Source organism: Lissotriton vulgaris, chromosome 7 (assembly GCF_964263255.1).
Source record: "Lissotriton vulgaris chromosome 7, aLisVul1.2, whole genome shotgun sequence".
Taxonomy (NCBI): Eukaryota; Metazoa; Chordata; class Amphibia; order Caudata; family Salamandridae; genus Lissotriton; species Lissotriton vulgaris.
Window position 1 is genome coordinate 1745497067 of NC_141695.1, and position 72089 is coordinate 1745569155.

At 49.6% G+C, this 72089-nt stretch overlaps 1 protein-coding gene across 2 annotated transcripts; it reads left to right on the forward strand.

The window, feature by feature from the left end:
• Positions 1 to 575: 575 nt before the first annotated feature.
• Positions 576 to 42586, forward strand: LOC147706558 (cornifelin homolog). Of its 2 annotated transcripts, none has more exons than XM_086933034.1 (4): positions 576 to 698; positions 33618 to 33742; positions 36834 to 36970; positions 41929 to 42586. In XM_086933034.1, exons 2-4 carry the CDS (start codon positions 33625 to 33627, stop codon positions 42016 to 42018), a joined length of 345 nt encoding a protein of 114 aa, XP_086789160.1. In that variant the 5' UTR covers positions 576 to 698; positions 33618 to 33624; the 3' UTR covers positions 42019 to 42586. The 2 variants fall into 2 exon arrangements, with proteins under 2 accessions (XP_086789160.1, XP_086789159.1); XM_086933033.1 differs by lacking the exon at positions 576 to 698 and adding an exon at positions 1091 to 1368.
• Positions 42587 to 72089: the final 29503 nt, after the last annotated feature.

A 72089-nucleotide genomic window follows, 5' to 3' on the forward strand; every position in this document is an offset into this window, starting at 1 on the left:
TAAGCCAGGTGCATGAGAGGGGTCAAGGGGCGGCAAACAGGGAGAGGGATGCGGATTGGTTGGGGCACTAAGTGAGAGCAAGGACATTATTTTGTATAACAACCAACAGTTTTGAAGTCTTTCCAAACAGAGAGAGCATGTGTGCGTTTTGTTTGTGTTTGTAAACATTCCTAGAGCAATCAGTCAGGCAGCTCACCATACCCGACTGAAAGCACCCCTACCCAACCACCAATCACAAAATACATGTACTGGGGGAGTGCAACACCCCAAACACCCCCCTGAGGCTACGCCCCTGCTCCTAAACACCCTTGCGCGGCTCCTCCTCTTCCTCGAAGACTGTGAGCTCCCCACTCTGGCTGTGAGGAACCCCACCCTGGCTGTCACTCACTGATAGGGCAGCGCCCCATTAACAGACACCGGGACCCCTCCCCCGCCTTCCTGCAAGATATAACCCGCGTGAAGCCAACGTGGTTCCAAGAACCGGAAGCGGGGCCAGCCCAGGCCTGCCCTGCACTAGCCCTCCCTGCAAGCAGCATGCCTGGGAGCGACCCGAGGCCCAGGCGACTGCAGGGCACCGGAAGGCACACAACCACGAACCAGTCCCTGGACTCTGGGACAAGCTGGGAAGGCTGGGGTCAAAGGGCAGCAGCAAAGGTCACGGTGCAAGCCTTCATCCAGGAGTCATCCTCAAAGTGTCGGTAGGAATGGTGCTCAAACGTTCGACCTTCTCTGCTCTAGGCTCGCTTCGGGGGGCACTGATGCCTCGTCACGGCCCCTCGCTCCTCCCAGTCCATGCTGAGTCACGCCCCCATCCTTTGTCCTGCACTTGATTCATTACTCCTGATAAGCCCCTCGATTGTTTCTGGTAGGCATGTATTTACAAGAGCCCATAAAATAAAGTATTTTTGTGATGGCATTGTTGGCTTTCATTTCAGGTAGAGGCGTGCCCAAGAATGCCACCAGTCCTGTGTGCAGAGTCTGCAGGTCTCGTGGTCAAGGCAGCGGGTGGATCTGGTTTGGTCCAGGGTGGGGCGCGCGAACGATGCGTTCAGTCACCTGTGGGTTCCATGACTCCTGTACACTTCTGCTTCTTTTGTTGGGGTGGAGATACGTTTTCAAATGCCAGGGTGTGGGGGCAAACACAAAAGACCACATCCCACGGCACACACTCCACTTCCTGAATTGGCAGTGTTTGTCGAGCAGCGATAGTTTCGCGAGCAGTGATAGGCCGAGCTCTACCCACCTTTACAGAGGAAAGGAGGACTCTCGCCCACATACCCGCGTTGACTGGATATCTAGGACTTCTCGAAAGCTGGTCCCTCATTTCGGTTTCCCAGCTCGCCGGCCCAGGTCCACACGACACAACAGGTAAGAGGCGAAGGGCTATTTTGTGTGCACAAGAACCTACATGTCTGTGAAGTATGGGGGTGTTCGATGGAAGACGCCCATGTCTCAGCGGGGTCAAGTGATGTTGAGGCCATATCATGGAAGGGGGCTTGATGCCTTCTACTCTCTTGTATGTTTGAATGCAAGGGGCTTATAGAACTCGAAGTAAGGTACAGATCAACAAGATGTCTACCAAGACATGGGCATTCGCGGGGTACCCTCAACCACTCCTGTAACCTTTCCTGGTCATGTTGCGTCCCCTAGAACTAAGTCAATGCTTTCTTTGCTTAAGGTATTCCTAACTTTTTTTCCCATCGTCACTCTGACATTGAGGCTGAGCCTTCCTACCTGTCACCTGGTTTAGTGTCAAGATCCCACGGGGCTGTGCAAGCTGATGTGTCGGGACAAAAGGTCCTCTACGGGTCTGGCGGGGGGATTTCATCTCTGGCAGACCAAGAGGCTCCCAATACCTCCTTTGAGGTCAGACCCAAAAATAGGTAATTAGTCATTTACTGCAACTGGAGGGCGGGTGACCCATGATTTGGACCCAGTAGGGATGCTTTCGCTCATGGGGGGTCTGTAGGTTCGGTGACCCTTGACTTGGAAACAGTAGAGTTGCTTCAACACACGATGGGGTCTCTAGGACAGGTTAACATTGACTTGCACTCAGTAGAGTTGATTCCACTCATGGGAGTCTGTAGGACAGGTGACCCACGACTTGGACCCCGCAGAGATGCTTCCACTCAGGGGGTCTTTAGGAGAGGCGACACTTGACTTGGACCCATAGAGATGCTTCCACTCATGGGGGTCAGTAGGACAAGTGACCTTTGACATAGACACAGTAGAGATGCTTTCACTCATGGGGGTCTGTAGGACAGGTGACCTTTGACATGGACACAGTAGAGTTGCTTCTATTCATGGGGTCTGTAGGACAGGTGACCTTTGACATGGACCCAGTATAGATGCTTCCACTCATGGGGGGTCTGTAAGGAGAGGTGTCCCTTGACTTTGACCCAGTATAGATGCTTCCACTCATGGGGGGTCTGTAAGGAGAGGTGTCCCTTGACTTTGACCCAGTATAGATGCTTCCACTCATGGGGGGTCTGTAAGGAGAGGTGACCCTTGACTTTGACCCAGTACAGATGCTTCCACTCATGGAGCTGAGGGCTATCATGTAAAGCAGCCATTCTGTGGACAGCACAGTACATGCCCTTTCCATCAAACCTAGTTTGCAGTTAGATTTAAGATCCTGCCCCTACAAAGCCCCTTCCTCCTGCCCCAGGAGTCTCCGAGAGTCAGAGTTGTCCTGTTTCTTTCACACCTCTCCGTGGAGCAGTTGGGCGAGTGTATGTCCAACTGAGAGTGGCATTCACGCACCTCACTGTCTGCTTTTAACCACTTTGATTTTTCAGTCAATGCACTGAAACGCAGTGGCGGCTGGCACGGATCCGGGTGTTAGGGCGGGGAAGGGGATAAATAAAAAATTAGATTTCACTTACCTCCTCGCCGCATCCTCCTTTTCGTATCTCTCCTCCACGGTCCTCTGGCTGGAACAGGAAGCACCAAGGCTCCCCTGATCCAATCACAACGCTATTACTTGATGTTTAAAAAGATTGCTTCCACACACACTAACCTCAGCCTACTTGCTAAGGGTGGGAACTAGAGGCACAGGGCTAAGGAGCAAGCCGGCCTCCACTTACCTATTCATACACAAAATAGGCTGCTCCGAGAGTATGTTTTTGATATTTCCTACAGAATTAAACAGAGATGCCGTGCCAACAGTGGCATCTCATAAAAAGTTATGGACTGGCCTCGCACACCGCCCGGTGCCATGCTTTATCATCGGCTGTCCTCGCCCTCAAAACTCTTGGTTTGATAGAGGGCGGGCATACACCTGGAGACAGGGATGCACTTCTAAATCTAAGTGATGGCCGTGGGGAAGTGATGGGTGATCTAAAAACCATTACATTTGTCCATAGACAAACTTTATTCAGGGCCCAAATGTGTGGTGATTGAAAGAAGTGACCAGTGATGTGGGACGTTATTCACCCTTCACTGTGTTGCATGTGAAGATCACTTCCCACGGCCATCACTTAGATTTAGAAGTGCATCCCTGTCTCCAGGTGTATGCCCGCCCTCCATCAAGCCAAGTTTTTAGAGGGCGAGGACGGCCTATGATGAAGAATCCAGTCCAGAACCTTTTACGAGATGCCCCTATTGGCACTGCACCTCTGTTTAACTCTGTAGGAAATATAAAAAAATACTCTATGAGCAGCCTATTTTGTGTATGCGTAAAAATATTGCTTTACATTAAAAAAAAACATTGAAATTCGCCAAAAAATCAAAGGTCACGGTCAGTTTTTGTCATTTGGATTGACTGGGAGGGTACGGCCATCCTTCCTCGGCTGTGCCAGCAGATAACTTGTGCCTCCAGGAAACCCTTTGCAGCCTACATTGCTACATTGCATCGAAGGTGTGTAGAGGTATTGAACATGTTATAAATCTTTGATTTGAAGAGAAATTCTGTGTGCAGGTGACAGTTGATTACTTGTGTTCAGCATGTTCCAAACACAAGTTTTTTTTGGTTCTGCACAAAAAGTTTCCAACAGGGCTAAGATTCTACGTACAACATACCAAGTATTGTTGGTTATTAGACAGAATCGTCTCAGCAGGACAATTTGTACATAACATAGAAGCCTGTATGCACCGGGTACTGATCTATGTACACGTGCCTGTTTTGTACCAGAAGATGGGTTATTTGTAAAGGTTTCACCATGGTATGAATGATGACCTTGAGCAGCTTCAAACCTTGGGTATTTTGAGCGAATAGTGTCTCTTTGGATAAGTTTTGCATAGGATGTACACTGTGCTTAGTACATACGTTTTAATACTCGGTAGTGTATTTCTCATGAGAGTTTCACTGTCTGCAAAGAGTGTGGTACAGGGCAGACTCTATCCATACAGTGAATACTGTTTAGAGTACCCACTTCTCTACTCATATCATATCCACTACATTTCTCAATGTAGGTTCAGTGACTTCCAGGGGTTTGATACAGATAACAGCTGTCCGAAGTAGGACATTAGTTATGTATCTCGAGGAACTTGGTTTTCCCTGATCGGTTGTATACGGATTGAACACCGTGTGCAGGAAAGGTGACCCTTTCATCGGTGGTTCACGGTCAACATAAACTTGGCTACCCATGACGTGCAGAGGGTCAATGCTGCACATGGCACAAGCTTGCTTGACCTATGGGGGTTGTATGTATGACGGCAGTAATGATGCGTCATAATATACGTCTCCAGAGCCTAAGGAGGGGACGGCCCATCATGAATCTGGGCGCCATCTTCGAATAGCAGTAATCAAAGGTATGGATAGAACAGGAAGTGTAGCTGCGAGTACATTCCGCTTCCCAACTGCTGAACTATATCGAAAGAGAGCGATCTCCCTGCAGCCTGTATTATTGTCTCTCACTGGCCACCGTAGGCAAAATCCTATAGGTTTACCAGTGGCATGCTCCCTCATCGAGTCCTCACCCAGACACCTTCATGTATTTATGTGGGCTCAACCCTGATAGGCAAGGGGGCTCTTGGTGTGTTTACGTGGAGGGGTCTATATTTAAAATTGCCTAAAGGTATCCTAAACAATATTCCAATTTATTTGGGGAATCCTTTGGCAAGGTTAAAAGAAGCAGGGGGATGCCATTCAGAATGCAATGTACTCAGTCTACATGTTTCAGCCATGCAACTTGCCTTAATGGTCAGGTGGCTTTCTTCAGGACTTTATTACTTGAAAGATCCTTAAAGTTATCCTATTTTAGAATAGTAATAACCTTTAGTACTCAATATTTCTGCTCAGTTTGCCTCATTCATTCACGTTCACTACAGCATGCCATTTTTACGAACAATACTGAGAACTTTTCTCAGCCATGTATCTGTTAGTTAATTTTCTGAAGGCCCCAGGGGGCATTAGAGGCAGAGGGGACTTGTAGTCACACCTTCGTCAGAGGTTCACGACTACAGAAAACCTACTTGGCTCCTCTGCCCTACATCCTTAAAGTCCGTAACTTTAGTGGCAAAAAAAACGATTGATTTCTCATCAAAAAATGTTGAATATGTTAGGACCTTCCATGCTAGTGATTTACTTTATCTGTTAGTTATTTCCATAATTTTCTGCTTCTGTATTTTTTTGCGTAGCCTGTCTCTCTTTTGTTTGCTGCACACTTCGCGCAGTCTCCTGTAGGTGTTTATAATGGGCCACAATTGAGAGCTTCGGAGCTGAGGCTGGAGGCAGTGAGAGTTTCCCACAGTGCCTGTGACTGGGTCAAAATAATGTTCAGAATGCATGGCCATTCAATCCTTGGCCTCTCTGAAGCATTCACAGAGAAATGGACACGTATTCCAGATGCAATTGTGATTCTGTTCAAATCTGTGTGAAGGAAGTGCACAGGTGTGAAAAGATTGACAAGGCAAAGGTAAAAAAAAAACGGCGCGGGTCATTCTTTGCTGGTGAAGTGAAGAAGGTGCAAGGAAGTACATGCAGGAGAGAGTGAAAAGAAGGCGCTAAAGAGGAAAGCGATGCGTCGTGAGAAGATAGGCAGAGCGACAAGATGTGGAGAGAAACAGGGCACACATGTCTAACATAGAGTGAACATGCCTGGAGTGACTGAGCCACTCTGAGGGACAGCACCTTGCAAAGGCCTCAGTAATGTGTAATTCACAGCTGACAACCATTGACAAAGCCAGTAGAACTTGCTGATTTTTGGGTGAATGCCAATCGTTGTGTTATATATCTGGATGCAATAACAGAAAGCCCAGATAGGAATCAAAATACTGGTTGGGAGGCTATCGGGATCACAAAAATGTATTTTTTGTTAAAATCATACCCTTAATTACATAGGCCGCTCCCTTTTGAGCCCTCTATTTATTCAGCCCACTCAGAGCCCTGTCTAACTCAGTCTGGTATCTGGCGGCCATCTTTGATTGAATTCTGCAAGTAAACAAGTTGCACTGTTGTTCTGCTCTACACTTCGCTCAGTCACGGGGTCCTCGAAGCCCCCCTCAAGCACCGACCACTGCTATGAGTTCCACAGGGGGGTGGTTAGGGGCTTCCGGCTAAAAGATTTGACAAAACCACCCAAAACTCCTAAGGGGCTCTTCCATTTCCTTCCCACGGCTCTCCGAGCTCAATGAAGCAACCGACTGGCTGCCCGAGCGCTACACACCAAATCTTTCCATCTTGTTCCCTAATGCACAGCTCGGCGTGTTTGCTCACTCAACGCCTGGGGTTTCCACGGTTCCGCCATGAACTCGTCACCACGCCAAACAGTGTTATCTCTCCCACGGGTGGGACCACGAGAGGCCAACCCTCGGCTTTTGTGAAGCTGTCACACTGAGTAATGAGTGATCCTAAAGCAACCACGTCAGCTCAGACCCACAGCTCGGGCGGTGGCAGGGTTCATATCACTGCATCTCTCATGCCTGTTGTAGGGCTTGGCTGCATGCACACAGCTCTGTCAGTGTACCTCATACCTCCCAAGATGCTGCTCTGACACAGGCCCTGCCCTGCCCCCCTAAGCCTACAGCTCCCCTGATGTTCCAGTGCCGGGAACCAGGCCCACAGATCTGCAGGTGTACCTCAAGTCCGACCTACAGCTCTCCTGTGCCAGTGCACCTCGCCCCTACTTGCTGTACCTCAACCTCCCATGATGCTACCCTGACTCAGGCCCAGCTCTGCCAGTGCACCTCAGCCCTACCTGCTGTCTCCATGCTATTCCAGAGCCAAGAGCCAGTACCGCAGCTCTGTCAGTTCACCTCAACCCTACGTAGTATCTCTGTACTACTACTAGTCCAATGCGACAGCCAGGCCCACAGCTCTATGAAAGTACCTCAAACCGACCTGCAGTTCCCCTGCTCTACTGACAGCCAGCCTAGCAGCAGCTCCAGGGTCGGCCAAACTGAACCTTGACCCCTGCTTTCCTCGCTCTGGGCCAGCAAGCCTGTGTCTTACCTGCCCTCTCCTTCAAGTCTTAGAAGTGTCTGGGTGGCTGTAAGTAGAATCTCATTGCACCGCGTGAAGCACCCGAAACATCAGCGGGTGGAACCTGGAGTCAGGGTGGCAGGGGGTAGTGGAGACAACTAGAACCACAGAGGTGGAGCCGGAAGTCCCGGGCACTGGAGTCTGTCTGTGGTCTTTAGCAGCCGACCATGTTTATGTGTGTCCTGGAGGCGAGAGGGCACCTGCTGCTGGTTTCCTGAGCGCTGTCGCCGACTGATGTCTCCGCAAATTTGATAATCCACGCTTCTTAGGTAACTCCATTGGCTTCCCATACGGAAAAGAGGTTGGTTCAGGGCCCTCTGCCACAGCGCCCTCTTTCAGGCGCAGCGTGTTAACGACGGCCCATATTTATCAAGGGTATAAGTAACACAACAGAGCGAGACACCCGCTGCGCGGAGTGGAAGGGCAGAAAGGTTCCGTATTTAGCATTATATGGCGCATTCCTGCCCTTTCCCAGCGTTGGCGCACTTCTGGCTCTCTAGTGCCAACGCAGGCATCTTTACGCCATGCTGCAAGGGTGCCTGCGTTGTAAGCAGGATTATTTCGTGCAGGAGGGACACCTTCCTGCACAAACACAACCCCCTGAGGCGTTTTCCTCTTTCTATGCACGCTTGCTGAATGCCGCACACATAAAAAGCAGAATAAAGGAGGAAAGAATTCGATATTTCTCGTTGTTACTCCTGATCTGGGGAGGCGAAGCATTTTGATGTATTCCTGGGTCTACCACGAATGGTAAACCTTGGAGTACCTCAACGTCCATGGGTGCATCTGTGGGCGCACCCACGCTCCACAGATGGAACGCCTCAACGTCCATGGGTGCATCTGTGGGTGCACCCACGTTCCACAGATGGAACACCTCAACGTCCATGGGTGCATCTGTGGGCGCACCCACGCTCCACAGATGGAACGCCTCAACGTCCATGGGTGCATCTGTGGGCGCACCCACGCTCCACAGATGGAACGCCTCAACGTCCATGGGTGCATCTGTGGGCGCACCCACGCTCCACAGATGGAACGCCTCAACGTCCATGGGTGGATCTGTGGGCGCACCCACGCTCCACAAATGATACGCCTCAACGTCCATGGGGGCATCTGTGGGCGCACCCACGCTCCACAGATGGAACGCCTCAACGTCCATGGGTGGATCTGTGGGCGCACCCACGCTCCACAGATGGAACGCCTCAACGTCCATGGGTGCATCTGTGGGAGCACCCACGCTCCACAGATGGAACGCCTCAACGTCCATGGGTGCATCTGTGGGCGCACCCACGCTCCACAGATGGAACGCCTCAACGTCCATGGGGGCATCTGTGGGAGCACCCACGCTCCACAGATGGAACGCCTCAACGTCCATGGGGGGATCTGTGGGCGCACCCACGCTCCACACATGGAACGCCTCAACGTCCATGGGGGCATCTGTGGGCGCACCCACGCTCCACAGATGGAACGCCTCAACGTCCATGGGTGCATCTGTGGGCGCACCCACGCTCCACAGATGGAACGCCTCAACGTCCATGGGTGCATCTGTGGGCGCACCCACGCTCCACAGATGGAACGCCTCAACGTCCATGGGTGCATCTGTGGGCGCACCCACGCTCCACAGATGGAACGCCTCAACGTCCATGGGTGCATCTGTGGGCGCACCCACGCTCCACAGATGGAAGGCCTCAACGTCCATGGGTGGATCTGTGGGCGCACCCACGCTCCACAGATGATACGCCTCAACGTCCATGGGGGCGTCTGTGGGAGCACCCACGCTCTACACATGGAACGCCTCAACGTCCATGGGTGCATCTGTGGGCGCACCCACGCTCTACACATGAAACGCCTCAACGTCCATGGGGGCATCTGTGGGAGCACCCACGCTCCACAGATGGACCGCCTCAACGTCCATGGGTGCATCTGTGGGCGCACCCACGCTCTACACATGGAACGCCTCAACGTCCATGGGGGCATCTGTGGGAGCACCCACGCTCCACAGATGGACCGCCTCAACGTCCATGGGTGCATCTGTGGGCGCACCCACGCTCCACAGATGGAACGCCTCAACGTCCATGGGTGGATCTGTGGGCGCACCCACGCTCCACAGATGGAACGCCTCAACGTCCATGGGTGCATCTGTGGGCGCACCCACGCTCCACAGATGGAACGCCTCAACGTCCATGGGTGCATCTGTGGGCGCACCCACGCTCCACAGATGGAACGCCTCAACGTCCATGGGTGCATCTGTGGGCGCACCCACGCTCCACAGATGGAACGCCTCAACGTCCATGGGTGCATCTGTGGGAACACCCACGCTCCACAGATGGAACGCCTCAACGTCCATGGGTGGTTCTGTGGGCGCACCCACGCTCCACAGATGGAACGCCTCAACGTCCATGGGTGCATCTGTGGGTGCACCCACGTTCCACAGATGGAACGCCTCAACGTCCATGGGTGGATCTGTGGGCGCACCCACGCTCCACAGATGGAACGCCTCAACGTCCATGGGTGCATCTGTGGGAGCACCCACGCTCCACAGATGGAACGCCTCAACGTCCATGGGTGGATCTGTGGGCGCACCCACGCTCCACACATGGAACGCCTCAACGTCCATGGGTTCATCTGTGGGCGCACCCACGCTCCACACATGGAACGCCTCAACGTCCATGGGGGCATCTGTGGGCGCACCCACGCTCCACAGATGGAACGCCTCAACGTCCATGGGTGCATCTGTGGGCGCACCCACGCTCCACAGATGGAACGCCTCAACGTCCATGGGTGGATCTGTGGGCGCACCCACGCTCCACAGATGGAACGCCTCAACGTCCATGGGTGCATCTGTGGGCGCACCCACGCTCCACAGATGGAACGCCTCAACGTCCATGGGTGGATCTGTGGGCGCACCCACGCTCCACAGATGGAACGCCTCAACGTCCATGGGTGCATCTGTGGGAGCACCCACGCTCCACAGATGGAACGCCTCAACGTCCATGGGTGGATCTGTGGGCGCACCCACGCTCCACAGATGGAACGCCTCAACGTCCATGGGTGCATCTGTGGGCGCAACCACGCTCCACAGATGGAACGCCTCAACGTCCATGGGTGCATCTGTGGGCGCACCCACGCTCCACAGATGGAACGCCTCAACGTCCATGGGTGGATCTGTGGGCGCACCCACGCTCCACAGATGGAACGCCTCAACGTCCATGGGTGCATCTGTGGGAGTACCCACGCTCCACAGATGGAACGCCTCAACGTCCATGGGTGGATCTGTGGGCGCACCCACGCTCCACAGATGGAACGCCTCAACGTCCATGGGTGCATCTGTGGGCGCACCCACGCTCCACAGATGGAACGCCTCAACGTCCATGGGTGCATCTGTGGGCGCACCCACGCTCCACAGATGGAACGCCTCAACGTCCATGGGTGGATCTGTGGGCGCACCCACGCTCCACAGATGGAACGCCTCAACGTCCATGGGGGCATCTGTGGGAGCACCCACGCTCTACACATGGAACGCCTCAACGTCCATGGGTGCATCAGTGGGCGCACCCACGCTCTACACATGGAACGCCTCAACGTCCATGGGGGCATCTGTGGGAGCATCCACGCTCCACAGATGGAACGCCTCAACGTCCATGGGTGCATCTGTGGGCGCACCCACGCTCCACAGATGGAACGCCTCAACGTCCATGGGTGCATCTGTGGGCGCACCCACGCTCCACAGATGGAACACCTCAACGTCCATGGGTGCATCTGTGGGAGCACCCACACTCCACACATGGAACGCCTCAACGTCCATGGGGGCATCTGTGGGCGCACCCACGCTCCACAGATGGAAGGCCTCAACGTCCATGGGTGGATCTGTGGGCGCACCCACGCTCCACAGATGATACGCCTCAACGTCCATGGGGGCGTCTGTGGGAGCACCCACGCTCTACACATGGAACGCCTCAACGTCCATGGGTGCATCTGTGGGCGCACCCACGCTCTACACATGAAACGCCTCAACGTCCATGGGGGCATCTGTGGGAGCACCCACGCTCCACAGATGGACCGCCTCAACGTCCATGGGTGCATCTGTGGGCGCACCCACGCTCTACACATGGAACGCCTCAACGTCCATGGGGGCATCTGTGGGAGCACCCACGCTCCACAGATGGACCGCCTCAACGTCCATGGGTGCATCTGTGGGCGCACCCACGCTCCACAGATGGAACGCCTCAACGTCCATGGGTGGATCTGTGGGCGCACCCACGCTCCACAGATGGAACGCCTCAACGTCCATGGGTGCATCTGTGGGCGCACCCACGCTCCACAGATGGAACGCCTCAACGTCCATGGGTGCATCTGTGGGCGCACCCACGCTCCACAGATGGAACGCCTCAACGTCCATGGGTGCATCTGTGGGCGCACCCACGCTCCACAGATGGAACGCCTCAACGTCCATGGGTGCATCTGTGGGAACACCCACGCTCCACAGATGGAACGCCTCAACGTCCATGGGTGGTTCTGTGGGCGCACCCACGCTCCACAGATGGAACGCCTCAACGTCCATGGGTGCATCTGTGGGTGCACCCACGTTCCACAGATGGAACGCCTCAACGTCCATGGGTGGATCTGTGGGCGCACCCACGCTCCACAGATGGAACGCCTCAACGTCCATGGGTGCATCTGTGGGAGCACCCACGCTCCACAGATGGAACGCCTCAACGTCCATGGGTGGATCTGTGGGCGCACCCACGCTCCACACAGGGAACGCCTCAACGTCCATGGGTTCATCTGTGGGCGCACCCACGCTCCACACATGGAACGCCTCAACGTCCATGGGGGCATCTGTGGGCGCACCCACGCTCCACAGATGGAACGCCTCAACGTCCATGGGTGCATCTGTGGGCGCACCCACGCTCCACAGATGGAACGCCTCAACGTCCATGGGTGGATCTGTGGGCGCACCCACGCTCCACAGATGGAACGCCTCAACGTCCATGGGTGCATCTGTGGGCGCACCCACGCTCCACAGATGGAACGCCTCAACGTCCATGGGTGGATCTGTGGGCGCACCCACGCTCCACAGATGGAACGCCTCAACGTCCATGGGTGCATCTGTGGGAGCACCCACGCTCCACAGATGGAACGCCTCAACGTCCATGGGTGGATCTGTGGGCGCACCCACGCTCCACAGATGGAACGCCTCAACGTCCATGGGTGCATCTGTGGGCGCAACCACGCTCCACAGATGGAACGCCTCAACGTCCATGGGTGCATCTGTGGGCGCACCCACGCTCCACAGATGGAACGCCTCAACGTCCATGGGTGGATCTGTGGGCGCACCCACGCTCCACAGATGGAACGCCTCAACGTCCATGGGTGCATCTGTGGGAGTACCCACGCTCCACAGATGGAACGCCTCAACGTCCATGGGTGGATCTGTGGGCGCACCCACGCTCCACAGATGGAACGCCTCAACGTCCATGGGTGCATCTGTGGGCGCACCCACGCTCCACAGATGGAACGCCTCAACGTCCATGGGTGCATCTGTGGGCGCACCCACGCTCCACAGATGGAACGCCTCAACGTCCATGGGTGGATCTGTGGGCGCACCCACGCTCCACAGATGGAACGCCTCAACGTCCATGGGGGCATCTGTGGGAGCACCCACGCTCTACACATGGAACGCCTCAACGTCCATGGGTGCATCAGTGGGCGCACCCACGCTCTACACATGGAACGCCTCAACGTCCATGGGGGCATCTGTGGGAGCATCCACGCTCCACAGATGGAACGCCTCAACGTCCATGGGTGCATCTGTGGGCGCACCCACGCTCCACAGATGGAACGCCTCAACGTCCATGGGTGCATCTGTGGGCGCACCCACGCTCCACAGATGGAACACCTCAACGTCCATGGGTGCATCTGTGGGAGCACCCACACTCCACACATGGAACGCCTCAACGTCCATGGGGGCATCTGTGGGAGCACCCACACTACGCCTCAACGTCCATGGGGGCATCTGTGGGAGCACCCACGCTCCACAGATGGAACGCCTCAACGTCCATGGGAGAATCTGTGGGAGCACCCACGCTCCACAGATGGAACGCCTCAACGTCCATGGGGGCATCTGTGGGCGCACCCACGCTCTACACATGGAACGCGTCAACGTCCATGGGTGCATCTGTGGGTGCACCCACGCTCTACACATGGAACGCCTCAATGTCCATGGGGGCATCTGTGGGAACACCCACGCTCCACAGATGGAACGCCTCAACGTCCATGGGGGCATCTGTGGGCGCACCCACGCTCCACAGATGGAACGCCTCAACGTCCATGGGTGCATCTGTGGGAGCACCCACACTACGCCTCAACGTCCATGGGGGCATCTGTGGGAGCACCCACGCTCCACAGATGGAACGCCTCAACGTCCATGGGAGAATCTGTGGGAGCACCCACGCTCCACAGATGGAACGCCTCAACGTCCATGGGGGCATCTGTGGGCGCACCCACGCTCTACACATGGAACGCGTCAACGTCCATGGGTGCATCTGTGGGTGCACCCACGCTCTACACATGGAACGCCTCAACGTCCATGGGTGCATCTGTGGGCGCACCCACGCTCCACAGATGGAACGCCTCAACGTCCATGGGTGGATCTGTGGGCGCACCCACGCTCCACAGATGGAACGCCTCAACGTCCATGGGTGCATCTGTGGGCGCACCCACGCTCCACAGATGGAACGCCTCAACGTCCATGGGTGCATCTGTGGGCGCACCCACGCTCCACAGATGGAACGCCTCAACGTCCATGGGTGCATCTGTGGGCGCACCCACGCTCCACAGATGGAACTCCTCAACGTCCATGGGTGCATCTGTGGGCGCACCCACGCTCCACAGATGGAACACCTCAACGTCCATGGGTGCATCTGTGGGAACACCCACGCTCCACAGATGGAACGCCTCAACGTCCATGGGTGGTTCTGTGGGCGCACCCACGCTCCACAGATGGAACGCCTCAACGTCCATGGGTGCATCTGTGGGTGCACCCACGTTCCACAGATGGAACGCCTCAACGTCCATGGGTGGATCTGTGGGCGCACCCACGCTCCACAGATGGAACGCCTCAACGTCCATGGGTGCATCTGTGGGAGCACCCACGCTCCACAGATGGAACGCCTCAACGTCCATGGGTGGATCTGTGGGCGCACCCACGCTCCACACATGGAACGCCTCAATGTCCATGGGTTCATCTGTGGGCGCACCCACGCTCCACACATGGAACGCCTCAACGTCCATGGGGGCATCTGTGGGCGCACCCACGCTCCACAGATGGAACGCCTCAACGTCCATGGGTGCATCTGTGGGCGCACCCACGCTCCACAGATGGAACGCCTCAACGTCCATGGGTGGATCTGTGGGCGCACCCACGCTCCACAGATGGAACGCCTCAACGTCCATGGGTGCATCTGTGGGCGCACCCACACTCCACAGATGGAACGCCTCAACGTCCATGGGTGGATCTGTGGGCGCACCCACGCTCCACAGATGGAACGCCTCAACGTCCATGGGTGCATCTGTGGGAGCACCCACGCTCCACAGATGGAACGTCTCAACGTCCATGGGTGGATCTGTGGGCGCACCCACGCTCCACAGATGGAATGCCTCAATGTCCATGGGTGCATCTGTGGGCACAACCACGCTCCACAGATGGAACGCCTCAACGTCCATGGGTGCATCTGTGGGCGCACCCACGCTCCACAGATGGAACGCCTCAACGTCCATGGGTGGATCTGTGGGCGCACCCACGCTCCACAGATGGAACGCCTCAACGTCCATGGGTGCATCTGTGGGAGTACCCACACTCCACAGATGGAACACCTCAACGTCCATGGGTGCATCTGTGGGCGCACCCACGCTCCACAGATGGAACACCTCAACGTCCATGGGTGCATCTGTGGGAGCACCCACACTCCACACATGGAACGCCTCAACGTCCATGGGGGCATCTGTGGGAGCACCCACACTACGCCTCAACGTCCATGGGGGCATCTGTGGGAGCACCCACGCTCCACAGATGGAACGCCTCAACGTCCATGGGAGAATCTGTGGGAGCACCCACGCTCCACAGATGGAACGCCTCAACGTCCATGGGGGCATCTGTGGGCGCACCCACGCTCTACACATGGAACGCCTCAACGTCCATGGGGGCATCTGTGGGAGCACCCACGCTCCACAGATGGAACGCCTCAACGTCCATGGGTGCATCAGTGGGCGCACCCACGCTCTACACATGGAACGCCTCAACGTCCATGGGGGCATCTGTGGGAGCACCCACGCTCCACAGATGGAACGCCTCAACGTCCATGGGTGCATCTGTGGGCGCACCCACGCTCCACAGATGGAACGCCTCAACGTCCATGGGTGCATCTGTGGGCGCACCCACGCTCCACAGATGGAACACCTCAACGTCCATGGGTGCATCTGTGGGAGCACCCACACTCCACACATGGAACGCCTCAACGTCCATGGGGGCATCTGTGGGAGCACCCACACTACGCCTCAACGTCCATGGGGGCATCTGTGGGAGCACCCACGCTCCACAGATGGAACGCCTCAACGTCCATGGGAGAATCTGTGGGAGCACCCACGCTCCACAGATGGAACGCCTCAACGTCCATGGGGGCATCTGTGGGCGCACCCACGCTCTACACATGGAACGCGTCAACGTCCATGGGTGCATCTGTGGGTGCACCCACGCTCTACACATGGAACGCCTCAATGTCCATGGGGGCATCTGTGGGAACACCCACGCTCCACAGATGGAACGCCTCAACGTCCATGGGGGCATCTGTGGGCGCACCCACGCTCCACAGATGGAACGCCTCAACGTCCATGGGTGCATCTGTGGGAGCACCCACACTACGCCTCAACGTCCATGGGGGCATCTGTGGGAGCACCCACGCTCCACAGATGGAACGCCTCAACGTCCATGGGAGAATCTGTGGGAGCACCCACGCTCCACAGATGGAATGCCTCAACGTCCATGGGTGCATCTGTGGGAGCACCCACGCTCCACAGATGGAACGCCTCAACGTCCATGGGGGCTTCTGTGGGCGCACCCACGCTCCACAGATCGAACGCCTCAACGTCCATGGGTGCATCTGTGGGCGCACCCACGCTCCACAGATGGAACGCCTCAACGTCCATGGGTGCATCTGTGGGCGCACCCACGCTCCACAGATGGAACACCTCAACGTCCATGGGTGCATCTGTGGGCGCACCCACGCTCCACAGATGGAACGCCTCAACGTCCATGGGTGCATCTGTGGGTTCACCCACGCTCCACAGATGGAACGCCTCAACGTCCATGGGTGGATCTGTGGGCGCACCCACGCTCCACAGATGGAACGCCTCAACGTCCATGGGTGCATCTGTGGGAGCACCCACGCTCCACAGATGGAACGCCTCAACGTCCATGGGTGGATCTGTGGGCGCAACCACGCTCCACAGATGGAACGCCTCAACGTCCATGGGTGCATCTGTGGGCGCACCCACACTCCACAGATGGAACGCCTCAACGTCCATGGGTGGATCTGTGGGCGCACCGACGCTCCACAGATGGAACGCCTCAACGTCCATGGGTGCATCTGTGGGAGCACCCACGCTCCACAGATGGAACGCCTCAACGTCCATGGGTGGATCTGTGGGCGCACCCACGCTCCACAGATGGAACGCCTCAACGTCCATGGGTGCATCTGTGGGCACAACCACGCTCCACAGATGGAACGCCTCAACGTCCATGGGTGCATCTGTGGGAGTACCCACGCTCCACAGATGGAACGCCTCAACGTCCATGGGTGGATCTGTGGGCGCACCCACGCTCCACAGATGGAACGCCTCAACGTCCATGGGTGCATCTGTGGGCGCACCCACGCTCCACAGATGGAACGCCTCAACGTCCATGGGTGCATCTGTGGGCGCACCCACGCTCCACAGATGGAACGCCTCAACGTCCATGGGTGGATCTGTGGGCGCACCCACGCTCCACAGATGGAACGCCTCAACGTCCATGGGTGCATCTGTGGGAGTACCCACACTCCACAGATGGAACGCCTCAACGTCCATGGGTGGATCTGTGGGCGCACCCACGCTCCACAGATGGAACGCCTCAACGTCCATGGGTGCATCTGTGGGCGCACCCACGCTCCACAGATGGAACGCCTCAACGTCCATGGGTGCATCTGTGGGCGCACCCACGCTCCACAGATGGAACGCCTCAACGTCCATGGGTGGATCTGTGGGCGCACCCACGCTCCACAGATGGAACGCCTCAACGTCCATGGGGGCATCTGTGGGAGCACCCACGCTCTACACATTGAACGCCTCAACGTCCATGGGTGCATCTGTGGGCGCACCCACGCTCTACACATGGAACGCCTCAACGTCCATGGGGGCATCTGTGGGAGCACCCACGCTCCACAGATGGAACGCCTCAACGTCCATGGGTGCATCTGTGGGCGCACCCACGCTCCACAGATGGAACGCCTCAACGTCCATGGGTGGATCTGTGGGCGCACCCACGCTCCACAGATGGAACGCCTCAACGTCCATGGGGGCATCTGTGGGAGCACCCACGCTCTACACATGGAACGCCTCAACGTCCATGGGGGCATCTGTGGGAGCACCCACGCTCCACAGATGGAACGCCTCAACGTCCATGGGTGCATCTGTGGGCGCACCCACGCTCCACAGATGGAACGCCTCAACGTCCATGGGTGCATCTGTGGGAGCACACATGGACGTTCCTCCAAGCACTAAAGTGCTGATGAGCATGTATTTTGCACTTTGCACTGAACAGATGTAGTTGTGGGGCTGATGAAGGCCCAAAGGCTCTCTTGTGACCGAGCGGAGGCTTGGGCAGGATGTAAAGTGAGTCGTGGCCTATGGTTGAGAGGCATCAGATGGGGGTCTTTGTCGATCAGTGGGGAGAGGGGTCTGTACTGTCGACGGGTCCTGGCCATGTTACATACCCCCTGTGCTGACAGTGGCTGTGACAGAGCTGCTCTCAGCAGGGGGCCTGCCCCACAGCATGAACATTGAGGTGTGTGTGTGTGGGGAGGGTCGGGGGGAGGGGGAGAAGGTCAGCTGGGCCTCAATGGACGCCAAATTCAGCCCTAGCAAAAATTTTCAGGTAAGGCTGACACTGCAGAGTCCACTATTAGAATGGGGCCAAAAGGGGCTGTACTGAGGATGGAGTGTGGGGGGTGGGGGGGAGGCATCATCCTTGAATCATGTATTGAAGGAGGCATGGAAACTAGGTGGACACCAGGCATATATCATTTTATAGTAATATTAGTAGAAAAATAGGTTATCAAATCTTAAAATCATATATATTTTTACGGTTCCCAAAAAAATCAAGAAAGAAAATGTTTTTTAAAAGATGAAAAAATAAAGGAACAATGTGAATTCATCTGCATAAATCATGAAATTCTGTTGAAATGCAATTGCAGGTTTGGAAATGGACAATCGAGTTGGATACAGAATAGACTGAACACGTTTAGCTTCATTCTTTATTTCACATCCAACTTCACGTTTGGCCAATGCATGTTCCCGAACTCTTGTAATCCTTTGCAATAGAACGTTAAACATTCCTGTGCCAGTTTAAAAATGCAGCATTAGCAAGCTCAAGGTGCTATTCCCCAAACACAAAGATAGTGACTTTGCATTTAACTTGCAAACTTTGTTGAAAGTTGTTTGTTCCAAATGGCTGTTCCTAACCTCCTTGATTTTTAGTGACTCCAGGGCAATTCCCAGATAAGAGCCCCAAGTGTTTGGTTCTTTTTCTTCAAATTGTTTCTTAATTTCCAGCCAGCAAAGGTTGTTTAGTGTTCCTGTTTCTGATGCTCTAAGTTTCCAGCACCATTTTACAAAGATTGCTTTCCTCTGGAAGACTTGATTTTGTAATCCGAATTCCAGGCGTATTTGTGCAGGAGACGATCAGTTAAAAAGATTAAATACGGATTTATATACTCTAATCTGTAATTTATTTAGGATGTCGATTTCTTTCCCATGCCATATTTCTAACCCATAAGACAACGTGGGTAACAGTTGAGCTGCCATGACCTTTAGAAGATGGCCGTATGAGGGGCATTGAAGTTTCTTTTGGAGTAATTTATAGGCGAAGGTCAATGATTGTGCTTTTGCTGACATATCTCTTTTTTGTTCTGCCATTGACATGTTTCTACATAATTTGATACCCAAATATTTATATGTTGCGGTTTCCTCAATTTGGATATTCTTTGCATACCATTTGAAAGAGCCTTTACTCGGGCCCGCCAGTCTCACAACCTTTGTTTTTTTGTTGTTAAGTTCCAAACCTACTATGTCGAGGTACTCTGTTAATTTGTCTATGACCCTTTGTAACCCTATGGGTGTGTGGCTTAGAACCACAATGTCATCTGCATATTGCAGAAACTGGATTGCTTTGTTTACCAGTTTCTGTGGGTGCCCATTTGCCTGTAGTAGATAACTATTTAAATCTGCTAGATACACATTAAATAGGCTTGGCGAGAGTACACAGCCCTGTTTAAGTCCATTTCTTATATTTGTTTGTTTTGATAACCGTCTTCCATCACCAAGTTTTATTTTGGCCCATGTTTCACTGTATAAGGTGATTAATATATCTAATAATTTCTGCGGGAGGACCCAGGATTCTAGCTTTTTCCATAACCGGTCTCTTGGCACTCTGTCGAACGCAGATTTTAGATCAATGTAGCAAGCCAGCAGTCCAACCTTCTTTTTTTCTGCTTTTTCTATTAATAATGACAAAACGGTGAGGTTTGTCATGCATCCCATGCCTTCTCTAAAACCCGTTTGGAACTTCGGGACTATATTGTTTTTATTTATAGCTTTACTCAGAAAGTGTTAACATGTGCAAAAATAATAAAATAACTAAGTAATACTAACGAAATCTGAGGAATGGTATGCTTTTCTTGCTGCATAATATAGTCGACCCTCGCGGTCATCTCCTGCTGCATAATTCCAACGCTCCTGCCTGTAGCTTAGGATATCCCACTTAACCTTACAACTGAGCAATAAAAGAGTGATGGAGAACCATACTTCCCTGAAATCATGCTCACTTTTTTCCACCATCTAGCTTTATTTGTAACAGGACTGAAAACAGAAGGCCTTGCAACAGTGCACGAATGGTAAAACAATGGTAGTTATATTACAATACCAAGGAAATAAAGGTTTCACTACACTGTTTTAGAAACGGTATTGAGTTTAAATTGTGCGCACATTTGCTGCTGGGATGTCATCAAGGCAGGGGCGGCCTTAGGCATGTGCAAGCTGTGCACCTGCACAGGGCCACCAACCCCCAGGGGCCACCACGCCAATATATATCCTTAATATAATACTCCTCTGAGGATGGATACATATTTGCATGGCGGCCCCAGGCAGGGATTTGGTGGCCTCCGGCTCTGTTCCACTTCCAAACACCATGACCCCCGCCACCCCGCCCGGACTCCCTCTTCCGGAGCCCCCTACCTACGCTCCTTGCACAGGGCCACCATGAGCCTAGAGCCGCCCCTGATCAAGGGCGTCCAGACGTCTTCATAAATGAAACTGAAAACGAAGAGAGAAAAATAATAGAAAAGCCTGAACAAGTCGAGGTGCTTGAGGAAACATTCACGCCCTGGCCGCTGCGCCCCAGGAGACTCGGTGTTCAGAACCTCAAAAACATCCAAGGATCAAAAGAAAGTAATAGGAACAACTATTGTTCCTAGATAAAAGCTTTCTGTGGACACTTTTAGAAAAAAATAACTTATCAATAGCATGATGCATATTGGCTTAACTCGGCAGGCAATCAACCCATGCAGAGACTGAACCTGCCAGGACAGTAAAATGGTTGTGGACTCCTCCGCACATACACACCAAGAGTATTTTTGTTAAGAGAGTAAAATAAGTAGAAGCTTGGTTTATTTATATTTCCCTGCTAAATGGTGCAATGCACTTCTCGGGGCAAATTGCGTGCATCAAAATTACAAAAGGATAAAAAATAATCACCTAGCATTTGAAATGCAATCCGTCTTGTCTTTGGTACCTTATATGTATTTAGCTCTGCAGCACATTAGCCTGGGGGCTGAAACATCTACTGTTCTTTAACATGGAGGGAAAATAAGCACCAAACTGCGTGACACGCCAGGTATGGGAATACATGGAGAGAAATATTGCCTTTTAGCAGGAAATGCTATAGTCCAAAGCTCTGTTTTTAATATAAAATCAGGGCCTTTGGGGGTCATATCACTGAAAATACAAGATTTGAAAAAAATATTATTGTCTACGGGTGCTCATGGAAGACAATTTTTATGGACTGGAATCTAGAGAATACTAAAGTTATTCTTGTAATTTACTGACCTCTGCTGGTCGTTTTCTGTCAAGAAAATTAAATAGAGGCAGTTGCAAGAAAAACTAAAAAAAGAAAATCCCTCAGCAGAAAGCAAATCTGGTATTTTACTGACCTCTACTGGTCGTTTTCCATCAAGACAGTTAAATAGAGGCAGTTGAACAGAAAAAAAGTCCCTAAGCGGAAGAAGACAAGTCCTAGGGCCGATCTCCAGAGCCCACACAGTACATAAACATATAAGTATATACTAAAGCATATAAGTATATACGAAAGTACATACAAGAGGTCTCGAATGCTCGACCTAAAAAGTATCCCCAGTTCGAAAAATCAATGAACCACATAATTTCTGTGACCTGTGCCTCTCCCGCGCTCATAAGTGTTGGTAAATAAATGGGGAACCCAGGGGCCTGGCTACGTCACTTGGACCCTGAAACTAAAATGCCTGCCAGCAAAACAGTAAGGACCAGAAAACACAACAGGAGCGGGGATGGGTCTTGTTAACTTTATTATACATTCATATGTGCGGGAGAACAGGAAAATGGTTGCTCAGGGAATTATTTCACATCTGTGGTGGATTGTCACTCGGTTTTTCAGGTCATGACGCCCCTTACCTGATGAAGTGCGCTGATGCAAAAAACATTGGTGTTGTTTAGTAGGTCGCTCTCGCTTTTGCCATGCAGCATGGCTTCGGCGTCTTCCAGGTAGCCAGCTGCGCAAGCTGGCAGGAATTTGGCAGCCCCATTGAAGCGAACGACCCGAGACTTAATATGAAGAACGGGAGTGGAGTGGGAACAAAGTTAACACCGACAATTAGAGGGTGGTGGGAACAAAGTTAACACTGTCAACAGGTGTGGGACTAAAGGCAACACAATCTATGGCGGGAGGGGGGCATCGACACAGATGGCCTCCATGATACCAGCAGTGCTCGCAGCAGGAAAGCAGAGGCAAAAGAAAACAAGCATTTGCAATGCAATAGGCCTCGCATTTACGCTAGACCTATTGCATTGGTAACAGGAGTGCGGGCGGGCAAGAAGGCACGAACGGGCGTGCGGGCGGGGCGCGGGGGTAGAGAAGTCATGGACTGCGGGAGGGGGGGAGCAGAGGAAGAAAATTGTTTTCTAAGTAAAGGAGCCAAAAGCCATGGAAGGATACAAATGACTACATGGCTATCATGAGGAGGGACTAATAAGCCTAAAACAAATCGAAAGGCAGCATTTAGGACCTAAGCCAATGAAAAAGATGGGTGAAGAGTGGGCAGAGCTTCCTCGCCATACTGAATACTGAATTCCTCGCAAAGCGAGCAGAGCATGTGCGCTGTCGCTCTAGGCTCAACCTAAAAATGGCAATATAATGATTTAATTGCCATTTTTTTCATGTTTAGCGTGCAGCAGCCTCCAGTCGGGGTAAATGGGAGCGCGTGTCCTCCTCTGCTGCAGATTGGCAGCATAGAGGACTGGAGTCGCAAGATGGACCCTCAAAAGTACGCATGTCAGTTTGTCCGCCTCTCTTGAGCCCGCCAAAGTGACATGGACACTTTGCAGCTCTCTACTTAACTGTCTTAGACAGCTGGGTTGAGACCAAGCACAGGCCTAAAGGGCCCGAAGGAGCGTCCGGCCAGGCCGCTCCATCCAATCCTGGTGCTGCTCTTATGCTGATCAGAGTAGCGCCAAGATTGGTAAGTAGGATATCCTGTAGGCTGGAGCCAGCAGAGCCGAGAGAGGAGGACCGAGAAGGAGGTTGGCCGTTCAGCAGGCAAGGTAAGTGACTTTATTTTTATTTGCCACTCACCTTGCCTGCATGCAGGACCCACCCACCCACCACTTACTTTCCCGCCCGCCCTACCAGTGCATAAACGTGCCAGCCACCCCTGTCTGAATTCCTTAATTTATATAACTTCTTGTAAAATGCATATGAGGGTTTCAAATCTACTCAATCCAGAAATGACTACACCATGGTCAGCTTTTCAGCTGCAGATTTAAAGCCTGCTTTTTAGAGCAAACTCGCTGTTACCAGACAGTACAATAGACAAGAGAGGCTTCTGCATCACTGGCCAGCCAGCAGAGATTTGTTTACATCACTTGAATGTCCGACTAGGAGTTTCTAGCCTATACACAACCATTAGAATCTGAATGTTCCTACCAAGAGAATACTTTGGTAGCTGCATCGACGTTAAAAGAGATGGGTGACATGGGAGTGATCATGAGCCATAGGCGTTCAATATGAAGGCACCATTATAGGCATCGTCTGATGCGGGCGTAGTAGCAAGTCACCCATGACGAGGTGTGGGACGCTTGCTCTCTATATAGTGCACTAAAATGAAGTACACTGAGCAAAGAGTTCAGAGAATCCCTGCATGGTAAACAGAGGTAACTGCATATATTTCTAATGTTCTTTTTGCGGTAGTGACTGCGAGCAGTTAGGCTAATCAGAGGGTACTGCTAAGCATGTGTTGTAGTCCACAGAGGCAAGAAATGAGACACACACTCAAGAATAAATCCAAGACCGATTTATAAAAATAACGATGATTTTTATGTAGTTTTTAGGACTAAAAACACAGTTCTAAGGTAAGTACTTTTAGAGTTATGATTTACAAAAGTTCAGAAATAATATCACTTTTGTGCACAATTACACACTATAGGAAGCAATGGGGAAAACACACAGAAGTATGCATATAAATTCAGGCAATACATTCATAAAGTTCCCGTTCTTGTTTACGGTCGATGTTGGGACCAGGTCCAAAGTTTCAGCAGGAGAAGTTCGGAAGCGTCCTGGATCGGCCAGGAGGAGTGTGCTGAGGGTGTTGGAAGCTGGCTCTTAAAGAAGAAGGGGACCTCTTGAAAGCCCACTGCACAGGAGGACTTACAAGTAGGTCCAGTGGGGCTCCTTCAAGGGAGGAAGTCGCAAGGGCTCGTCGACCATGGGAGCGCAGCTGGTCAGTCGGTGCAGAGGCCGGGTGCAGCGCGAACAGGCCAGTCATGCGTCCAGAGGTCCTCACGGTCAGAAGCAGGCAACTTGGAGAGACGATCTAGGGACAGCTGGACCACTCAGGAAGTGGGTCTCAGGAGACTTGATGTCCCTTGTCAGGTGTTTCCTTCTGATGTTTTGGGAGTCCGGTGTGGACTCTTCTTCTTGGTATTTGCTATTGGGGGTCTAGTACCCTGAGTATTGGTACCCCGCGGCTGCCAGTAGGTCATGGTGTCTGCAAACTTGGTGAGGAGACAGATTTTACCCTCCTGAACTGTTGTACCTTTTCATGCTTCAGTGATGCGCTAAGGTCGTCGGGGAGCAGTAAGTTCACAAACCGGACTTCTCAGGATCTGTGGGCCCGATTCACAGAACTAACTTAAGACAAAATCATAAACTTACTACCATTTTGGCATTCACAGAAGGCACTTACTCAATTTGGTATTCACAGAAGGCACTTACTCAATTTGGTATTCACAGAAGGCACTTACTCATTTCGGTATTCACAGAAGTTAGGACTCCTAACTTTAGGACTCCTAAACTGAGAAAAATCCTAACTTTAAGACTTTTGGTATTCACAGAAGGCATTTAGGAGTCCTATATATATATATATATATATATATATATATATATATATATATATATATATATATATATATATATATATATATATATATATATATATATATATATATATATATATATATATATATATATATAGTCTCTTAAGTTGCACCAGCAAATAAAGCCGCACACCGACCTTAGGTGAAGAAACATCCTTTATTTTTCAGTAGCAGGCAGCTTATCATTCCGTCTGTTTGTCCCCCAGCTTAATGCATTTCGAGGATGCTTTTCCTCTTCATCAGAAGCCTTTGAGTTAAAACTGATTATTTCCTTGCATTTTCCCATCTTCCTTTGCTCATTTACAACGTTTCAATTATTTGCCTAAGGTGTGCCTTTTCTTTTTGCCTTCTCGTGTTGCACTCTGGTAGATGTGGTTTTACTGCAATTTTTTCACCCGCCAGTGGGCCCGTTTTAAAACAATGTTATACAGGGACTAATTCCAGCCCACATTGGGCTCCTGAATGAGACTCTGCCTCCTAAATTAAAAAGTACCTGCAGTCCTGTAACGCAAGGGGAAGGTTCCCCCTGCATGGTCCCTTTGTTGTTTGGAGGGGAGGGTGCGTCGCTTTCACGGCCTGGTGCGCGCCGTGTAATATTGTCTCTTAAGTTGTACCAGCAATTAAAGCCGCACACCGACCTTAGGTGAAGAAATATATATATATATATATATATATATATATATATATATATATATATATATATATATATATATATATATATATATATATATATATATATATATATATATATATATATATATATACATACAAAGACACACACACACATAAGCTACAATCATGGACAGAAGTGACCAGGTATGAAAGAACAATGTACACACACACAGGTAGAGGCGCTATTGCTATATCCACAATGCCTAGAAGCTCTTACTTACACGGTCTGCGCTGTACCCATTTACACCTCTGTTGCTGGGAATGTGTGCCTTTCTACGCCCCACCAGCCCCACCCTTGCCCCACCCCTCCCTCGCCCCTCCTCCTACCCTCTCACACACAGCAGATAGGGCTGGAGGCTAGGCGGACTCACATCCTTCTCCCTCCGTGTTTAATCTCTGGGCTGGGACTCGCCCCTGACCTGCCCAGCTTTGGAAATGGGAGTGCTGGAATGCGGCCCATTTTCGGTGACTGCCAAGAGGGATTGACGTGAATGGGCCTGCCCCTTCGCTCTCACCAAGCCCTGGCCGAGGAGATACCAAATGGGGGGGCAGGTGGATTCTACCATTTCTCCTTTTCAGGGCAGCACTGAAGGGAGAGGCGAGTGGCCCGGATACTGGGTCCCCCTTCAAGTTGCTGACTCGGCAGGACATGCTTGCGGGTGGGGTGATGAGAATTCGAAGGTGTTAAGGGTACAGCCAATGTGTTGGTGGTACACCTGGGAGGGAATGACCTGGCATCTGTGGGGAGGAGGGCACTACTCCATGAAATGACCGTCACCGTGTGTAAGTTGAGCAGTCAGCTGGGGACCTGTGAGATATCGTGGTCTGAGATAACACCCCGGCTAGTGTGGCAGGGGGCACGAGCTAGGGAGGCCATGGAGGTCTCTCACAGGAGGGTCAACAGCGCCATGAGGAAATTCATGGAGCAAAGGGAGTTTGGCTTCATCCGTTATGGTTTACTACACACTAAGATGACAGGGTGTTGGGAGGATGATGGGGTACACCTGTTCAAAGTTGGTATGGACCTGTTCTTACTGGATCTGGTGGAGGCTTTAGGGGCAGCAGGGTGTAAGTAAGGAAGACTATCTTAGTGGGGGGCTCTGGGGTGACGGTGGCCACACCCAGAGCTGTGGCGGAGTTACAGGGTACATACGGGTACCCTCTGCAGGAGCACTACAAGGGTGCAAAGGCCAAATATCCACATGGAGGTCTTCCGGTTGGACCCTAGAGGAGCGACGGCGCCCCGTTATTCCTACGGGCGGTTGTGGACCTGAGCAACTGGGGGTTGCCTAGCAGGCTCCGCTCCCTATGGGGCGTGAGCAAAAGGGGTGGGCGGTTGGCCCACCGGTGGGAGGGGTCTTCCCTCACCCATAATATGTAAACACCGATGGGCAGGGCCCCAGTGTAATTTGGCTCATCAGGTGGCAGGCAGCGAGGGGCTGCCTGCCTTGGGACCGCCGGTCAGCTAACCCACCAATCTTGGTATCTTTGTAATGCTAATAAACCTGCAACAATGTGCAATGTTTCTCCACAAAGAAGGTGTCTTGTCTGGTTATTTCTGTATGAGATTGCTGCATGGGTAGATGGTGAATGTTGCCAATATTGACACTAATGGTTAATTTGAGCCAGTGGTTGCCTGTGGTGGGCAGAGACACCTTTTAGGGGTCAGGGCTTATTTTTCAACATAAGACTTTAACACAGAGAAAAAAGGAGAGGGAAGGAGGAAAGGGAAAGAGGCAGAAGGTAGGAAGAGTGGTAGAAAAGGAGGCAGGGACGAGAAAGTTAGGGTGATCTTGCATCCCAGATTTATCCGGACAGTCCCTGGTTTTCACCAGCTGTCCTGACAGATTTTGGCAATTTTGGTTCATGTCCCGGTTTTTAGAGGGGGTCGACTGAAACCAGTGAGAGGTACTGATTGTATGTTCCAAATTTGTGCTAGTGAGCAGCTGTTATAAGTAAGCAATTTAATTAACAGGTATGATGCTGGTTTTAGAAATAACATTTTATTTATTTTCTCAGTTCTTCTTCTGTGTTCCTATGTTGATAAAAAGTTGTTATTCTGTGCAGCATCGTTAAAGTGAAATTGTAGTCCTTCTTCTATTTTTGCAAAATATCTCGGTTTTTTGTTCTCAATTTCTGGTCACCCTAGACTAGAGAAAGTGAGAGGGAGGACATGAAGAGAAAGAAAGAGGGGAGGAGGAAAGAAAGAGGGGAGGAAGGAAGAGAGAGAGAGGGGATGAGAGAGGAGAAATAGAGAGGGAAGGAGGGAAGAGAAAGAGGAAGGGGAAGTGAACAAGGGAAGGAGGGAAGTGTAAGAGAGAGGGAGGGTGGGAAGAGAACGAGAGCGTGAAGCAGGGAAGAGACACAGGAGTGAAGGTGTAAGAGAAAGAGAGAGGAAACAGAAAGATCCAGTGAAGGCGGGTAGGGAAAGAAAACGATTCAGTGCCAAAGAGAGGACACAGGGACTTAAAAGAACCTACTAGAGTGACATAAAGAAAAGGTGTAGGTTGGTGGGAGACAGAGGCATGAGGTGGAATCGAATCAATACTAAGTAAAGAGGTGTTGGGGGACGCAGAATTTGGCAGCGCCACATCCGGGTGCCAAAGAAAAACTCTGGACCTCAGCGCTTATTTATGAATTTATTTCTAATAATTCAGCACTGGGTTTTGCTCGAGTCCTTCTCTGGACAGTTTGGCTCCGGTTTCACGTTTAAAGGTTGTGCCATTTCACCCAGGTTCAGTAAGGGTGCTCCCATCCTGTCCTAAAAAGAACAATGGCTCCAGCGTGCAGTGCAGGAGTGCGCTTGTCTTATGGTTAATAAGGTAGTACCCCTGCCTGAACGCATCTGGCGTAAAAAGGTAGGGCCATATTTCTTAATGAGTTGTATTGCCCTTGGCCCACGCATTGAGGCACATATGCAACCCGACTTCTAAGTGCAATTTATCAATCCACGCAAGGCCACCTTTCGTGGCCCAGAGGGGCGTCATAAATCCAGAGTAACGCAACGCAGCGCAAATCACTGTGCTTCATTCCCCTGCCCCAGGGAGGTGCTCCGTGGGGAATGCCTGGGTGTTCAATGCAATGCCCATGGATGATGGCCCATTCCCAGATTCACAGGAGAGATGTAAGAGGAGAAACATCTTTATTTCTCCTCGTTTTTCCCTCTTTCTATGTGCGCTGCAGCGGATTCCGCAGCAAGCATAGAAAGAGGAAAACACCTCGGGGGATTATTTTTGTGCAGGAAGGTGCCCTTTCCTTCTCAAAAACCATCCTGTTTAGAAAGCAGGCCCCCTTGCACCTTGGTGCAAGGGAGCCTGCTTTGGTGCTAGCAACACATCGTGTGCCAGCGCTGGGACAAGACAGGCATGTGCCATATTATGTTAAATACAGCGAATTCCTACATTTTCCCTATCACGCAGCACAACGCAGAAAGGTGGCTTGCTCCCCTGCATAATTGTTGTGATAAATGTGCCCGCTTCAGCTTCCAACATGTAAATAGAAGGCTGGTGTCTGCCTAGGTTAACTGAGGGTCCGGCACATCGTTCTGTGCGTGTCATGTAGGGCAAAAGTTAGAAGTCTGGCAGGGCTGACTCAGCCATTCATACTTTGGAGGTTCATTATTTGAGTACACTTGAACGGAGCAGCAGCACCTATTGATAAACCAAAACAAAAATATTAGCCAATCACTTTGTAATCTCTTATTGCACTCATAAATATATCTTATACAAATCTTTACAAATGCAAGTCTGTGCAACATAATAACCTTGAATTGTGATTGTTTTCAAACAATAAACAGACACAAGAACAAACACCTACCTCTGGCATCATGGCCTGCTTTAGAATACAGCTTTGATTAATGGCATAGAGTGGATCTTACAAACTCTACCAAGTTAACGACAAATGTCCATTTGAGGCCAGATGTATCAATATTGGGAATATCGATCACCTAATTGCGATTCTCTGTGAATCGCAATTCGGAAATCGCTATTCCTAGTGTATGAAACTCCAAGAATTTAATTTAGCAATTCTTAGAGGGTCGCAAATCGACTTACCACATGAATATTAATGAGGTAGGTTGCAATTTGCAACCCATTAGGAACTATATGGATGTATTCCTGCTGGGGTCAGCCAACCACCATGTCACTGATTGCTTTTAAATAAAGCAGTCTTTTTTTTTTAAATGCAGGCTGTTTTCCTTAAAGAAAATCGGGCTGTTTGAGACTGGTAAACACATGATACATATGGCCCCTAGAGTGCCCAGGATGATTGAATGCCTCCTCACAGGCTGGGGAAGAAGCATTCACATCTAGGATGACCGTCCTTCCTCATGCCGGGCAGAGCTCCCGTCCTCACAACTCACTCTAGAAAGTGTGGCAAACTGATGTGGAAATTAAGAGCCGGCTTTAGATCTTGGCGGATGCTGCTCCGTCACAATGATCACAGATATCCCATCCACCAAAACATAAATCCAACAGGGTATAATGGGATTTATATTTTGGCGGACGGGATATCCGTCTCTCTGGAGCCCTTGAGTAAAGCTTCCACTCCGGACTGTCTCTCTCGAGCCCTTGGGTGGCGCCTCCACTCCTGAGTGTCTCTCTCGAGCCCTTGGGTGGAGCCTCCGCTCCGGACTGTCTCTCTCGAGCCCTTGGGTGGCGCCTCCACTCCTGAGTGTCTCTCTCGAGCCCTTGGGTGGCGCCTCCACTCCTGAGTGTCTCTCTCGAGCCCTTGGGTGGAGCCTCCGCTCCGGACTGTCTCTCTCGAGCCCTTGGGTGGCGCCTCCACTCCTGAGTGTCTCTCTCGAGCCCTTGGGTGGCGCCTCCACTCCTGAGTGTCTCTCTCGAGCCCTTGGATGGAGCCTCCGCTCCGGACTGTCTCTCTCGAGCCCTTGGATGGAGCCTCCACTCCTGAGTGTCTCTCTGGAGTTCTTGGGTGGAGCCTCCACTCCTCAGTGTCTCTCTGGAGCTCTTGGGTGAAGCCTCCACTCCTGAGTGTCTCTCTGGAGCCCTTGGGTGGAGCCTCCACTCCTGAGTGTCTCTCTGAAGCCCTTGGGTGGAGCCTCCTCTCCTACGTGTCTCTCTGGAGCCCTTGGGTGGAGCCTCCCCTCCTGCGTGTCTCTCTGGAGCCCTTGGGTGGAGCCTCCACTCCTGAGTGTCTCTCTCGAGCCCTTGGGTGGAGCCTCCACTCCTAAGTGTCTCTCTGGAGCCCTTGGGTGGAGCCTCCACTCCTGAGTGTCTCTCTGGAGCCCTTGGGTGGAGCCTCCACTCCTGAGTGTCTCTCTGGAGCCCTTGGGTGGAGCCTCCACTCCTGAGTGTCTCTCTGGAGCCCTTGGGTGGAGCCTCCACTCCTGAGTGTCTCTCTGGAGCCCTTGGGTGGAGCCTCCTCTCCTACGTGTCTCTCTGGAGCACTTGGGTGGAGCCTCCACTCCTGAGTGTCCCTCTGAAGCCCTTGGATGGAGCCTCCTCACCTACGTGTCTCTCTGGAGCCCTTGGGTGGCGCCTCCACTCCTGAGTGTCCCTCTGAAGCCTTTGGGTGGAGCCTCCTCTCCTACGTGTCTCTCTGGAGCTCTTGGGTGGAGCCTCCTCTCCTGAGTGTCTCTCTGGAGCCCTTGGGTGGCGCCTCCACTCCTGAGTGTCCCTCTGAAGCCTTTGGGTGGAGCCTCCTCTCCTACGTGTCTCTCTGGAGCTCTTGGGTGGAGCCTCCTCTCCTGAGTGTCTCTTTGGAGACCTTGGGTGGCGCCTCCACTCCTGAGTGTCTCTCTCGAGCCCTTGGGTGGCGCCTCCACTCCTGAGTGTCTCTCTTGAGCCCTTGGGTGGAGCCTCCTCTCCTGAGTGTCTCTCTCGAGCCCTTGGGTGGCGCCTCCACTCCTGAGTGTCTCTCTGAAGCCCTTGGGTGGAGCCTCTTCTCCAGAGTGTCTCTCTGGAGCTCTGGGGTGGAGCCTCCGCTCCTGAGTGTCTCTCTGGAGACCTTGGGTGGGGCCTCCACTCCTGAGTGCCTCTCTCGAGCCCTTGGGTGGAGCCTCCACCCCTGAGGGTCTCTCTGGAGCTCTTGGGTGGAGCCTCCTCTCCGGAGTGTCTCTCTGGAGCCCTTGGGTGGAGCCTCCACTCCTGAGTGTCTCTCTCGAACCCTTAAGGTGGCACTCCTTTCCTGAGTGTCTCTCTGGAGCTCTTGGGTGGAGCCTCCACTCCTGAGTGTCTCTCTGGAGCTCTTGGGTGGAACCTCCACTCCTGCGTGTCTCTCTGGAGCTCTTGGGTGGCGCCTCCTTTCCTGCGTGTCTCTCTGGAGCTCTTGGGTGGAGCCTCCTCTCCGGAGTGTCTCTCTTGAGCCCTTGGGTGGAGCCTCCGCTCCTGAGTGTCTCTCTGGAGCCCTTGAGTGGAGCCTCCACTCCTGAGGGTCTCTATGGAGCCCTTGAGTAAAGCATCCACTCCTGAGGGTTTCTCTCGAGCCCTTGGGTGGAGCCTCCTCTCCTACGTGTCTCTCTTGAGCTCTTGGGTGGAGCCTCAACTCCTGAGGGTCTCTCTGGAGCTCTTGGGTGGAGCCTCCTCTTCTACGTGTCTCTCCGGAGCTCTTGGGTGGACCCTCTACTCCGGAGGGTCTCTCTGGAGCCCTTGGGTGGAGCCTCCACTCCTGAGTGTCTCTCTGAAGCCCTTGGGTGGAGCCTCCACTCCTGAGGGTCTCTCTCGAGCCCTTGGGTGCAGCCTCCTCTCCTACGTGTCTCTCTGAAGCCCTTGGGTGGAGCCTCCACTCCTGAGGGTCTCTCTGGAGCTCTTGGGTGGAGCCTCCTCTCCTGAGTGTCTCTTTGAAGCTCTTGGGTGGAGCCTCCTCTCCTACGTGTCTCCATGGAGCTCTTGGGTGGAGCCTCCACTCCTGAGGGTCTCTCTGGAGCTCTTGGGTGGAGCCTCCACTCCGGAGTGCCCCTCTGGAGCCCTTGGGTGGAGCCTCCTCTCCTGAGTGTCTCTCTGGAGCTCTTGGGTGGAACCTCCACTCCTGCGTGTCTCTCTGGAGCTCTTGGGTGGAGCCTTCACTCCTGCGTGTCTCTCTGGCGCTCTTGGGTGGAGCCTCCACTCCGGAGTGTCCCTCTGAAGCCCTTGGGTGGAGCCTCCTCTCCTGAGTGTCTCTCTGGAGCTCTCGGGTGGAACCTCCACTCCTGCGTGTCTCTCTGGAGCTCTTGGGTGGAGCCTCCACTCCTGCGTGTCTCTCTGGAGCTCTTGGGTGGAGCCTCCTCTCCTGCGTGTCTCTCTGGAGCTCTTGGGGGGAGCCTCCTCTCCAGAGTATCTCGTGGGAGCACTTGAGTGGAGCCTCCTTTCCTTGGTGTCTTTCTGTAGCCCTTTGTTTGAGCTTTCTCTCCTCAGTGTCTCTCGGGATCCCTTGGGTGGATCTTCCATTCCTCAGTGTTTCTTGGGAGTCTTTGGGTGGAGCCTCCTTTCCTGAGTCTCTCTCTAGAGCTGTTGAGTGGTGCCGCCTCCGCTGACATCCGGAATCCTTCTAAGCCAATCACTGCTGCCTTCACTCACCCTCTCCTCTCTCCCAACAGGTGAATCATGGCGTACCAGGAGACCATCATTTCTCAGCCCCAGATCACCGTCACCAGTTACTCAGTGTCCAGCCAGACCAGCTGGGGCACCGACCTCTGCGACTGCTGCGCAGACATGGAAGTGTGTAAGTGGCCTGCGTCTAACCTCTTCTTTGACAAATACTGGGACCGTTCTCGGCAATCTATCTGCTGCTTAACCTAGGATTAGGGTGACTCCTGCCTCCAAGGACTCTTCATGAATCACAAGATCTTCATAGGTGGTGCTTTAAAGGACCGAGTATTTGACAAGTCCCTTTAACTTTAGAGTGACCAAGTGGTTTCGCTCCACTTGTACACTGCAATGTATCGAACTATAAAACTTTGTTTGCTTAATATTTTCAGAATGTATGTGAAATAATTTGTTAAATTGCAGATGTTTTTACTGTGGCATAGTTGAAGGAGAGAGAAGTGTGCATATATCACTGAAGTTTGTTTTAGTTAAATAATTACATAAAAAAGAAAATTGAGATTTTTTTTTACCATGCTCTGAAATTAAACCTAGCCAAACCATAATTAGCAATTTTAACTTATTTTAAAGTCCCAAATATTCGAAAAACTCAAAAAGGCTATTTAAAAAAATCTATACATCTACACGATTAAAAACTCCATAAACCGTTTTAGTACATGGTTTTATATGGTATTGTTTGCTAAATATGCCCGCTTGTTTTGGCATTTAACTTTTATAGAAGAAAACTTCGGCTAACTCTTTGTTTACAAAGGATTTCACTCACATTGGAGTTTGCATTAGGAACAGTTTAACAAATGGAGTTAAAAAAAAGATATTTTGTACACCATGAATCTTCATGGAAACAGTGCCGAACAAATCTGCACCTTTTCATTCGCACACTATATTCCTAGCCCAGGGTGCCCAAAACTATAATCACAGGACATTTGTAGAAAAGGTAAAGCACCTGAACGTCCAGTGATCTGGGATGGACTTAGTTACAAGTCAGATCAATGCCTTTAAAAGGCCAATAGAGCCGGGCTGCACTCAGTCATGTCGGGCCACCTCCTTGTCCGTCTTCCTCGCCACAGTCCTAACAATCTGCACAAAACTCTTTTTTTCAGCTTGATAAGACATAGTTAAACTTAAAGCAATAGCACCTCCTTGCAGGTTACCAGGAAATACTATCTCGTAAAAGGTGGCACCAATAAACCTACGCCTCCCCCACTCCCCTAACGAAGCCTTAAAATGACCTTGTAAAACAATAAAGGTCTCATCACTCCAAACCTACATGTATCCAAACATCACCACGTATAGTCTAACCTGTTGACTTGTTAACTTCCCCTTCTCTATCACATTGTCCACGCTTGACTCTCATTCTGGGTCTCAACAAACCAACTTTCCCTAAAGTCTTGTCATCCTGTCTTAAAAAAAAGGCCACCCCGAAAAGCATGGTCTGTAGGTCATCTCACCTCCATTTCGGCAGAGTCCAGCTGCACCCCAGGAAAGTCATCACCTCGCTTGGCTCTCCCATCTTACCTGGGGCTCAAGGCACCCCAAGATCCTGCATTAGCGCCATACACCTGCTCAACAAATGTGCACGCTGGGCTGACAATGTGGGCCCAATAATAAACAAATCGCCCAAATAATGGGTCCTGCAGTGCACCCCTAAAACAAATATGAACAAGCTCTGCAGAAAGATGCTAAAAGCCTCGAACAGGGCACAAGCAATAGAGCATCCAATGGGCAATGCCTTATCCACAAAAAAGTAAGCTCCAAACTGAACTCCCAACTACTCAAACCCTGCGGAATGTACTGGCAATAGTCCGAATGGAGACTCATTATCGCATATTGCTGTTAGTGCTCCTGATCCAAATTGGTTGATCAATACAATAGATGTATCCACAGTTAGATAGCGCACCCTCTTCCAATCCTCATGAGTGTGGTATTTAACGCATTGCCCCTCTGGGTAAGATAAATCTTTGCTGCCTTAATTCCCCCTGCTCATTCTTAGACACTACCCCAATAGGTGAAACATCAAATTCTTGAAAGGTCACTCCAAAAAATGACCTTTCACCTTCCCTTCTTGTACCTTCATCAAATGCAGATGCTCCGCCCAACCCCTTTCCCTTCTGCCGTCATTACCTAGCTTGAAACCATACTCAAAAGCTTGAATTAACAGTGCCCTTACCCTAGTCTCCCACACACTGAAGCCCTTTAGGGAGGACTGTCCAACTTAACTAGCTCACTAGGCCTTTCCTAAGGTGTACTGGTCTCTTCGGCCCCTTCCTGTGACTGCTAGGCTGCCAGCTACCCTCTTGACTTCCCTGCATCCCCAAGAGGCCCTTGTCTGTGGTCTGTCTGCGTCCCACTGCATTTGGAGCATTGATGTCCACACAGAACCAGTGGCGTAGCTAGGTCAGGTGGTACCAGGTGCGGAAAATGTCTTTTACCCCCCCCCCCCCACATAAACATTATTAAAGAAAGAAGGAAAAATAAGATACTTACAGTTGCAAGTGTAATTTTTTTTATTTTAAAAACACACATTTTTGCCATTTTGTCACCCCCCTCAGTGATGATACCCAGGAGCAGCCCACGCCCACCGCACTACCTTTCTGATGCCACTGTACAGCAGTCCCAATTGGAGATTCATTTATTGTACTCCCAACAGGCCCATAGCTCCTCTATGCCCTTGTCCAAGTGGAACCATCCCTCCCTGGGTGGGACGCCCCGGAAAAAGCGTATAAATCAAGGGCCAGACGCTGTCTCTATACGCCATTGGAGCCATTGGAGACGGTGTCATCTGCACAATTTATTGTCCAATTGACCTTATGAAATACTACGTCTCTAACTACCAAACGCCCCTTAACCAAAAGCCTACAACTCCCTACTTCAATAGAACCAAGGAGGGGTCAGTACTAACTGTCCTCTCTAGTGAAGTCCCTGGCCCCGCCTCCCTGATCTTACCACCAATGACATGCCCCATAGTCACTGGACCACACCACCTGCCCAAAACGCACGGGGGTAAAGCCCAAACTCATCCACTGCTCCCAAACCCCATAGGGTTTCTTCACACTCTGACTGCTATGTGTAGTTGTCAGTGGATATTCTCCCTGCAATGCAGGGATTGGGGATTAGCAGCTGGTTTCAGTTTGTGTGGCTCCCTGTTAAGTTTTTTTCCTGGACTTGCATCATATTTCAGGGCTTTGACATTTGTTTTGTCTCTGTTTCAGGCCTCTGTGGCACTTTCTGCCCCTGCATCCTGGCCTGCAGGGTGGCTGAGGACTTTGGTGAATGCTGCTGCCTGCCCTACTTGCCTGGGACCCTGTTTGCCTTACGCACTGGTATCCGTGAGCGCTATCGCATTGAGGTTTGAAAACTGCCTTTATTTGGGGTGTTAAGGTTGACAGAGGCTTGTGAGAGACTAAAAGGTGGTTTGTTGATCTACTTTCATTCCTCTGTACCTCTGTGCAGGGATGCATGGGCACGTCAAATCATCGTTGAGATGCCCCTGTGTTCCATCGCGGCTGCTGAGGAAAAGATCTTTTAGTTGTCAAGGATTTTCAATTCTATTAAGGACACAGCAGCAAGGATTATTGTTCTCTTTCTTTTGATATACCATGACAGCAGCCAATCAAAACAGTTTAAAACAAACAATTACATCTCCCATAATAAACTCACATATGCTATATTCCAATTCACCAATCACAATGAAACCAGCCAACCAGCTGAGAGAGACGCCATCTTGCTGCCTCATTCTTTGTAAATCCTCAATCCTTCAGGCAAATTGAATAGATAAATACTACACTGTCTGAAAAAAACTTGTCTCAGGACTCAATCCTGCCTCTGCTTACTTTCTGGAGGACAACTATGTTACTGTATGAAAACAAATGCAATCTCCAGATCTCATGTCGATTCTGTTCGGTCCTATCTTCTGGACACTTGGAGCTTCAGGTGTCTTTGCAAGTATGTCTCCATATTAAGCTTTGCTTCTGTTCATTTACTGAAATAGAAACATCAGAAGTGACCAATGTCTCTTTCTATTTCACAACAAAACACACAAGATGATGGACAGAATGTTGCACAATGGCAAAACATTCACCCCCAGTCACAGATCTGGATTTAATCCATAGTTATTTTGCCCACCAAGCCACCCCAGTTCAGACATGGCCATATGCAAATCAGTCTTGACCCTGTGCCTCATGGGAACAGTCCAGCCCGAACTGCCAAGCCATGTCTTCCCTGGACCGGAATCAAGCATCCTAGGACCGGTTTCTGGCTATCAGCCGTCTTGAGCCAGGATAGCTTGACTCCAGTGGCTTAGTGAGCACGGGACCCACGTTTGGGCATACCTTTCCAACATAGGGTGAACAGCAAACACACTAAGCCACTGAAGTCAAGCTATCCTGGCTGATGAAGGCTGATAGCCAGAAACCGGTCCTAGGATGCTTGATTCCGGTCCAGAGAAGACATGGCTTGGCAGTTCGGGCTGGACTGTTCCCATGAGGCACTGGGTCAAGACTGATTTGCATATGGCCATGTCTGATCTGGGGTGGCTTGGTGAGCAAAATAATGATGAATTAAACCCAGATCTGTGACTGGGGGTGAATGTTTTGCCTTTGTGCAACATTCCGTCCATCATCTTGTGTGTTTTGTCTTTCTATTTCACAACACAAAAAGGGAGATTTTAAAGACCAGCCGGTGCACACATCTGAAGAAATAATCTTATACACACATTAATATATCTGGGTCTGAAAAACTAGAATCAACAAGTCCCGCTGATAGTCAATGTTTCTGACACGTGAGAAACAGTTTTCTTTTTAGAACAAAACCTCTAACTCACCATAAGGGGCAAGCTTCTTCATAGGGTTCCTCGTCTCTATCTCACCACATCAAACAAGGGGCCTTCAACAGAGACATTCCATCGAAAATATTCAGATGTGAACATGGCATTTACAATGTTGACCATAAGCAATGGGTGAGATACTCTTCGCCTCCATGACCTTAATAGAATTGTAAACTCTTGTAGTGATAGCTAGAATTCTTTTTTATTCTATATCAGGTTGGAGGCTCAGATTATGCTAGCTCAAAGCTCACCCACAACAACAAAAACAATATGTTTACAATAAAACATTTAAAAAGTTGAATCAGAAGACCAATCAGTGGTCTTCATAATGTCTTCGAACCAAGTTTAGTGGCACCAGTACCAGCTTCTGACAAAAGCCATTTTACCCACCTGGCTAGAGCTGACATCACTGGTTTATAAGGTTTCTGAGGAGTACGAAGTAACTTGAGTCTTGGATAAAATCCCTGGTGCAACCCTCCAATGCTTTCAAACAGTAAACCACACACAATTTAGGATTATGGGGGCTTACATTCCACCAGAACGTGGCCTCCTGAACTAGCAGATCTGAAAATGTCCACTGGTCTGAAAGCAAGCCCATCAAAAGCCAACTGAGACAAACCGCTGACAACCACGTGCAAGTCTGCCCCCGAGGGAACCACGCTTTGTTGCACCAACACACCCATCTTTTTCAGGATGCAGAATACCACTTCTGGGTATTACTAGGACTACGCCTGTTGAATCTAGAATACAGTCTGTTGTGAAACTCTAGGCATCTGCAAACGGCTACTGAAACCTCGGGACCATTAGCCTCATCTGGCCCTTCAGTATCAAAGGATGCGCCTGACCCGTTGGGTCCTGCAGAAGCTCTTGAAATAACAATGGATTAAACCCAGATCTGTGACTGGGGGTGAATGTTTGATAATGTTCAACACTCCGTCCATCATCTTTTTGTGTTGCAATTTCACTCAAAGTTGGCAGGGTATGCCCAGGCGTGGGTCCTGTGCTCACTTTGCCACTGGATTCAAGCTAGCCTTGTTGATGAGGGGTGTTACCCTAAAACCGGTCCCAGGATGCTTGTTTCCGGTTCAGGGAAGACCTGCTTGGCAATTCAGCTGGATAGTTTCATCATGTGAAGCCGAGGCCAAGGAAGAGCTGGAGACTAAGGAAAGGTTCATCATGAGTGGACAGGAGCCAAGGCAGAGCTGGAGACTACAGAAGGTTAATGGTGGCAACCAGCATTTAAAGAAGAGCACTAGAATGGAGTCTTCCTCCTTGAAAAGGTCCATGGGTTTAGTCCTCCATCCAAATGTGTTTTGAGAATTTAGGATAAAACGGGCCTTGAGGGAAGGAGAGCACCTGAAATTGTTGATCATTGGCAAAGCTACCCAGACTGGTGCAAATCTCTTCCAACCCGGAGAGTGTACTGGGTGCTGGACTTTCCTCTGCCTTCCCAAACTTGTTCAGAGCAGAGAAGGACCTGCCATGACATGGTCAGGAAGTGTGGCGGGCCTGTGTCATACATGGCTTGTCTCAGACATGGCTTCTGTCGCTGAGCAGCATCCAGGCCCAGCGAGGGCCAAGGACGTAGGGTTCCTGCCGGTGGCCAGGTGCCCTGGGCCAGGTGGGACATGGTGGTTCATCTGCCATGAGATATCAAAGGTGTCTCAGGATCAAACCCCCAGGGGCAGCAGCACACATATGGTCACCTCCTCAGCGATCACGAAGACAACCAGAAGGGACACCTGTAGTCTGAGCAGGAACTGACCGTCTCCTCTGCAGGACACTGTTCATCCTGCACATGTCCTCCCAGTCATGAAACACATGTGTATCATGCCACACACACACAGGATAAACACCATAGGGGATGGTAACTAACCTGTTATGGGGGACTGGAGGGATTTAACAGGGGAAGGCCAGGACGTCTTCCGGATTTGTGTATGTGCTTGTATGAATGCATGCATTTGAATGCATGCACACAGGCCCGCTGGAAAGCCTCAAAGCACTGCATGCGTACAGAGGACAGTCCCAGGTTAACACAATGGAAGGGTGTGATTTTGTTTGAGTGACGTCCAATGGTGGGCTCCAGCTGCCACCTCTCCTCCAGGGCTACAGGTAGAAATGCCAGTGCCCGGAAATCTACCCAGAGGCCACCTAGTGTAACGCTTTGCAGAGATTGGCATGATGGCAGGAGCCCCCGCGTACTGGGGATGAGGGTGCATGTTGGGTATGGATATAGGGCGATCCCAGCATGATGTGTGTGGGGTTGTATAATAAAGAGCAATCAACATTTGCAGGCATTGAGGTGGGATATGTGAAGTCTACAGAGTTTGATGTGTGAAGTCAAGTCCATGCCTGGTGGCACAAGTGTGTGATGTATGACACCTAGTCCCTTCCTGCTGTAAACAGATGTTGTTGTGTGAAATCAAGTCCAATCCGGTTGCACCAGAGTTTGATGTGTGACATCTATAACCAGAGTTTGATGTGTGAAGTCTAGCCAGGCATCTGCACTGTTGTTTGATATGTATAATGTAGTTCAAGTGAAGCTGAAAAAGAGTTTGATGTAGGGAGCCCATTGAGTTTTATGTGGGACATTTAATCCATGCCTTGCGGCACAAAGAGCTTGAATTGTGAAGTGAATTCCAAGCCTAGTGGCACCAGTGTGTGACACATGAAGTCCAGTCTTTGTCTGGTGACACCAGAGTTTGGTGTGTGAAGTCCAGCCTCGGTCTAGTGGAAACAGAGGTTGACATGTGAAGGCCACCAGAGGTTGACGTGTGAAGTCCAGTCTTGTTCTGGTGGCACAGAGGTTCACGTGTGAAGTCCAGTCTTGGTCTGGTGGCACCAAAGGTTGATGTGTGAAGTCCAATCTTGGTCTGATGGCAACAGAAGTTGATGTGTGAAGTCCAGTCTTGTTCAGTAGCACCAGATTGTGACATGTGAAGTCCAGTCTTGGTTTGGTGGCACCAGAGTTTGACGTGTGAAGTCCAGTATTGGTCTGGTTGCAACAGTGTTGATGTGTGAAGCCCAGTCTTAATCTGCTGGCACCAGAGGTTGATGTGTGAAGTCCAGTCTTGTTCAGCGGCACCAAATTGTGACATGCGTAGTCTAGTCTTGGTTTGGTGGCAACAGTCTGGAGGCACCAGTGTTTGGTGCGTGAAGTCCAGTCTTGGTCTGTTGACACCAGAATTTGATGTATGGAGTCAAGTCTTGTTCTGCTGGCACCTGAGTTTGATGTGTGAAGTCCAGTTTTGGTCTGCTGGCACCAGAGTTTGATGTGTGAAGTCCAGACTTGTTCTGCTGGCACCGGAGTTTGATGTGTGAAGTCCAGGCTTGTCCTGCTAGCACCAGAGGTTGATGTGTGATGTCCAGGCTTGGTCTGGTGGCACCAGAGTTTGATGTGTGAAGTCCAGTCTTGTGTTGTGAGAAGTTTGCAGTTCCAGGTCTTTCCTCATCTTGTTCACTCCCTGTCCTCCTCTTTTCAGGGCTCCATCTGCTGTGACTGGGTTGTCATGGCCTGTGTGCCCCACTGTGGTCTGTGCCAGATGGCCCGCGAGCTGAAGACCAGACGCTGAAGAAGCCGAATCGAAACCAGCCCAAGCAGAGAAGCGGTCTTCCGGCACCACGTGTGCTCTTTCGTGCTTTGTGTTTTTTTGTCTATTGTGGATTCCCATTTCTGGTCTCAGCTGAGGCATCAGGGGGATGGGCGATTTCCTGGACTGCTGTGTACAATGTGAACATCACTTCTCCTTATAGTGCAAGAGACAGCAATGGTTGTCACAGTTGGAGAAAGATGTCTTCACTTAAATTCCACTGTCTTCCAAATGTGGGGTTGGAGAGAAAACCTCTTTCAGCAGTTCTAGTACCAGACATTGGGATGCAATGTTTTTTATAATGAGGCCTAGGACCTCTCTGGGCCTGGCTCAGTATCAGCAGAACCAGAAAAAGAATAAGATAAGACTTGAGGAAATATGGCTGCAAAGAGTGAGGGAAAGACACAGTGAGGGTCCCTAACACTGGCTGCTTACACCTCCCAGACACTGACAGGGAGTGGAGGTCGTGTGCTCTCCACACCCCAATGCTGATTGGCTGCTGCAATACTGACACCTTTCAAAAGTCAAAATAAACATATACAATCTTTAACAGTGATTCTTGTGTGGGATTCTATTCTGGAAGTTTCCATTGTGTACAAGTATGGTGCTTCAGAAATCCACACACATATTCAGCGCATCTCGCGACATCACTAGATAGCTCTTTATCTCAGAGAAGGATACCACAGGTCCAGGGGATCCATGGTCATTCTTGTGTTTTCTTCCTGATCACGAGTCACCAAAGGGGAGCAGGGACCACCTCATGTATCTCCCACATGCGACCATCATTGCGGTGTATTACAATTATCTGGATACTTTTCATTCTTCCGGATTCATTACATGGATCTTCATCTCTTCCTTCCCTGATTGTTATCCTATCAACCCTTCACATGTTGGAAACCCTGTCTCTTCTTTCTTGCTGGTGTTTCATGTCTTACACTCTTGTCCTACCAGACAGCTCTCAACCGCAAACCTTCTTCAGCTTTCCTCTGTTTTTAATGTTTTTGTAAATTCTTATTTGAATATTTTTTATTGACAACCTTCCGTGGCTGCCCCTTCGCCTAATTGCCCTATTCCCATGTCTCTTGAACCTAAAAACAGACTTTATTAGCCATGGTCATCTGTGTATAGGAGTTTAAAGGATAACTCTGAAGATTAGAAGTAACATTGGTGTACAGGAGAAGCAGACACAGTCAAAGAATCCACCTGCCTGACTTGTCAGCATCAGTCTAACTCCTCATGCAGGCTGTCCAGAGTCACCTCAAACATGAGAGGGGACATTGGACGAAGGTAGTGATTGGTGCTAAATTTGATTTGGCGGTTGCCGGTGGGGGCCAACAGTACTCATTTTCAGAGACGGCGCTTATTTTTCTGCATCAGACATTTACAAAAAGCAAGAGATGGAAAAACAAACAAAGCTGAAAGACAGAGGCAGAGAAAGATTGAAAAAACATCATAAAGGGATAAAGTAGGCCCCTACAAGAGTGAGGTAAAGGGACGAGGAGCACCCAGGGGTGGATTCAAGAGGCTGCCCTGAGGTGGATTCAAGAGGCCTGGGGTGGATTCAAGAGGCCTGAGGTGGATTCAAGAGGCCTGGGGTGGATTCAAGAGGCCTGAGGTGGATTCAAGAGGCCTGGGGTGGATTCAAGAGGCCTGGGGTGGATTCAAGAGGCCTGAGGTGGATTCAAGAGGCCTGGGTGGATTCAAGAGGCCTGAGGTGGATTCAAGAGGCCTGAGGTGGACTCAAGAGGCCTGGGGTGGATTCAAGAGGCCTGATGTGGATTCAAGAGGCCTGAGGTGGATTCAAGAGGCCTGGGGTGGATTCAAGAGGCCTGGGGTGGATTCAAGAGGCCTGGGGTGAATTCAAGAGGCCTGGGGTGGATTCAAGAGGCCTGAAGTGGATTCAAGAGGCCTGGGGTGGATTCAAGAGGCCTTGGGTGGATTCAAGAGGCCTGGGGTGGATTCAAGAGGCCTTGGGTGGATTCAAGAGGCCTGAAGTGGATTCAAGAGGCCTGGGGTGGATTCAAGGGGTCTGGCGTGGATTCAAGAGGCCTGAAGTGGATTCAAGAGGCCTGAAGTGGATTCAAAAGGCCTGAGGTGGATTCAAGAGGCCTGGGGTGGTTTCAAGAGGCCTGAGGTGGATTCAAGAGACCTGAAGTGGATTCAAGAGGCCTGAGGTGGATTCAAGAGGCCTGGGGTGGATTCAAGAGGCCTGAGGTGGATTCAAGAGGCCTGAGGTGGATTCAAGAGGCCTGGGGTGGATTCAAGAGGCCTGAGGTGGATTCAAGAGGCCTGAGATGGATTCAAGAGGCCTGGGGTGGATTCAAGAGGCCTGAGGTGGATTCAAGGGGCCTGAGGTGGATTCAAGAGGCCTGGGTGGATTCAAGAGGCCGGAGGTGGATTCAAGAGGCCTGGGGTGGACTCAAGAGGCCTGAGGTGGATTCAAGAGGCCTGAGGTGGATTCAAGAGGCCTGAGGTGGATTCAAGAGGCCTGGGGTGGATTAAAGAGGCCTGAGGTGGATTCAAGAGGCCTGGGGTGGATTAAAGAGGCCTGAGGTGGATTCAAGAGGCCTGGGGTGGATTCAAGAGGCCTGAGGTGGATTCAAGAGGCCTGAGGTGGATTCAAGAGTCCTGGGGTGGATTCAAGAGGCCTGAGGTGGATTCAAGAGTCCTGGGGTGGATTCAAGAGCCCTGAGGTGAATTCAAGAGGCCTGGGGTGGATTCAATAGGCCTGAGGTGGATTCAAGAGGCCTGGGGTGGATTCAAGAGGCCTGGGGTGGATTCAAGATGCCTGGGGTGGATTAAAGAGGCCTGAGGAGGATTCACGAGGCCTGAAGTGGATTCAAGAGGCCAGAGGTGGATTCAAGAGGCCTGTGGTGGATTTAAGAGGCCGGAGGTGGATTCTAGAGGTCTGAGGTGGATTCAAGAGGCCTGAAGTGGATTCAAGAGGCCAGAGGTGGATTCAAGAGGCCTGAGGTGGATTCAAGAGGCCTGGGGTGGATTCAAGAGGCCTGGGGTGGATTAAAGAGGCCTGAGGAGGATTCACGAGGCCTGAAGTGGATTCAAGAGGCCAGAGGTGGATTCAAGAGGCCTGTGGTGGATATAAGAGGCCGGAGGTGGATTCTAGAGATCTGAGGTGGATTCAAGAGGCCTGAAGTGGATTCAAGAGGCCAGAGGTGGATTCAAGAGGCCTGTGGTGGATTTAAGAGGCCGGAGGTGGATTCTAGAGGTCTGAGGTGGATTCAAGAGGCCTGAGGTGGATTCAAGAGCCCTGAGGTGGATTCAAGAGGCCTGGGGTGGATTCAAGACTGCACACATTGGTACTGGGCGCTGACATTTAATTGCACCAGCCGCAGGCTTATACGCAGAGTTTTTAGCACCAGCACTCATTTGTTTATAAATTAAGCACTAGTATGGATGAAATGAAACCCAAAAGCATTGTGGTCATACACGGCCCCAGAAAATCTGCATGACAGTGGCATGGCCATACATTGGATGGATCAGGGACGGTGTTAACCTCAAAATCTATGAGACTATGTCTCCCTAGCAGCAATATTGAAACAGCATTTCAAAATACAGTCAATAAAAGGTAATGGCACAAAAAGAGTTTGAGATTAGAAATTAGAAAACCATGAAGGTTTATTACTCAAATTAAAGGCACAATACAAAACAATAAAATGCAAATGCAGCAGTAAACTTATTGAATTACATAATAAGTATTTACTATGAAAGATAATATATTAATGGGCAACAAAGCTGAGAAATGGTAAGTCTCAAGTGTGCAGCACAATCAGTAAATCTCAAGTGAGCCCCATCCCCAGATTCAAGGGTTTATATATCGTTATTTTGCATAGAATATTACAAGAACTGCATTGTATGATCATTGCCCTAACACATCACCTTTTCGCATTTTAAAATGTCAAATAACCCCATCACTTTAGCAGTACCCCAGTACTTGAATTTTGATTTGCTTCTTCTGACATAATGTCGTCAGGTGGTGGTGCACAAACTAGTTGCATAAACAGCAGTGAATCACTGTGAATGAATGCAATAGATTGTGGAAGCAGGAAGAACTCTGAAGAATGTAGCAAAGGGCTCCCTCTAGCGGGCTCTTCCACAACAGCAGTGTCACACGTAAATACCATTCCACATCTTGCTGCATGCAGTGTGAGGTGAGAAATATAAACACAGAATGAACAACATGATACAGCATCCATTTTGAAAAAGATGGTGTCGAGGCCTATCTGAGACCTCTTTAGCCCAAGCCAGATCAACACACTTGAATGCATCATACTTATTTAGTTTTAATTGCAAGAGCTAAAGGTCAGTAAACACGTGAGAAGGAAGGTGCAGAGCACCTGAAATTAATGCACATTTAAATTCAAATGCACAAAAGCTCCCACAGTATACCGGTCAACCTCTGGAATGAAAAATGACGGTGAAGCTGGGCAGTTATGTGGATAATCACATTAATTAAAAAGGGAATAAGCACTCAAAAAGAGGGTGACACCCACCAAAGGTAGGTGAGTTGACAGGTATGCAAAGGGAGCAAGAGATAATCAATCCGAGAGGTCCTGGAGTCTGACACACAGAAAGCTTATACGAGTTTCTGCTGTTTGAGGGGAGGCCTGCCGGGCTGTGGGGCTGCCGGCCTGCCGGGCTGTGGGGCTGCTGGCCTGCCCGGCTGTGGGGCTGCCGGCCTGCCCGGCTGTGGGGCTGCTGGCCTGCCCGGCTGTGGGGCTGCTGTCCTACTGGGCTGTGGGGCTGCCGGCCTGCCCGGCTGTGGGGCTGCTGGCCTTCTGGGCTGTGGGGCTGCGGGGCTGCCGGCTTGCCCGGCTGTGGGGCTGCTGGCCTGCCGGGCTGTGGGGCTGCGGGGCTGCCGGCCTGCTCGGCTGTGGGGCTGCTGGCCTGCCGGGCTGTGGGGCTGTGGGGTTGCCGGCCTGCCCGGCTGTGGGGCTGTGGGGCTGCTGGCCTGCTGGGCTGTGGGGCTGTGGGGTTGCCGGCCTGCCCGGCTGTGGGGCTGCTGGCCTGCCGGGCTGTGGGGCTGTGGGGTTGCCGGCCTGCCGGGCTGTTGGGCTGCCGGCCTGCCGGGCTGTGGGGCTGCCGGCCTGCCCGGCTGTGGGGCTGCAGGGCTATGGGACTTTGGGGCTGCGGGGTTGCTGTATCACTGCTTTTCGGGCTGTGCTCCCCCGATTGATCGATTTATTGATTGATGTAATACCACTATGCCCGATTAGAGGTCCCTGAGCCCGACTACTTACCCAGAATTTCCATGTCTAGGGGTTGTGACACCCCTCTAGGGTGCTAACAGACCAGCATTTTACCAGCCTAACTAGAGTTTTCCTGTCAAGAATGGTGAAAACATCAGGAAAAGCATTCAACAGGGTATATTTCCTCTTCGAAATAGAAATTGAAAGCAACAAATACAGTGGACCAAAATACTAAGAAGGCTACAACCAGCATGCTTTAAATGTGCAAAATGAAATATAAGCTGGTAATTTTAGAAGAACTCCTGACCCCACTCTCCTCCCCCCCCCCCACACCTCCAATGCAGCTGGGCTGGAGAAAACCCATGTGTGCATGTGTGTTTTGGTCGGCCTGAGATGGGCGGCCAAACACATATGTGCACTTAGGGAGAGGGGTGCACTAGCACTCCTCCCCCATACCTTGGCCCGCCTCTCCCAACAGGCTGGCTAAGAGCCGGAAAATGTAAATTAAAACGATGCAAGAACATTGTTTTAATTTACATTTCTTGACTCGGAGCCAGGCAGTGGGGCGATGCTCCTTCGCCATTGTGGAGGAGCTGCTACTGCGCCCTCCTCTTCCTCCCCATCAGTCCCTCCTGGGCCATCCTCCTCAGGGCGACCCGGTAGTGCTTATGTCATAGCACCTCAGGTCAGTGAGGCATCAGCAGCCTTTACATCATGCGGGTTTTTTCATATGTGCCTCTTCAACGCCTGCCCGCTCAAGTGGGTCCTGTTTACAGGCCTCCACCGTGGGGGGCCGTATGATAATCCACCTGAAGGCTATGCGCTGCTTTGCCACAGTGAGCCCTAAAATCGTGTATCTCCGGCTCAGAATCTTTTTAGGACTATCTGGGATCCGTACTAGTACACATTGGACAACCTGTAGGGGGACGACCCAGTACACATTGGACAACCTGTAGGGGGACGTACCAGTACACATTGGACAACATGTAGGGAGACGTACCAGTACACATTGGACAACCTGTAGGGGGACGTACCAGTACACATTGGACAACCTGTAGGGGGACGTACCAGTACACATTGGACAACATGTAGGGGGACGTACCAGTACACATTGGACAACCTGTAGGGGGACGTACTAGTACACATTGGACAACCTGTAGGGGGACGTACCAGTACACATTGGACAACATGTAGGGGGACGTACCAGTGCATATTGGACAACATGAAGGGGGACGTACTAGTACACATTGGACAACCTGTAGGGGGACGTACCAGTACAAATTGGACAATCTGTTGGGTGACATACTAGTACACATTGGACAACCTGTAGGGGGACGTACCAGTACACATTGGACAACCTGTAGGGGGACGTACTAGTACACATTGGACAACCTGTAGGGGGACGTACCAGTACACATTGGACAATCTGTAGGGGGACGTACAAGTACACATTGGACAATCTGTTGGGTGACATACTAGTACACATTGGACAACCTGTAGGGGGACGTACCAGTACACATTGGACAACCTGTAGGGGGACGTACTAGTACACATTGGACAACCTGTAGGGGGACGTACCAGTACACATTGGACAACCTGTAGGGGGACGTACTAGTACACATTGGACAACCTGTAGGGGGACGTACCAGTACACATTGGACAACCTGTAGGGGGACGTACAAGTACACATTGGACAACATGTAGGGGGACGTACTAGTACACATTGGACAACCTGTAGGGGGACGTACCAGTACACATTGGACAACATGTAGGGGGACGTACTAGTACACATTGGACAACCTGTAGGGGGACGTACCAGTACACATTGGACAACCTGTAGGGGGACGTACTAGTACACATTGGACAACCTGCAGGGGGACGTCCCAATACAAATTGGACAATCAGTTGGGTGACATACTAGTACACATTGGACAACCTGTAGGGGGACGTACCAGTACACATTGGACAACCTGTAGGGGGACGTACTAGTACACATTGGACAACCTGTAGGGGGACGTCCCAATACAAATTGGACAATCTGTTGGGTGACATACTAGTACACATTGGACAACCTGTAGGGGGACGTACTAGTACACATTGGACAACCTGTAGGGGGACGTACCAGTACACATTGGACAACCTGTAGGGGGACGTACCAATACAAATTGGACAATCTGTTGGGTGACATACTAGTACACATTGGACAACCTGTAGGGGGACGTACCATTACACATTGGAAAACCTGTAGGGGGACGTACTAGTACACATTGGACAACCTGTAGGGGGACGTACCAGTACACATTGGACAACCTGTAGGGGGACGACCCAGTACACATTGGACAACCTGTAGGGGGACGACCCAGTACACATTGGACAACCTGTAGGGGGACGTCCCAGTACACATTGGACAATCTGTAGGGGGACGTACCAGTACACACTGGACAATCTGACGGGAGACGTCCCAGCCAGTAATGTGTTTGAAAAGCAACAGGACATCTGTCCAGAAAGGTATCAAATCAAATCATGGGATATTTATTTAGCGCACATATCACTTGAAAGTCTCATGGCGCTGGTGGATGACTCTGAAGATAAGCTTGATTTAGTGCAGTTAGATGTGAAACAGCCATGTCTTTAACTTCTTACAAAAACAGTTATGGGTATTGATGATGCGTAGGTGTGGGGCAGTTTGTTCCAGAAAGCCGGGGCAAGGAAAGAGAAAGATCTCCCTCCATTTGTGGTAGTGCGAATTCTGTGAGATGCGAGAAGTGCTTGGTTACTTGATCTCAGAGTTCTGCCGGGTTGATACCAGCTTAACTTTTTAGCCCAAAAGCCCGGAACTCTTACGTACATATTCTTATGCGTTAAGCAGAGAATCTTAAAACGTATTCGCTTTCTTCCTGGCAGCCAGTGTAAGAGTTTCAGGCTGGGTGCCGGCAAATGCAGATGGTGGAAGATTAAGTACTAGCCTGGCTGCGGTGTTCAGCAGAACCTGCATCCTTGAAAGAAGGTTTTCATTTATGGACGCCAACAGGGCATTACCATAGTGCATACGATTGATAATCAGTCCCTGGACTAGGGGTTTTGTCGCTTCCGTCGGAATCCATTAAAAAACTTTGATCAAGTTACGCATGATACCAAAGCAGGAGCTAATTGTCTTATTAATCTGGTTTTTCATTGATAATTTATTGTCCATTTGGAAGCCTAGGTTCCCGACCATCTGTGTTGGGGTTGGGCAGGGGCCAAGACTTGAGGGCCACCAGTCGTGTGACCAATACTCGTGAGCCTCGCCATAGAGCTTTATCTCAGTTTTTCCTCCATTTCGCTGCAGATGGTTTGTGCTCATCCACTTATCAATGTGGGACATGCAGTCTTTGAAACGTGACTTCGTTTCCATTGGGTCTGGGCCAAGAGTGATCAGGATCAGAGTGTCGTCAGCATACGACACAACATCAAGGCCATAGGATCTGATCACTTTGTCCAGTGGGGTCACATATAGGTTAAAGAGTGTCAGGTTCAAAATAGAGCCCTGCGTCGCTCCCATCCTGACTGATCTACTACACAAGATGGTGTTTCCCAAGTGTACTATCGTAGAACGATAAGTTAGATAATTTCGAGCCACTGTAGGGCCTTTCCCCTGACACCAATCTCCCAGAGCCGACGTTTACGAATGCTGTGGGAGATGGTGTCAAACGCTGTTGATAGATCTAGCAGGACGAGGATCGATGACTGCCCCCTGTCCAATGCCAATCTGATGTTATCAGTTACTTCCAGCAGAGCTATTTCGGTACTATGGGTTGCCCGAAACCTCGATTGTGAGGGGTCTAGCAATCCTTGTCTCTCAAGATGAACAATGAGCTGTTGATTAACCAGTGATTCAAGCATCTTCTCGAAATGGGGGAGCAGCGATATTGGACAATATTTGGAAAGAAGTTTGGGATCTGCAATAGATTCATTTAGCATAGGCCTAACTCTGGCGGTTTTCCATATCTTAGGGACTTCAGATTGTGACAATGACGTGATAAATGGTCTGTAAGGTTATCTAGCAACGCTGGGGCTATGATTGAAAGGATTCTTGGTGGCAGGGGGTCTGTGGGTGAGCCAGATTTCACTTTTAGCATAACTTTGGTCACTTCTTCTGAACTGCAGTGGGTACATTCATCCAGAATGTGGGTGGGGGGGTGGTCTGAGGCTGTTGTGGGAGAATTCCTGAGACTTTGATAGTGTCTTGTGGGGGTAAGGAGTTATGGATTGCTATGATTATGTCGTCAAAGAATTTAGAGAGGGAGTCTATCCAGTCCTGTGAGATAGAGTCTTGCGTCTAAACAGGTGGAGTAATGAATTCTTTTAGGATTTGATGGAGCTCCTTGTTGGAGTTTGCTGCCTTCTCAATCCAATTTAGGAGAAAAAAAAATGTTTGTCTGATGTTTTCCATATATTTATGGTGGATACGTTTATATGTTTCACGGTCTATTGGATCTTAGTTTTTTCTCCTTTTCCACTCCACTGTCCTACAGGAGAGCTTTGCTGACTTCAATTGTTCCGTGAACCAGGGAGTGGCTCTGGATTTAATTTTTACTCTTGTGAAAGAGGCAATTTTGTCCAACGCAATGGTTATTGTTCTTTCCAAGGAAATAGCTCCTTGATCAATGTTGTCATGTAGGCTGAGATGGGTGGAGCTGAAGTAGTTAGTAAAAAGGGGTAAGGTGACTTTACGCCATGATCCTCGCCAGATGGGTTCTTTCCTGGGGGCTGGTTTGATGGTGTGATCTGGGATAACACATTTTAATAGGTCAGACCATAATAATGGTAGTTGTGGCTCAACCTTAACCTCTGTAGAGTTTGTTAACAGTAGGTCAAGCATGTGACCATTGATATGTGTGGATCCTGTTACCAGTTGGGCTAGTTCCAAGGTGGTCATACTTGAGATTAGCTGATCTGTGTCCGGGTCTTGTAGTATTCCAGCTTGGTAATTAAAATCTCCTATCAAAAGGAAAAAAACGGAGGCCCATACGTGTGGAGCAATTATCTCAAGTAACTTGTGTGGGAAGTCGGTTTTGGGGCCGGTATGAACGGTACAGTCTACAGTGTCATAAAATATGCCACAATTCTGCCGTCGCCGCAGCGGGTACAGCTCTGCTCCCTAGAGGGGTATATGGAATGCAGTCTCTTAGGGGATAAATACACCCTATGTACAGTTTTGCATTGGATCTGCTTGAATCTGGATCAAATTGACACCTCCTGGACCCCGCATGAATTTTTAACCAGTCTTTGGGAGGGATTGGCTCGCCACAGAGTCTCTGCCGCGCCTCCTCCACGCAAGGCAGGGGTGGTCTCCCGTCTGCACGTAGCGCCCTGTGAAATGTGTGATGATCACATCAAACATATGTGTCCTAGATTACCCCTAATTGTTTTTAAATCAAACAAAAGGTGCAATCACTGTGTTTAAGCAAATAAGGAGGGTTTTACAGTAACAGCTCTTGGACCTCCCAGAACCCCATAACATGGACAAATGGCTGGTATTTTCCTTCGAGAAAGGTGGCATCCACACATCCCACACATACCATGCATCGGCCGCTGCTTTTAGACTCATCACGTGACCTGATCCCGAGCACTGATGATAGCATGTCAGCTGGGGTGGTTTGGCCTGAACCCTCCATGAAGTCCTTAAGAAACATGAATTATGAAGGCAGATCTCTCTGCCGTGCAGACACTCTACGATAAATCTATGGCAAGCGTGTTAAGGAATTCTAGTAGCCTTCCAACTATCAAAAGGTAATAGATTAACAACCATTAAATGGTGACTTTTGTTTTGTTTGACACTTTACTGTTCCATGTGGTATTGGAATATTTCTGAATTGACTGTCTTTTTAGGTTTGGCTGAATACCTCTTGTGGAAGTCCTCGTGTTACATTGTTCTGAGACATGAGCGTAAGGTCTACAGTGGGCGATGCTTACACTTTAGGATTCAGTGGGCGAGAGGGGAATGACAGCGCCATTCATCAAGAATGAGTTTAACCCTTTCACCATGCTCTTGTCAGCTGCTACTTTCATTGGTGGTGAACTTTTAAAGTATCCTTGGCGGGGTGCGGCCAACCAGGTGAAGGAGAAGCCACTGACTGAGGCGGCTCCAGCATGGGCTGAATCTCCAGTGAGGGTCGGCCTCTTGTGCAGTAAGACTAGGACGGGGTGCTCCTGTGGGGGCCCTTTGGGGTCCCCATCTGGTCCCCAGAATGATGCGACTAAGGTCCCTCTTCCCTACAGATGCAGAAGATACAAGATGGCTGCGACCTGGGAGCTCGCGGCACTGGGACAGTGACCGCACTGATGTGTGTAGAGGAGTTGAAGCGATGGTGTGTAGTTCGATGTTTTGCTGCTTAGGTGTGTTTTCCCAATACTGAAGAAGGCTGTGGTAGAGAAAGGAAGAGGGTAAGAGGACCCTTGCTGAGGCAGATGGGGCTAGGAAGTGTTCTCATACTGTCTTAGTGGCCTGAATGGGGGTCCTCTGTTGGCGAACCCTGACCGAAGACTTCAATGGGTGAAGGGAACTCTACAAAGGTGTGACCATCAGGCCTTCTGGTCCAGCAGGAAGACTCTGCAGCCACAGTCTGTGACATTAGAAGACTTTTGATATGCCTCCAACAGGGAATAAAGACAAAGGGAGACTCAACAGACTCAACAACTAGGGGGTTGAAAGCAAGTGGAGGCACGAGGAAGAGGATGTGCAAGAGAGAGGGCTTTCGCCTGGCAAATCCCTACCGATGGCTGCCATGAAGGAGGTGCAAACTACCGAATAGTATCATTGAGGCCAACTTGGCAGCCATGCATGTATGGGTAGAAGAGCCCTGTGGTAGGCTGGAGATTGCGAATAGGCAATTAGAGACCTCGCAAAAAAAATTGAGCAAGATTTTGGGATCTTATAATAGCAACATGCAGCACTTGAAGGACTTTCGAAGCCATTGTACAGCTGTAGGCGGAGGTACAGAGGCTGCAGAACAATGGATCTGATTTAGATCTTGGCAGACGGGTTACTCCCTCACACCGGCGATGGATATCCCATCCGCTGAAATTTAAATCCCATTAGAACATTGGAATGTGGAGCAGTCTATTGCAGACAATGGAGTGCTCCGTGCTTCTACGGCCGGTAAAGACAGCAGAGCAACATTCCAATGTTGTTTAAACAAAGGCCTCTCGGAGTCCGAGGGGATTTCAGTCCCCTCGGGCTCCGAGAGGCCTTTCTTTAATTTGTTAGAACAATCTGCCCTCTAGTGGCAGAATGTTCTAATAGCCTTATAGCCCTTCTTAGCTGGGCTATACAGGCTAATAAAGTCCCGCTCCTTTGTTAAAGGCCCGAGCCGAAAGCTGGAGCGGGCCTTTAATAGCTGGTATAGCCCACTACAGCGGGCTATATTAAAGCCTATTGGATTTACATACACCTTTGTGCCGAAGTAACCCATCCACCAAGACCTAAATCAAGCCAAATGTCTTGCTAATAAGCATATGAGTCTTGAAATTTCCTGTGACTCAAAATGAGAATGTGATGGTCAAATACAGAACCTTCTGAAAACAAATGTGCTATGAAGGGCGCAGAAGTTGAGGTTGAGGTGCTCAGAGTATTTCCGGTCCCCATTGGAGGCCCCATGGTGTGTCCTGTGATGTTGGTGCCGTCACCGCAGACCTGGGCGCCAGGTGGGAGACAGATATTGCCCTTTCAGCTGCGATTCGTAGAGAGGCTGCTCCTCATTGTGGTACCAGAGCCCATGTTGTTCCTGACTTAAACAGCACAACTCAGAGGAAGAGACAGGAGTTCCAGGAAGGAGACATCCACCATTTTGTATGTTGAACAAGAGAGGGCTGGACTCTCTTGAATGACAGAGTAATGCCTTTTAACATGGGTGACTACAGCCCTCGGCCACAACACAACTAGCTCTCAGTGGCTGATTCATTCTCATGGGGTACAAGCAGTGGGGAGACTGTGCACTTTGTCATGATAGGGCTGATCGAATATAGGCACTGGAAGTAGGGGTGCCGGGGGGGGGGCTACAGAGCCCCCAGAGATACCTGTTCTGCCTTGAAAGTTTGTCTTTATCTTGTTACATGTGCTGTGGGTTCAACGTCAGAGGTCAAATGTCAGCCAACATCTTCTGACACATTGCTGCTTATTCTTTTAACATGGAGACCGGTGTTTAGTTTTCTTTTTGAGCGATACAAAAGGGGATGATGGACGGAGCGTTTGAGCCAATCAAACACTCACCCCCAGTCAACTGCTCTGGGTTTAATCCATCACCATTCTTTAGCTCACTCAGCCACCCCAGTTCAGACATGGTCATATGCAAATCTGTCTGACCCTGTGCCTCATGGGAACAGTTCAGCCCGAACTGCCAAGCCATGTCTTCCCTGGACCAGAAACAAGCATCCTGGGACCGGTTTCGGATTCATAATCCTCATCAGCCAGGCTATCTTGAATCCAGTGGCAAAGTGAGCAAGGGACTCACGTCTGAGCATACCCTGCCAACTTAGGGCGAACAAAGCTTTTTTGAGACTGCAAAGTGAGAAGGTTTTGTTAAGTGAACTATGTGACAATCTTGAGTACAAGGAGTGTAGATGGGAAGGTTGCAGGATGTAATTTTTCTCCAAACACAATAAAATGTTGATACATATAAATGTATTTAACAAATATTTCAAAATATACCAGCAGTTAAGAAAGCACAAATGAAGCACTGTTTTTGTAATTCTGAAGTGTGATGCAAGTGAAGATTTCGAATACAGCAAAAACAAATCAAAAAACTTTATTTTGTGATATGCAATTGATAATTAGCCCCTGAACCCCGATTTCCACACATTGTGCAATATACATTTTGAGCAGTAAAACTTGTGAAAAACTTAGTGGCCATTTCAATGGAAAATGTGTAGTCAGCGAACCACAGTGCACTACCACACCATGCCATATTGCAACTGTGTGCTCCAAAATGCACCACCAGCTGCATACTACACCCTTACTACTCTACTGCTGAACGAGTGTGACTTATTTGCGACACTTGTTTTGTGTGCGGCATTTGTTTTTTACCAATCCCCATGACTTTGGTGATTTAATAGGTTTGGTAGCACCCCTGCCCTGAAAATTGGTCCAGTGCCACTGCGATTGCATGTAGAGTGCACAAGAGTACTTGGCCGCGCAAGAAATAGGTTACCCATCCTTAGGGCACATCCGCAGGTGTATGCAGCGGTTAGGTCTTAGAACTGGCATTGTTAGTATTCAGTCGTCAAGGAGGAGGGAGAGAGATCAGTCGATCAGACGGGCACCAATTACCACCCACAAAGGGGGGGAAGGTCCAGTGTCAGCTTGTGCCCGTGTGAGACACACGTTCAACAAAGGAGAGTGCTGAACTGTTCCTAAAGAAGATTAAACAGACTGGGGTGACCGTAGGTGTGTGTGTTGCACCTTTGGGCATCCATTTTGTTGGACGTGTTTGCCTCACACACCCGAAAGGGTGTCATGCTTCATCATAGGCGTTGCTCCTCGTCGGGGAGGCGGTGCAATCCCCGACGGGCTCACCTCAGAGAGGGGCTCTTTGGCGGAGATCTTTTTGTCCAACAGCCTATTGGTGAAGTGCGGGTATGTGGGTCAGGGCAGTAAGTTTCCTGGAGAAAAAGTAATTAAAATGTAGCAGGGGGTGCCGGAAAACACTTTATTCTGGGGGTTCCGCTACTGCAATTAAAAACGTGGAACTAGCTCGCTGGGTAACGGCAGATTAGGTAGCGTAACCCTAGACGAGACTAGAGTGAGGATGGTCAACATGTTTCTCGCCTGGGGAATTTTCCCGCGATTCGTCAGGACGTAGTGAAGGTGAGGGTTAAAAAGAAAGAAAAACATGCTGGTGTCATGTGTTTCGTGTAGTTTTACCTCAGGGGTTAATCCTATGCCTAGAAAATGGAGAAAAAAGCAACAAGGTTAACATTTTCAACATTCTCTTGTAAAGATATAAAAGGTCGCAGCCAGAACAACAACATAGTGCAGTGAAATAGCGGCAGTGTGGGGATACTCACACGACCAAAACATGCCTGTGTTGTCGTCGGGTGTAGTGTATAGTGAACACTCTTCCACACTATGTACGTGAAGGGAATAGTGTGGTGTAAAATTAAAAACCAGTGTTACTAAAAACCGCAGCAGCAATCTTATAGAGAATACCATGACTATGGAGGTGTGAGGGCCAACAGTGGTGGTGGTATGATGTTGACTCACAACTCACCTAATGGTCTTGGACTAATTACCACATGAGTAGTCGGCGGGTCGGTACAACGGGGTTGTGCCTACAGTTCTGGCTGAGGGAGAGGAAGGAACTGTTAGCTTGGGAAGGTATAAGTCAATGCAACCCCTAAAGAGGTCATGGATGTGTTGACTACGGCAGTGAGTTTGCCAGGGGTTAGATAGGAGGGGACTGTCTTACCTCAAGCTTCCCGTGTCCGTGCGGAATCACCTACCCATCACCGCCGAGCTCGAATAGGTAAAGACGCTCGGGGGCCTGTACTATTTATAGGTGACTGCGTCATAGGGTTGCGCCACTGGACGCCCACTGTGTGGATCACGTGTTAACTAATGGGATGGTGTCGGCCATAGTTCAGTGGTGGTAATTAGAGTTGAACTATAGAGCCAAACTTCATTGTGTCAATAATACCAGAGGTACGTAGGGCAGGTAGAAAAGCTCAAGGGAAGTGGTATAAGGGTTGTAATATACAGTATAGCAATGAAAAGGCAACTGAATGACCAACGGTACTATACTCCCATTCCCAGTGACCCTACCCCACGCCTACAAACCACAATCACAGGCTTAGTGGAGACTGCGGAATGCGAGCAATGGATCAGCAAGAAGGAGGCAGAATTCCTTATGAAAAAAGATCCAAGGGTGCCATATTTCTACATACTGCCCAAAATCCATAAGGGAACAAGACCAGTACCTGGGAGACCTATAGTCTCTGGGATTGATTCCATATTGGAACCACTCTCGCAGTTTTGCGATCACTTTTTGCAACCACTTGTGAAACGTATTCCCTCCTACATCCAAGACACCACCGATGTCTTGCACCTTTTGAACTCACTCCAAGACATGGGGCACATTGACCTCCTGGTTACTCTAGATGTGGAGGCTCTCTATACCAACATCCCCCAGAGGGCCACACTAGAGGTAATAGAGGCACGATTGGGACTGGAAGAGTGGAACTCGAACACCCCGCCTTCATTTATCATGGAATGCGCCACCCTGGCCCTCACAGAAAATTTCTTTGAGTTCAAGGGCAAATATTTTCATCAGACCCAAGGGACTTCGATGGGCAGCACTTTTGCCCCGTCAGTGGCCTGTCTGTACATGGCTGACTTCGAAGAAAAACATATACACCACCAATCGAACCCCTTTGCAGACAATATCAAAATGTGGAGACGTTTCATAGACGATATCCTCATCCTATGGACGGGCCCACCCAATTCGCATGAGGCTTTCTTTGAATGGGTGAATACACTCAACCCACATCTACATTTTACTATGTCTTCCTCAGCGAATGAGATTGCCTTCCTTGACCTAACGATAAGATTACTGGAGGGGAGAATTAACACCACGATGTTCAGGAAGCCCACAGATCGTAACAGCTTGCTACATTACGAAAGCCATCACCCAAAAGCTTTACGCTCTAATTTACCTTTCGGGCAATTTCTCCGTATCAGGCGGAATTGCAGTGATGTGGCAGACTACAAAAAAGAGTCCACCATCCTGTCTAGGAATCTACTTGATAGAGGTTGCCCGAAAAGAGAGGTCGCTAAGGCCAACAAACGGGCCAGAAACAACAACAGAGAAGCCCTACTGGAAAGACGGGAAAAACCACCTGCCGAGAACCAGCCTATCACCTGTGTCACTACTTTACCCCCATATCTAATAAAATTAAGAGCACAATCAAACGCCACTGGGGGATCCTCAACACAGGCGATATGAACTTTGAACAACCCAGGTTCGCATTCAAAAGGTCACAAAACGTGAAAGACATCCTCATCAACACTAGACCTAAAACGACAAAGAAATGCACCCAGCAGACCCTATGGAATCTACCTCCCGTCACCGGCCATTACCCATGCGGCACATGCGGGGTATGTAGATACACCACACCTCAAAAAACAATCCAACTTTCTGAAACCTTCAAGTGGGAAATCCGGGGCCACACTAACTGCAACACCACCAACTGCATATATATGCTAACATGCCCATGTGGTCTTCAATACATTGGGATGACAACCCGCCCAATCAAAACACGAATCATTGAACACCGCAGTAATTTTCGGTGTAAGAAAACCCACACCAAAATGTGCAAGCACTATGTGGAAAATAATCACAACGCAGACTCAATGAGGTGGGTGGTACTTGAATCCAGTCTTAACTGCCCCAAGAATGCCCTATTCCGAAAAGAACAAAGGTGGGTCCACCGCCTCTCTACAGATAAACAAGGACTCAATGAAGATATTCCCTGGCATTCTCTATAAACTAGCCACTGTCTATCTCGCCCATCTACCATCCGGTTCTACATAAACCTTTTCATTGCTATCCTGTATATTACAACCCTTATACCACTTCCTGTGAGTTTTTCTACCTGCCCTACGTACCTCTGGTAATATTGACACAACGAAGTTTGGCTCTATAGTTCAACTCTAATTACCACCACTGAACTATGGCCGACACCATCCCATTAGTTAACACGTGATCCACACAGTGGGCGTCCACTGGCGCAACCCTATGACGCGGTCACCTATAAATAGTACAGGCCCCCGAGCGTCTTTACCTATTCGAGCTCGGCGGTGATGGGTAGGTGATTCCGCACGGACACGGGAAGCTTGAGGTAAGACAGTCCCCTCCTATCTAACCCCTGGCAAACTCACTGCCGTAGTCAACACATCCATGACCTCTTTAGGGGTTGCATTGACTTATACCTTCCCAAGCTAACAGTTCCTTCCTCTCCCTCAGCCAGAACTGTAGGCACAACCCCGTTGTACCGACCCGCCGACTACTCATGTGGTAATTAGTCCAAGACCATTAGGTGAGTTGTGAGTCAACATCATACCACCATCACTGTTGGCCCTCACACCTCCATAGTCATGGTATTCTCTATAAGATTGCTGCTGCGGTTTTTAGTAACACTGGTTTTTAATTTTACACCACACTATTCCCTTCACGTACATAGTGTGGACGAGTGTTCACTATACACTACACCCGACGACAACACAGGCATGTTTTGGTCGTGTGAGTATCCCCACACTGCCGCTATTTCACTGCACTATGTTGTTGTTCTGGCTGCGACCTTTTATATCTTTACAAGAGAATGTTGAAAATATTAACCTTGTTGCTTTTTTCTCCATTTTCTAGGCATAGGATTAACCCCTGAGGTAAAACTACACGAAACACATGACACCAGCATGTTTTTCTTTCTTTTTAACCCTCACCTTCACTAGGTCCTGACGAATCGCGGGAAAATTCCCCAGGCGAGAAACATGTTGACCAACCCTCACTCTAGTCTCGTCTAGGGTTACGCTACCTAATCTGCCGTTACCCAGCGAGCTAGTTCCACGTTTTTAATTGCAGTAGGGGGACCCCCAGAATAAAGTGTTTTCCGGCACCCCCTGCTACATTTTAATCACATTGTTAGTATTCACTCTTGCTGTCTTCCCTCCTCCCTACTTGTAGCCCTCGCCTGCTGCCAGGTGCCTGTGCAGGGGTTGGAACTCACATGCATTGCATGGAGCAGGAAGGGTCTGGTAGGTCAGTCTGTGTCCTGATAGGAGCACTCCTTGATCAATAACTGTGACTTCACCTGCCTAGCCTACTCATGCCCTGCATCCTGAGTCCTGTCCTTTGGAGAAGGTAGAGCCCAGCAACAGCACCTGATTGGACAGAGGTTGTCTGGACCCAATCCACAAAGGCTGAGTGACAGCTCCTCAGTGGCCTGGTTGTCATGGAGTTGAGGCACTGACCAAAGGAAATGAGCTTTGACTGGACGGGCTCCCACTAAAGGTTGAGGCACAACTTTGAGTATGAGTGGTCATTTCTGGGGGGACCGGTTACCACTGCACTTATTCAGAATTCCCATTTTACTTGGAAGAGTAAATAATTATACCCCTGCCTAGCACTGCCTATCCCATGAAGCATAGGGTGTGCAGGTCTGGCAGAATTGCTTAGAGTGGTCTGATCAATAATTTACCTATAGGTGTGTGTCATCTGGAAGCCAGTCTTGGTGTAGAACAGGCCACTGTCCCTCCCATGATGGTGGCGGGATTCAGCTGAACTAAAATTCCAGCATGGGGAGTCCTTGACAATCTATCATAATGCTCCTCTGCTTAAATAAAAGCTTGGTACAGTTCATATAATAAACTTCACACATTTGTCCTGTGTCAGAGCTCTGGTCTAGCTTTCGTTACTGATTCTACCCAATCAGAGATGTCGCTGAACAGACAACAACAGTTTATCATCTCTTTGTACAGAATGTTCCAAGGCCTGATAATGTATCTCTGAAGAAGTGTAAGTGTAAGCAAACCATTTTCTGAGAACATTACCCCTCACGGACCCGCAAGCAAATGTAAAAACTAATTGTTGAAAAAGATGTCATCTAGGGGTGGGCGGTAAACTCCACTCTGCTGGCAGAGTTCGCTGAGTTTTGCCACTCCGAGTCTGTTTGGAGCACGGAGTTCAGCAAAAACTTCACAACCGCCACATGGCGGAGTTTCCCCGCACTGAGCTTGTCAGAACTGTAAAAGCTGAAGACGCTCAGGAAAGCACAGTAACAGAAACCCGCAGAAATAGCCATCACCAAATAACCAGTCTGCATCGTTATGTTATAGATATTTTTAGAGTGCAGCGGTTACCCAAGGGTGTCCTGGCGCTCGTTATCCCAAGAAGGCGGAGACTTGAAGAGTGTGCTGGAAAAGTAAGCAGCCATGGTGGTCTTTGTCAAGGACGAGCAAAACACTATCAAAAAGGGCATTCGAGGAAAAGCATATGCAGGAAAATACACTTAGGAGAGGACCAACGGGCAGCTCCTTTCCAGCTCCAAGCGGTGCATCCTGCCCGAGGACACTCTGAGGGACCGGAGCAGCGAGCATGGCCAGGTAGGGACCATTCTGGAAGGATTGGGAACAGCAACCAGCCCTGGCAGATTGCTGCCTGACGGGCCGTCGGAGCAGAGGGAAGGGGGGAGGAGGGGGGCTAGCGTGAAGCAACGCTCCCGCTTTCGTTACAGGGGGCTGATGTTGCAGCACTGCTGCAAACCGGCCCCCTGTAAGAAAGCTCCCACCCCTCCGGCCCAGTGCCTGCTATGGCCAGTCTGACCCTGAACAGAGCCCGCTGGCAACAGTGGCGTCACTAGGAGGGTGCGGGGGGTGCGGGCCGCACCGGGTGACACCGTCACATGGGGTGACACCGTGAGCCTTTGCTTTAAATAATCGTATTGCTTTGCTACATATCAGGAAGCGAGGAATTGTTCCTCGCTTCCTGATATGTAGCAAAGCAATACGATTATTTAAAACAGAGCCTCACGGTGTCACCCCATGTGACGGTGTCACCCAACCCATTACCCGTCCGCAGGCCAAGATTAATATTAGGCTGCTGTACGACGTCAGCGTCCAGACGTCAATGACGTTCAACTTCCAAACGTCACTTACGCAAGGAGCGATAGAATGTTTTTGCATGATCCACTACACTGAACCCAGGAGTACCGCGCAGCCGATCCCCATCTGGCCCCACCGGAGGATTTAGCTCCCAGGGCTCGGGGTTTTACCCCATATTTTCCTGATTGTGCCCCCACACCATGGCTCACAGGCGGGGGCCTCGGAGACCGGCCAGGGCCCACGGGACCTCGTGTACAGACTAAGGTAAGGAACGCGCCTGTGCTGGATCATATGGTCAAAGCAGGTGGTGAATTGGAGCATTTATCACTACGGAAAGGGGAATACCATGTGGAGTTCCACTCAGTAAATCCAAGACCTCACAGTTTTTGCACATCCTTTGAGGGTTAAACAACCTTTACAACGCAACTTTTACCACGCACTACCTTTACAACGAAACTTTTACACCGCAACATCCATTACAACGCAACCATTACAACGCATGTCACTACAACGCATACCACTACAACGCATGTCATTACAACGCATATCATTACAACGCATTGTTACACTATCCAACACTTACCCTACTGTTGCACCCCCTGGAGTTAGAATAGTAATTTTTACCCCTACACTATCCAACACTTACCCTACTGTTGCACCCCCCTGGAGTTAGAATAGTAAATTGTACCCCTACACTATCCAATATTTACCAAACAGGTATGCGTTGTAATGGTATGCGTTGTAAAGGTAGTATGCGTTGTAATGGAATGCGTTGTAAAGGTAGTTTTAAAAGATGCGTTGTAAAGGTGTGCGTTGTAATGGAATGCGTTGCAAAGGATGTTGCGGTGTAAAAAATGCGTTGTAAAGGTATGCTTTGTAAAAGTATGCGTTGTAACGTCATACATCCCCTTTGAGTATTAACTCATAATTCCATGTAACTGGTGAGGTGTAACAGCACTGTACCAGTATTAACGGGTTTGGAGTTAACACGGTGCCATCACCATGCAATTTATGAACAAGGCTCATGTAGAATATCATAATGAAATGATCACTTGGAATATGTGGCAGAAACGTAAGTATGTGAAAATTCTTTATAAGCATCTCAGCATGTAGAATCTTTATTTCAACATTATTAGATTCTGCTATGAGCAAGACCATGGAGTCCATAGGTTGCTTGGTGGCAATCTTTGGTACTGGGGACCAAATTGTTGATGGGTGGTTTTTTATTCAATTTGCACATGAACGTATTTCGGTTTTGGATGTGTTTTGTGTCATGTGGTTTAGTATATATTATTCAGGATGGGCATTGTGGAGAAGTCTTATGGTGTTAGGAGGTTGAAAGATAGTAATTTTGACAGTCGTCCTATTTTTTATGAGATGCTGTGATTTAGTTTATCATCTTTAGTGTTTCTCTCAAAATAAGAGTCCCTTTCCTTGGATTTTGCAAGAAAGTGGGTTGACAGAGAGTGGCATAATTCTTGGGAGAATGCCACTTTGGAATCAGTGCAGTCTGGGTTCTGATTTTTTTTTAAAAATGAGTAGTTCTCTATGTGGGTTGATTATTTCTGAGATGAGCTGCAGAGAAGTGGGACCATATGCTTTTTTGATGGAGGCTTTGGTAACTTTTTTCAGAAGTCCCAGGGCAATCAGAAGTTACTGCACCCAGTTTGTGTGAATCAGAGCTATTTACTAATTTCCACCCTAGATCTTATTCCTACTATTGCATCCAAAAGTGACTGCAAGTTCATCCCTGTAGCACCTGACTCTCATGGCAGCAAAGTTAAGCAGTCCAAGGCTTACTTTAGAGGGTGGTGTGAGTTAGAAACTCAGCAAGCATCAAACAGCAGTTAATATATTACTATCCAGGCACTACTTTGGTTTATAAAAAAAATTACCATTCATTATTTCTACTCACACAACTAGGAATACTGAGAGTAATCAATAGAAGGCCACACATTAACTATGCAGGCCTCTTGGCGCTACAGAGTAAATGGAACCATTTACAATAAGGCGATCATTTTAGTTTGCGTAGTGGGCAGTGGGTTGAGACACAGAAAACTACCTGGCAATGGTTGTATCAACACAGAGTTAGTGGTTATTAAAAGTGGCTTCAGGAAAGGCCTGAACCAGAGAATAATTCAATACGGTGGAAACCAGTGAACTAAGTATAACGCCCAGACGCGGAGTGAACCAAACTGCAGTCAAGTGAGTTTATATTGAGCAAATACAGGCACAAATGCTCGCAAAATACAGGGGACAACGCTGGACACGCAGATGAGCGTCCTGAATCTTGCGTAGGGTACCCCTAGGTAAACAGTGGAAAGGGTGCAGACTGGAAGGCAAACCCGCTGATGGCACACGAGGTCCATGCGGTAGGTAAGTGGTGAGGGGGTGACACCATGTTATGTTATGTTATATGCTGTTTTATAGCGCGCTCAACTACTACCGGAGTATCCTGGCGCGGCCATGAGTTACCCGCACCGGGTGACACCAACCCTAGTGACGCCACTGGCTGGCAACAAGGGTGTGACGCCACCATGGGTCCAAGGGCCTGAGTTGTGGGCCAATGACCGTGTGTGTGTGTGGCAAGAAGCACAAGGCATGCTAGTTTAGTCATTCTGTGACCTGAATAACATCTGCTTCTTATTATGAACGCTTTTCTTTCATACAGTATCCCGGCTGGGACTGGGACTTCAGCCACGATGGCTGCACTAATGTTGTGTTTGTCACGTGTTGTGGATTGCGGTGTAATTAATTCGAACATGCCTCTATAAATATGCCCGTGTGTACATAAAATGTATTTTAAAGTCTCAGTGTGATCAACTTCGGAATGACGGTTGTGGGCCGTTTACAAAAGACCTCAAATAACTCACGGAAATTCCCCCCCCTCCGCTCAAGTCATGTAACTCCAGCATTTCACCTAAAAGTAAAACCCCAAATAGCGCATGCAGCGCCTAGAGGGTGCGTGAGTGTGCGCGAGGGGAGGAGGGGAGTAAGGGCTCTGGTCTGGTGGCGTCAGACACCGACTGTTGCAGCCTTTGATTTACTGCGCAATCTGCAAGCCTGGGCACATATAAAATGAAATAATAATATTACAGACTAGTTCCAAAAGTACACAGTTGTGGAGGACAACATTTTCTCCTGTCAGAAGCAGTAAACTTTGTTAAAAGTAACCGTTCCTCTGGCGCCCTCCAGTGGAGAAAGGTCTGACATGCGCTTCATTCCTCGGCGTCTTATTGATTTATCTGATAATAACCAGGGCTGTAGCTTTGAAAAAATATATATATATATATTGTAAAAAAATAATATCAGGGGGTATAAAGACTGAGACTTCCCAACAAGCAATGCAGTGTACCCAACTAAAACGGACAGTGGGTGGCCGGGGGCACGGCTTGCGTTGGGGCTGGGCCATTGGGATTTGTTTGGTGTTAGGAAGGAGAATTCTTGGTACCATTATTAAATACATACAACCATGAACTGGCAAAACAACTTTGTGCCTCAGAATATAACGTTGTGCCCCAGAATATATTACAAATACCACTTAAATAATAAATCAATGCTTAACTATTGGATAAGTCAAGCCCATGACACAGTGTTGCTTTTACAAAGTGGCACAATGCAATACTTCAAACATTCAAATTGTGAAACTGGGCAACTCGCTCTTGCGACCAATCAGCGTTCTCCAAGGGGGTCCCTGTAGGAGAGTAGGGTCTGCTTTCCTATGGTCACACCACTTTTTGCTTCACTGGTTTTCGACTTAATGTGGCTGTGGGCCTGCTAATCAGACCTACAGCCCATCTGTGCTCTCTCTAAATTCAATACAATGTACTTTAGGTACATTACCAATTGGGAATTGGGTCACCTTATGAGCCCCTGTACAGTGTACTATAGGTACCCAGGGCATAGGTGCATCCAAGGCCTACTAGGGGCTGCAGCATATCTTTTGCCACCCCTGGCTGGCCAGCCAAACTGACACAATTGGCTGATCACTCAGCTGGGGCAAGGTTGTGTAATCATCCCTTGCTTAGATATAGTATTCCTATATCTAACCTTATATCTAGACACATATACACCTATAAGTCACTCCTATGGCAGGCCTTAACAATCCTGAAGGCAGAGTGCTTGGTTTTATGTGAGATGAGGCTCTAGCATGAGCTGAACTTGTCTGCAGCTTTCGGAACCATGTCCTTATAGCTGTTCTAGGATATAGCCATACCATATACTCTTAAGTGCATTATGAACCTTGCGGTTAAATGCTAACTCTGGTTTGGCTTTATCAAAACATGACGTGTAAGGTGTCATACGCTTTGGAATACTATCCCCTCACCAGTTCTGGCGACGGGGGTAGCATTCCATCCTTCTAGAGGGGGAAGACATGTTGTTCCTACTAATCCCGGTTAAAGTTAACCAGAGCCTCAGCATCACAAAATGGATGCTGCTGCCACAGACACAAGTCTGACCTCCTGCTGCTGGGAGTCTTTCCAGCGAGGGAGGCTTGGACAATAGGTTTCCTGCCTCGGGAGGTGCTAGCACCATTCCAGACAGGCTATAGTGTATTGGGGCAGGGAGGGCTGAAAGAAATGAGACACTGCCTGGGGCACACAAGGTGTCCCGTGCATAGTCCAGTTCAAACCGGTGCTGGGGCACTCCAGCCCCAGCTCTGGCGCGAAACTGGACAAAGGGAAAGGGGTGTAACCACCCCCTTCCCTGGTCCCACCCATAGGAGGGACCTGGCAGGTAATCCAGCCCCAAGATTTGGTATATAGGTAGGAGCTGAGTCCCAAGACTTTAGATTAATCCTGACTGAAGCTTGTAATGAAACTCTGGACCTTTGACAATCTACTTTGCAAGAAGACGACTGAAGAATCTCCCTTGTGGTCAAGGAGTGACCACCCTGCACAAGCAGGCACCATCAAGCGATCAACGGTTTGCTTTGTCGTCGCTCCCGCCGGAGCCCGAACACAGAGCCTGACAAGACCCAGACTTCCAGACTTCCTTCAGCCCGATCCACAGCCACAGCAAAGCTGAGACCCGTGGAGGCGACGTGAGACGTGGGACCGGCCCTCTTGGAAAGCCAGCGAATTGCTTTCAGTGCAACTTCTGAGGCACCCTCGAAGTTGTGCATTGGGGATTGAGAAGCCCCAGCCCCGAGCATCTTCTGCACCAAAGATCATCCCTCCACACTCCTCCAGTGCTGCGTGGGGCCCTTTTGCATTTTCCTGCTCGATGCGTCTGTCCGGTCACTTGCCGTTGGCTAGTGGCCTCTGTGATGATGAAAACTTGAATCTACACCACTCGTCTGGTTTCTCCAGACTGGCCCTTGCTCCCCTGAAAAGGAGCAGCCCATCAGACATTGCTGGTCTATTAAGAAGCCATCTTTGATTCCTGCGTGGGTTGACTTAGCCAAGGCTTGTTGACTCCAATCGGGAAGCCGACACCGCCGACAGCAAGAACCTTTGTGGGACAGTCCGTGCCTGACTCCTGGTTGTCGTCAACGCCTGCTGGTCCACGTGGGTGCAGAGACAAGCGTCACAACTTCACCTGATTGCTTTGCGACATCGCCTGGTTCCTTCCTGGTCATTGGCTAGTGACCCAGAGTCTGTCCCCTCTGCTTTCAGGTACTCTTCATCCTCGATCTGCCCTTGGATCCAACCGGACACTTCTCTCCTGGTCGCCTGCAGCATCTTTCTCCAAGGCTCCATAGGATTCAGCGACGAAACCCGACACACTTTGACACCTATGCACCCGATTCCTGTGGGTGAGGTAACGCGAGTACTCCGGTGCTCCTGTGGGTATTAACTATCCTAGTGTCTAACTTTCAAGCAGCTTTCTCCTAGTCCATCCGGAAGTGACCTAAAAGAACTAGTTTCCAATTCTTTCCTTCCCATTCTAACTCTATGGTAACTTGTGTGAGTGTAAAGACACTGCACACACCTCCCGTGGGCCTCCTACTTCCTATCCTTTGGTAGTTCAGTGTAGCCCCAGCGATTCCCTAGGGCCTAGGCCTTTCCTTTGTTTGTTAGCGTATATTTAACAAGGACCTCCTGAGTTCCTAGAAAATAGATTCCTAGACCAGGGAAAGGTAACCATTTGATATTTAACAATCTAGGCAACCATAAGAGACAATCAAAGAAGTTTTAATAAATGGAAGGGAATTAAGCTACAAAATGTTTGTACAGAAAACAATTTATTTTTTGTTTGTGACGTGGTTCTTATACCACTATTTTAATATATGGTTTGAAGTGCCCCTAGGGCTCTACTGTATTTTGTGCAACTTATTGTATGATAGTTGAGTAACTTGTTATGTGCTTGTGCCTCTGATCTCATAAAGAGCTCAGAGGGGTTGTTTAGAAATAAATACAAATATATTTTATATAACCTGTGTGGTGCCCTTTCATTTGGTATTCAAGGGGTTACGTATGCTAAAACAGCTGGCTTTACATGCCCTCTGAAGTTTTAGCCTAAGGCTGCTTTGTCCATGCTACCACTAGGATAGCTGGTCTATAAGGTTGACTTTCCAACCACCACCATAAGGGTTGTTTGGACTGACACAGGGTGCCCACTAGAATAGTGGACATCACATATCAGGCCAACTTCTCACAGTCCCTCAAAGCATAATCCTCTCCCCATCCTTCTTTCACCTCCAACTAGAATCTCTTTGTTTGGGATTCTTTTCCACCTCTATGCCGACGACACCAAAATATACTTGAAAATCTCATCCCCTTGAATCCCGGGACAAAATGATCAAGAGACCCATGTCTGGGAAAGTTTCAGCGCTCCGTCCATCATCTCCTTGTGTTTGCTTAGTTCTCCCTAAGTTGGCAGGGTATGCCCAGACATGGATCCCTTGCTCACTTTGCCACTGGATTCAAGCTATCCTGGCTGATGAGGAGTGTTACCCCAAATCTGGTCCTAGGATGCTTGATTCCGGTCTAGGGAAGAGATGACTTGGCAGTTCGGTCTGGACTGTTCTCATGAGGAAAAGGGTCAAGACTGATTTGCATATGGCTGGGTCTGAACATTATGGATTCAAATAGTGACTGGGGGAGAGTGTCTGAAAAATATCAGTGCTCTGTCCCATCATCTTATTGTATTTGCTGGCATTTACAGGCTCCAGATATGAACAGGGGCAAACTTAAATTAATGCACGTTGAGGCCTTTTCTCTGATGCCCACACCCTGCGCCAGCAATCCACTGCACAAATCCTAGGTATTGAGTTAGGCATTCAGTCCTCCTTTATAGTAACCACAGAAGTATTTGCTGGCTGGACAGTGACCTCATCTCTTTCATGGACTTAACAGAAGTCCACCTCCATGATCCCAGTCTGAGAGTAGGCTGGCTAGTTTTCCCAGGGCCCCATTGAGATAGTCTGAATGGTGGATGATGTTGTCCACTCCAGCCAAGCCCTTGAAGATCAGGACAGTCTGACTGTCCTCTCAGGGTGCTTGAAAAGCAGCCCAGAGCCTTGAGCTCTATGGGCCACATGCATCAAAGTCCTTAATTGCGATGCGCAAATTGCGAATCACAATAAGGTATTGTTTCCCATTCATTCCTAAAAGCCTAAAGGCCCATAGGAATGATAGGAATAGCATGCGCAATTTGCGAGTACCAAATAGGTACTCACAAATTGCGTATGCAATTTCAAGGGTGCAAGGGTGCGAAAAGGACATCCTGTTGCCCCCCTGAAATTTAGATGTTACCACATGTTGCGCACATACATGCCCCAAGGGTATGTGTGTGTCTAACATAAAACTTTGAAAAATACACTTAGTGCATTTTTCAAAATTTTTGCAAATTACCATCAAGTTCAAATTGATGGTAATTTGCAATCCCTAATTGCGAATTTGCAATTTGGAATTGCATCATGCATTGCATTTAGGAAATCGCAATTTGAGATTCCCTAAATGCATTCGCAATTTATGTAATCTCAAATGTTATAATCACTAAAATTGTGAATCTGCATTTGGGTTGATGTATCCCAAATGCAAAAATATTGGTTGCAAAGGGAATCTGCCCATTTGCGATCGGTATTTTTGTTGATGCATGTGCCCCTATATCCTTGATGACCATGTACCCATATTTTTGTGACGCTGTTTGGCTGTTTCTTAGAGTGTCATAGACGCTGAGGTTCATGGTTGTTACATAAAACAGGGCAATCTTTGCAGATAATGTGGCCCCTTCCTTTGAAAGGCTGGGCCAGATTCACAGAACTAACTTGAGAAAAAATACTAAACTTACTATCATTTTGGTATTCCCAGAAGGCACTTACTAATTTTGGTATTCACAGAAGGCACATACAGCTAGATTCATCAAAGTCCCGATTTGCGAGTCCTTAATAGCGATTATTAAGGAATCGCTATTAAGGACTTGAAAATCGGGATTCATGTAGAAATCGCAAAATAAATTGCGATTCCTACAGCCTCCTTATTTGCGATTAGCAAATTGCTAATTGCAAATAAGGAATAACTCCCCATTCATTCCTAAAGGCCCATAGGAATGAATGGGGAGTCAAACCTTATTTGCGATTAGAAATTTGCTAATCGCAAATAAGGATGCGATTTCAAGGGTGCCAGGAGTGTCCAAAGGACACCCTGTAGCACCCCTGAAATGTCAATGTAGACTGATGTTGTGCACACACATGTCCAAAGGACATGTGTGTGTGTAACATGCAACTTAGAAAAATGCATTTAAATGCATTTTTCATAGTTTTTCGCTATTTACCACGAGGTTTGACTTCGTGGTAAATAGCGCTCCAAAATTGCGAATTCGCAATTTTTAAATGTTTCATGAATAGCATTTAAGAAATCTCTAATAGAGATTCCTTAAATGCTAATCCTCGCAAATTTTCGAATTCTTTATTAGCGATTTTTGCATTTGGGATGATGAATCCCAAATGCAAAAATTGCACTCGCAAAGGGCCAGATTCTCAGAATCTGTCCCTTTTGCAAGCGCATTTCGCTTGATGAATCTGGCTGTTACTCATTGATGAGTAAGTGCCTTCTGTGAATACCAAAATGGTAGTAAGTTTAGGATTTTGTCTTAAGTTAGTTCTGTGAATCGGGCCCGCTGTTTGCAAGGTAGGTGGAATGATAACTTTTATCCTGTGTTTTATACCAGTTAGAAATCACGGCCCCTAGCATGAACGTGGCCATTAGCATTAATGCGATATTCACCAATTTATATTTTGAAAGTATGTGGTTTTGGTCTTAATATTT

Coding starts and splice junctions, on each gene's coding strand:
- LOC147706558 (XM_086933034.1), top strand. CDS start 33,625: ATGGCGTACCAGGAGACCATCATTTCTCAGCCCCAGATCACCGTCACC. Junction 33,743..36,833: donor CTGCGCAGACATGGAAGTGT/GTAAGTGGCCTG, acceptor TCTCTGTTTCAG/GCCTCTGTGGCACTTTCTGC. Junction 36,971..41,928: donor GTGAGCGCTATCGCATTGAG/GTTTGAAAACTG, acceptor TCCTCTTTTCAG/GGCTCCATCTGCTGTGACTG.